Here is a 72,089-nt window from a genome sequence, read left to right on the forward strand (position 1 = left end):
TTTATTTGGATGATAAATCATTTGAAAATGCCATTTCATCACTGTCTTAAGAGAACAGAGAGATCGAGACTACCAAGCAGTGTTTCCAATCTGTCAGTCTGGTTCATACCATGAACTCCAGTAGCTCTGCATCTCCGTTTATTGATTTGTAAGGTGGCTGTGAGTGTGCAGGAGGATGTATTAGTCTAAGATGGCTGTGAGTGTGCAGGAGGATGTATTAATCTAAGATGGTTGTGAGTGTGCAGCAGGATCAGTAACATGATTAATCTAAGGTGGCTGTGAGTGTGCAGCAGGATCAATAAATTGATTAATCTAAGGTGGCTGTGAGTGTGCAGGAGGATGTATTAATCTAAGATGGCTGTGAGTGTGCAGCAGGATCAATAACATGATTAATCTAAGATGGCTGTGAGTGTGCAGCAGGATCAGTAACATGATTAATCTAAGGTGGCTGTGAGTGTGCAGAAGGATCAATAACATGATTAATCTAAAGTGGCTGTGAGTGTGCAGGAGGATCAGTAACATGATTAATCTAAGATGGCTGTGTGTGTGCAGTAGGATGTATTAATCTAAAATGGCTGTGAGTGTGCAGTAGGATGTATTAATCTAAGGTGGCTGTGAGTGTGCAGTAGGATGTATTAATCTAAGATGGCTGTGAGTGTGCAGTAGGATGTATTAATCTAAGATGGCTGTGAGTGTGCAGTAGGATGTATTAATCTAAAATGGCTGTGTGTGCGCAGTAGGATGTATTAATCTAAGATGGCTGTGAGTGTGCAGTAGGATGTATTAATCTAAGATGGCTGTGAGTGTGCAGGAGGAGCAGTAACATGCTTTATCTAAACTGGCTGTGTGTGTGCAGTAGGATGTATTAATCTAAGATGGCAGGAGGATGTATTAAGTTTATCATAGCGCACTATTACGGGCGACAGGTTCAGTGCACATCACTACATTCTGTATCAGAAAGCAGGCTGACCCTCTTGAAAGTCTCATAGATTGATGCATTGTGGTGTTATTGTTTAGAAAGCCTTGCACAAACTTTCACCGTACTTTACTTCATAGTTAACCGGCAGATGTACGAGTTACCAGACCCGGTCTCAGGGATGGCTAACTCTGGAGATCTGTTCCATCTCCAATGATTTAGGTAAATCTGCTTTATGTTTTTTTGCACATTTAATTTACATTTAAGTCATTTAGCAGACGCTCTTATCCAGAGCGACTTACAAATTGGTGCTTTCACCTTATGACATCCAGTGGAACAGCCACTTTACAATAGTGCATCTAGGTCTTTTAAGGGGGGGGAGAAGGATTACTTTATCCTATCCTAGGTATTCCTTAAAGAGGTGGGGTTTCAGGTGTCTCCGGAAGGTGGTGATTGACTCCGCTGTCCTGGCGGAGTCAGCCCCGCCCTGCTCGGCCCCGCCCTTGCACCTTAATTTGTGGAATAATCTCAAACTCTGAAATGTGATGATTTGGTGCAATGCAGTCAGAGGTACGCCAAACAAAAATTGGATTCACATTTAAAAAATAAATATAAATTCTTCACATTTTCAAACAGTCCATTTTTACTTTCCAATGGGGCTATACATTTGGGAGAGGTTTTATTCTCTTCTGAGTAGCCTCGTTTCACTGCCATAAATCAAATGAAACCATCTAGTGTTCAGCGAAATAACAACACAATGTCAAGTACAGGTAGCCTAGTCAAATAATTAACATCCAATCACATTAACCGTTACTCTCTCACGGGAATTCCACTAACGGTCCGTATGTAGCCAAACGTACAGTGGATGCTGCTCATTCCGTTTGCTCGAAAATTGATAAATGGTTAAAAAGAGTAAGGCCTGCGTCCATAGAGACACATACCTGCTACTACCAGCAGTACTACACCTGCACCTGTCGAAGACACAACTTGTTCTGCTTCCACGAGCACATCCAATGCTAGCATCAGTATTTCTACATTTGTTGTTAGCCCAGCTAGCTGACAGTTGTGAATCTGAAGCAGTCGAAGAGCTACTGCCCCCTTAACCAGGAAAGCACCGAACAACAGACAGGGACGTTGGACCATCAAAGAGGCGCAAATATGATGAGAATTACATTAATTTGGGGTTCACTTATATTGGGAGTAATGCCTTTCCTCAGCCACAGTGGATTATATGTGCAAAAGTACTATCTCACAACTCGATGAAACCTTCACTCTTGCGCAGACACGTAGAAACAAAAAAATGCCCATTTGAAAAATAAGCCACTGGAGTTTTTTGAGCGAGAATTAAGATGACTTTCGAGTAGTAAGACATGTATAAAAGCAACAGATACCGTTAATAAGAAGGGGCTAGAAGCGTCTTTATATGGGGTTATGGTCAGTATATATGATTACTGGTAGGGCACTGGAACCAATATATGCTTCAAAGTGTTGCAGAGATAACAACAAAGCAAGATCTTCTTGTTCAATAGTTGCATAATTTGTCTGACATTGGTTGAATTTACGAGAAAAATAACAAACGGGATGATCCACTCCACTCTTGTCCTTCTGCAGTAAAACAGCACCAGCACCTCTGGCACTAGCATCTACCTCTTAAACGGTTGTTCAAAATCCGGAGCAGCAAGTACAGGGGTATTACATAAGAGTGCTTCAGCAGACTCAAAAGCTACCTGACAATCAGGGGACCACTCAAACAATAGTGCCGGACTGAGCAAATCGGTCAATGGAGCAACTACCGCAGAGAAATGTTTACAGAAGCTACGGTAGTAGCCAACCATCCCTAAAAAGCGGCGTAGCTCTCGTCTGGTGGTAGGTGCAGGGAATGCAGTTATAGCCAAGACCTTGGCATCAACAGGGCGCACCTGTCCATGGCCAACCTCTTTACCGAGATAGGAAACAGTAGCCTTCCCAAACTCACACTTTGCCAAGTTCAGGGTTAGAGAAGCAGCTGCCAACCATTCACATACTACCCTTAGAGAGTCAACATGAGTTGACCACTCAGACAAATAAATCACTAGGTCATCAAGGTATGCACTACAATTAGGAACGCCAGCTAATACGGAGTTAACCAGTCGTTGGAAAGTAGCTGGTGCATTCCGCATCCCAAAAGCCATGACAGAGTACTGTAGGAAGTTGTCTGGGGTCACAGAAGGCAGAAATTTCAGAAGCAAGCGAAGGTTAACGGAACCTGTCAGTAACATTTTAAGAGGTCCAACTTAGTTACATAAGTAGCAGCACCAGCAGTGTCAATACAGTCGTCTAGTCTGGGTAACGGGAACAAATCTGGCATTGTGACAGAATTTACCTTTCGATAATCCGTACATAACCTGGATGTACCATCAGGTTTAGGAACCAGAGTGCAAGGAGAACTCCAAGGGCTGGAACTTGGCGTAGTCCCCTGATTGTCAGGTAGCTTTTGAGTCTGCTAAAGCACTCTTATGTAATACCCCTGTACTTGCTGCTCCGGATTTTGAACAACTGTTTAAAACTGAGGTAGATGCTAGTGCCAGAGGTGCTGTTCTACTGCAGCAGGACAAGAGTGGAGTGGAGTGACAAATGTCAGACAAACTATGCAACTATTGAACAAGAGCCTACATTGAGAGAGGAGCTTAAAGCTTTCTTTACTAACCATCATTTTCACTTGTCTGACCGCTTGCATGATGATGAGTTTCTCACAAGACTGGCCTGTCTGGGTGATGTTTTTTCTCACCTGCATGATCTGAATCTAGGATTACAGGGACTCTCCACAACTATATTCAATGTGCGGGACAAAATTGAGGCTATGATTAAAAAGTTGGAGCTCTTCTCTGTCTGCATTAACAAGGACAACACACAGGTTGGAGCTCTTCTCTGTCTGCATTAACAAGGACAACACACAGGGCTTTCCATCATTGTATGTTTTTTTGTGTGCAGATGAACTCAAGCTTACGGACAATGTCAAATGTGGTATAGTGAAGCACCTGTGTGAGTTGGGTGCGCAATCACGCAGGTACTTTCACAAAACGGATGACACAAACAACTGGATTCATTATCCCTTTCATGTCCTGCCTCCAGTCCACTTACCGATATCTGAGCAAGAGAGCCTCATCGAAATTGCAACAAGCGGTTCTGTGAAAATTGAATTTAATCAGAAGTCACTGCCAGATTTCTGGATTGGGCTGTGCTCAGAGTATCCTGCCTTGGCAAATCGCGCTGTTAAGACACTGATGCCCTTTGCAACCACGTACTTACGTGAGAGTGGATTCTCGGCCCTCACTAGCATGAAAACTAAATACAGGCACAGACTGTGTGTGGAAAAAGACTGAGACTCTCCAAAACAACCCAACATTTCAGAGTAATGTGCACCCTTTCCATTAACCTGTGGTAAGTTATTCACAATTTTTGATGAACACATTTTTTCATTCAACTAAGTAAGTCACTTACAAACAAATTCTTATTTTTGAATATATATTTTTTTACCTTTATTTAACTAGGCTAGTCAGTTAAGAACAAGTTCTTATTTTCAATGACGGCCTAGGAACAGTGTGTTAACTGCCTTGTTCAGGGGCAGAACAATTTTTTTTTTTAACCTTGTCAGCTCAGGGATTCGATTCAGCAACCTTTCAATTACTGACCCAACGCTCTAAGCACTAGGCTACCTTCCACCCCTATGAATTAAGGTTTTATATGTAAGATGGCTAAATAAGAGCAAAATTATTGATTATTATTATTTGTACCCTGATCCTATAAGAGCTCTTTGTCACTTTCCACGAGCCGGGTTGTGACGACAACTCACACTCATTATTATGTTTAATAAATCTATTGTATAGTGTGTGTGTGTGGCAGGCTTACAATGATGACAAAAAAACAACATTTGAGAGTGCGCTGACCCTGGTGCTAGAGGGGGTACGTAGCTGGAGGTTGAATGTTTGAAGGGGTACAGGACTATGAAAAGGGCAATTCAGACGGCTGATTGAGGACCTTTTTACTTTAAATGTGTTTGTTTTCTATGATTGTGTTTTGCATCTCCGTTTTGCTTTTCATAGTGTATTGATATGTATATTCTTTGTATTTAAAGAGCTCTTCTGTAAAATAGACCTTGGTCTCAGCATGACTCTCTGTCAAAATAAAGGTTCATTAAATAAAATAAAAACAAGGAACACTCAAAGACCAAAGATAACCATAATGCAATACCATAGCATAAAGCTATCTGGTAATAGCAACATTGATTGAACTTCCAATAAACTAAAACAATTGGCATAGTCTGTCACAATCATTCTCACACACTGTAACTTGTGAGAATGCTTTGATAATTGTTATTCTTGTGTAATTTGGTCCTGCATTTAACAGGGGAAGCAACTGTGACATCCATGCAGAAATGAATTTTGTGACATGTGCTATCAGAAAACGGGCTCATGTGTCTGTGTTTTCCCCAGTGAAGATTTAAATCAAACAATTATTTTTGAAACCTGATTGAAATACAATTTGAAGGACTGGAGATGGTTCTCAAAATTGTCAATAACTATCTCATTCATTACTAATGATTTATTGTTTGGTAAAAAAAAAAAAAGTGATTACAACTATGTCGTGTGCAAATAAGGACATTGTTTTATGTTGATATTACATCTTCATTTTCTCTTTTGTTTTTACATAGATAAATAGCATAATCTCCTCTATCCTCTTTCATTCGTCACATATTCAAAAGTGAATGATATGACCCGCCCTGCATCCCGTAGCTGGTCTTGAAGCAAGCCAGCAGGCTAGCTAATGAAATCCACAGCTGCAAAGGAGGAGGAAGAAGAAGAGGGAGGGTCTGTGAGAGAGAGACCCACACGAATCGGACTGGCAAAGGGTGGTTTAGCGGTGGTTAGGTGGCTACTTGATACTAATCAAAGGGACATCCGTACTAGTATTGGAATCATCAATTGGGTTTATGACAAAAAAAACAATAAATCAGATTCCGGTACTGTACCCTTCGGGAAATCGTGGAAGCGTAATTCAACGTGAACGGCGTTGACACCTCGCTGACATCATGGCTGAATTTAGCATCGATCAGAACAAACTGCCTGGAGTAAAAGAAGGTAACGTTTGCTAGCTAGCTACTTAGCAGCACGATAGATACACTGTAGCTAGAGCTAGCCTCGATGGTTTACACCTGTCTGACAGGTGTCAAGTACCTGCATCATATATGCTTAATCTATGTTTGTTTTGTCAAATAGCTAAACTGGCAAACTAACGTTACACTTGGTCACTGTTAAGTATCTGGCTTTCATGTTTTTGCTAGTTAGCTAACGTTAACTGGGGACAAATAAATTCACACGTGATTCTGGAATTTGTTATGATTGTGCGAGTTTTTAACTGTCTGGCAGCTAACGTGTAAGATCGCTATCTCTGGTCTCACCTGTTCTGAGCACACACTCCGTGTTCCCCTGACGGATGAATGCACAGATTGGTGGACCATGCTATATTGTCCCACCTAGCTATGTGTTGAAAAAAATATGCCATGTTCGTGTGCAAAACATTCCCAAACGAATTTCCTTTACTCACAAAGTTTCCTCAAAATGGCCTAGTTCTGGGCTGGAACAAAAATGTTATTCAGAATTTGAAGAGTGGTGAGAATTGGTGAGCCCTAACTCTTGTCCAAAACAATAGCTCATAACAGCTGTTGGGATATGAGTGGACACTACAGACAAACCATAACACACTTAAAACAATCCCCTTGTTTGGATATCTTCTACAAATATCATGTTCTTGTGTATGCTTTCAATCTGCTCCGATTGGGGATGTGGAGCAGACTGTCTCTTCCTGAGATTGGGAAACAGCTGCTCTGGTCCAACTCCATGGAATTTTTGACATGGTGGTCTGGAGGAGAGCATGATGGGAGAACGTGCCTTTCCACTGCTGTGCGGCTGTCTCCATGGAACCATCCAAGTGATACATATGGTTGTTTGAGATGGTTCCACCCCCACCCCCTATTTATTAATTTATTCCTGCTTACAAATGACAAAATGATTTATATTCACTGGGAAAATAAGAGTTTATTGCCAGCCTCAGTTAACTTTTGGATGAAACAGTGTGGGTTATTTCTTCCAGGCCTGATCTAGGCCTGTTCCTAGACGTGCAACCTCAGCACGTTTCATGGTAGACAGACTTTTGCTTTGCTCTTTGTCCGTGATCCACGCATGGCACTGTAGAGGGCCATGCATTGAAACATTGAGGCACATTTTAATGGAGAAATAACAATGTTCAGTAGGTTAGGTCAGTGCTAGATTGGGGGGGGGTTCAATTAAGAGATTAAGCATAAGGTTGAAACGTGGGCAGTGTTAATCAACGTTTATGTGAGCCTGTCTGGGGTGGGGGTTTTATGGAAATGGGACCTAATTCATCCTCTCTCACTATGACACATCCATCTATCTACCCCCTCCCTGTTCTGCCCATTCTCTATCTATTAACCCCAGTGGAGCTGCAGCTCATCCCTCCCCTGCCCAGCAGTGACATGTGTCAGGGGAGTTTGATTCACTATGGGGCTGTCTATTAATCATAGAGGCTCTGGGTTGTCTTCACATGGCACTACAGCAGCTGAGAAATACTGCTGCACAGTTTGTGGACTGCTGCTTTTGTCATGAATTATGTATGATATGGATGAGGTCATCTCTGAGAACAGATTGTGGCTTGCCTTGCTGTGTGAGGTTGAACTGTGGCAGGCTCGCTAGCAGAGAGAGAGAGCGAGGGAGGAGAACTAGTCAAATGAAGGCCTAAATGGTCAGTGGAATAACCAAGTGGACATAGGTCCATCTTTAGGCTATGTCCCTGAGATTGGTAGGGCTATTTGAATATTATTCGAAAGAAACATCTGACATGGTAGTCAAATTAGTCTAGACGTTAGCCACACACACTGCCAGTAACAGAGAGATACATGGTTAATTACATATTTATAATCACAGTTTTTTTGTATCCTCCTCAAAGATGTTCACCACAGTTTTGTGCCAGTAAATGGAAAGTAACTTAATAGCATTTCCAGAATGATTCCATTCCAGTTAAACAGAAGAGGTTTAAGTACAGTTTACCCAGCCTATTACATTTACATTTAAGTCATTTAGCAGACGCTCTTATCCAGAGCGACTTACAAATTGGTGCATTCACCTTATGACATCCAGTGGAACAGTAGTGCATCTAAATCTTTTAAGGGGGGGGGATTACTTTATCCTATCCTAGGTATTCCTTAAAGAGGAATAAAACAGAAACCATTTTGAATGTTCATCAGCAAATATTGCCTGTGTTGCTCACCTTGAGAATGTTCTAGATGAAAACAGCCCCTACGGCAGCAGGGCTCTATCCAAGTTTATATGCTTTATTGGACTGATGGAGTTAAATGCAAAAAGACATGAGCATGTCCTTTCGAATAATCATTTTCTTGTTGGGTGTCAACTGATGGAGATGGGTTGTGGTGCATACAGGTTTATGTGAAACACACTAGAACTTTGTTTTGGTGTCTCTTTCTTTCGGTTTTGTACACCAGCTTCTAAACCGCTGAAAATACAATATTTTTGGTTATTGAAAATATATTTCACAGCGGTTTAGGTGGTTCAATGATTCTCTAGACTATTGCTTGTTTAATCACAAACTGAAATTAGGCAAACCTATATTAGAATTTTAACAACCAGGAAATGGTGGAGTGATTTTTGCATTTTTCACCTTTAAGAGTCCATGTTATCGAAGAAACAGTCAACCGCACGAATGCCCTGCCCTCCCGTCTTCAGTCAGCTTTGATTTATTTTTACGGTTATGGAGGTTATTATATTTTCACGAGTGTCTTCATCCATAAACATCACTTATACGGTAATTGTCCTAAACCTAGATTAGGGTTTTCCTATGTAATCTGGTTGATCCCCTTAAATTATGAAGATTATGCTAATAGTGCTGGTTATCATATGAATATCGCATCAGCACTACTGTTAACGCTAGTTTGCATGTTGACTGGCGGTTAAATTGACCTTCAAGTGATGCCCAGGGGGAAACCTACAACGCTCATTGCCAGAGACGTCCATCATCTCTGACAGACTTTCAGATTCCTTCCATGAGTTCCATTCTTCTGTCTTAATTTCTGCTCCTGTGATTGTTCTTGTTCTCTTGATCTGATTCGTCTTAAGCTATGGCACTTTGCCACTTCGCATCTTCACAACTGCTTTGCCTCCGTCTGGCAGTCTGAATGCTTTTTGACGGTGTTGTGCTGCCTGTTTGGAAGCTGCTGCCTCCATCCTCTTCCCCATAAACTAATTAAAAGGTTTGCACGTCCTCAGCAAAAGTTCATGTGGTTTGAGAAGTGGCTCAACATATCCCAGAGACAGCAAATAAAGAGCTTTACTATTCTGACTGAGTGACATCTAAGAAGGCTCATTATAACTAACACTTTGCCATGCTGTCGTGCCTTGGAAGCTAGGACTTAATTTCTTAAGACTTAATAACTAATTACTGGCAGTTTGTTTTTCTACATTTAAAAAAAAAAAGTAGATTTACCACAGCATGCTTAGGCTTGGCTTAGGTAGGCCGATGGGGCCTAGCCTAATTCGAAATGAGCAAATTTGTTGAAAAAAAAACAACAGAACAATCATCAGTCTTTATTTAACCCAGGGTCGCTTGCTCAACCCCACTTTCAGTTAATACTTTTCTCTTTATTTAAATCTAGACTCTTCTTTTAGGGCCCCTACTTCAGACATGGGCAAGTTCAGCTTCTCCTTTTGTCTTCTAGATCTCTGAACGGGCATCAAACAGAGAATGGCTTGTTAGTGCAGCAATCGTCCTTTTGACCACAAAAACAGGTCATGGGCTTCCCCTCTGTGGGCCTGATGTTCTGTCTGATTGTTACAACGGCCTTGACATTTCTCCAGTTGATGCTGTAGTTCAGCCCCAGTAGCTGCCACAGGTGCAAAGTGTAAGATTAGCCGTCAAGGTTAAATTGGGGGCGCTTGTGTTATTAGGGTCACAAAACCCTTGTTTAGTCTTTGGTGCTCTGTTTCTAGTGAATTTCCTGCCCTTGATCAGGGCGTATCTGTTATCAGTGCTGCAGTAGAACATCATGTGTCAGTGGTGTACACAATGTCTCGTAACATGGAACAATGGTTATCAAGCTGAGTTCTTACAGTACCAAAAGAAAAACAGCTTTTCAAAAGGCCTTTTGGTCTGTGTTTCCATAAGAACTTCAGCCATATCGCCCCAACACAGACAACTTTAACACAGACAAAATATTGCAACGACACAGACCTAACTTCCCAAGTGTGGCTATTTTCATTACAAACTTTCATTTTGAAGTAACTTCCTGTCTCTCTGTCTACAGTTGTTCGGGATTTTGCTGTTCTGGAGGACCACTGCCTGGCCCATAACCTCCAGGAGCAGGAAAGTAAGTATACTACCACACCTGAGATGACCTGGAATCAGCTTTACTCTCCCATCCCTAATGGTTTCAGGTTGTCTTGGCTGTTCCCAAAGCAGAGCCCTCTGGATGCAGACAGTGCGCTTTGTGCACAGTAAACCTCCTCCATCGAAGTCTCCTTTACGTCTCATTATCTAGAATAGTACTATTTTAGACAAGCACATTGAGATTTCTTTGCAGCATATGGCTATTTCATGTCAACTATTCCAAGTAGCACCCTTTTTTTGCTTTCTTTATGGGAATACAAACGATCAAAATGGTCCATGCGTTTGGAATTAGAAAAGTCTGTAATGAAAACACAAATGGTCCCGTGATGCCCCTGAAAATCTCATGTCTGACCCTAAACCTCAGCGTCAGTGGTAGCAGGCCGTAAGCAGCTGCAAAACACAGCTGCTAGTCTGCAGCCACAACAATGGCACACTGGTTCTGTGGTGGCTGTTAGCGGCCTGGGCGTTTGCTCACTGTGTCTGGATCACATTATTAATGCCCGTCTGCAGTAGTACAACAAACCAGTCCGGTCTGGTCTCTCTCTGTCAGACTGGTCTAGTCTGGGTGGACGTTAAGGCCAGCACAATCAGCGTAGCAGGGATTGGGGATGTCATCAGGGAAACGTTAGATATTCTATGATTTTCCTTGACAAACCTGTGTGTATGTTTGTGGTGTTTGTATCCCTGCATGAATTATTGATTGCGTGTTTGAGTTATGGATCTATAGCCTAAAAATCAGATTGATTTTGGTGAAAATTACAATGTATATTGTGCATCGCCCGTATCAACAAAAATATAGTGGTAAATGTTTTTGCTAAATAAGCATTGTTGTAAAATACACTGCATTTCAAACAGTCAGCAATAATCTAATGAGTTCAGGGCTTGTGAAGTTATACCTAGGCTAAATGTAAGCCTTCCACTAATAATTTAATTGTTTGGTCAAAATAGTTTAACCTGCTTTATTTTTTGCAATAATCCATGATCTGGTTTTCAAGTCTGTCTATGAAAATGCCCTTTTTACAAACGTAACTAGAACCATGCATAATTAAGCAATAAGGCACGAGGGGGTGTGGTATATGGCCAAGATACGACGGCTAAGGGCTGTTCTTATGCACGATTCAATGTGGAGTACCTGGACAGAGTCCTTAGCCGTGGTATATTGACCATATTTCACCAACCCCCGAGGCACCTTATTGCTGTTATAAACTGGTTACCAATGTAATTCGAGCAGTAAAAATAAATGTTTTGTCATACCCGTGGTATATGGTCTGATATACCACGGCTGTCAGCCAATCAGCATTCAGGGCTCGAACCACCCAGTTTATAATCACTAATAATGACTAACTTCTTGTAGCAGGCGTTAGGCTATAGAACATCAACACGGATCTCATCAACAGTCTCTCAAGCCCACGTGCTGGTGATTAGCCAGCTAATCTTTATATTTCATGTTTAGCCAACTTGGATCTATTTGCTAGCCAAATAAGTTGAACTGTTTTTTTATTTATTTATTTCACCTTTATTTAACCAGATAGGCTAGTTGAGAACAAGTTCTCATTTACAATTGCGACCTGGCCAAGATAAAGCAAAGCAGTTCGACACATACAACAACACAGAGTTACACATGGAGTAAAACAAACATACAGTCAATAATACAGCATAAACAAGTCTATATACGATGTGAGCAAATGAGGTGAGATAAGGGAGGTAAAGGCAAAAAAAGGCCATGGTGGCAAAGTAAATACAATATAGCAAGTAAAACACTAGAATGGTAGATTTGCAGTGGAAGGATGTGCAAAGTAGAAATAAAAATAATGGGGTGCAAAGGAGCAAAATAAATAAATACAGTAGGGAAAGAGGTAGTTGTTTGGGCTAAATTATAGGTGGGCTATGTACAGGTGCAGTAATCTGTAAGATGCTCTGACAGTTGGTGCTTAAAGCTAGTGAAGGAGATAAGTGTTTCCAGTTTCAGAGATTTTTGTAGTTCATTCCAGTCATTGGCAGCAGAGAACTGGAAGGAGAGGCGGCCAAAGAAAGAATTGGTTTTGGGGGTGACCAGAGAGATATACCTGCTGGAGCGTGTGCTACAGGTGGGAGATGCTATGGTGACCAGCGAGCTGAGATAAGGGGGGAATTTACCTAGCAGGGTCTTGTAGATTACATGTTTAATTGTTATTAACACACCCTTCTGTTTCTCTCCAACAGTTTGAAAAGCATGTTAGCCTGTCCACTTTGTTCTGATGTTGAAATCAAGTGGCCTAATTTCTCAGAATGAGAACAATTTGCCAATTCCATATATATTGTATATAATTGTGTTATGCTTATTGCACATTTCTAGACAGCTAGTATAAGTGTCTTTGGTTCAGGTGCTAGTGGTATCCTCATGTGACTATCGTTAGAAAAGATCTCTTATTACAGTAAAATAATGTCTGTTTTGGTGTCCATCTGAACCATTCTGTTGGACCAAACCTCAAATGCAAATAGCAAGTTGAAACCGCTTGTCAGGTAGTAAGATGTGATCGCTCAACCTTGTTGGCGTGAGAGGCAGGGGGAAAGGGCTTGGTTGTGTGTAAACCATAGAGGAAGAGGTAAAGCGAGAGTGAATTTAAAATAAAATAAGGCCAATGTGTTTCTATGGATCTAAGCTTGTCGCCTGCCTTCCTGCCTTTGGGACAACGACTCCCATTTGTTAGAGCGGTGACGTGCATCGCGTCATTATACACAGATCTCTGGGGGAAATGGGAAGGTGCAGACAAAAGACAGAAGGAGATGACCAAACATACAACATGAGAAAAAGCGGAACTAAACTCTCCAAAAAATGGAAAACAACAAAACGCTGATTCTTGCGATTCAGGCATTCGGAATATCTCGCAAAAACATACTTTTAGAATGAATCAAATTCATTCGATATGTCGCCCAGCTTAGTTTGAGTATTTTTAGATGAATGTCATCTTTGCCATATCAGTTTCTTTGTGTCCGTCTGTGTGTTGTTGTTGTGAAGCCCCTCTTCACTGTTTCACTCAAAGCCTAGCCTTCTACAACGGACATGTCATCTCACTGTAATTGGCCCCCTCCCAGTATTCCTTAGCTGTTGAGGTCACAACTCAGAATAGATGAAAGCCCATGCCTCTGAGGTCAGACATAACAGGGTCTTTCTCTTACTTGTGCAAATAATATCTCCCCATCTTGGGGATAATGTTTAAGGTCTAAGAAGTCAGCTATACTACGCGTTGGCATTGTAAATCATCTTGGGGATAATGTTTAAGGTCTAACAAGTCAGCTATACTACGCGTTGCCATCGGCATTGTAAATCATCTTGGGGATAATGTTTAAGGTCTAAGAAGTCAGCTATACTACGCGTTGGCATTTTAAATCATGTTGGGCATAATGTTTAAGGTCTAAGAAGTCAGCTATACTACGCGGTGGCATTGTAAATCATCTTGGGGATAATGTTTAAGGTCTAACAAGTCAGCTATACTACGCGTTGCCATCGGCATTGTAAATCATCTTGGGGATAATGTTTAAGGTCTAACAAGTCAGCTATACTACGCGTTGCCATCGGCATTGTAAATCATCTTGGGGATAATGTTTAAGGTCTAAGAAGTCAGCTATACTACGCGTTGGCATTGTAAATCATCTTGGGGATAATGTTTAAGGTCTAAGAAGTCAGCTATACTACGCGTTGGCATTGTAAATCATGTTGGGGATAATGTTTAAGGTCTAAGAAGTCAGCTATACTACGCGTTGGCATTGTAAATCATCTTGGGGATAATGTTTAAGGTCTAAGAAGTCAGCTATACTACGCGGTGGCATTGTAAATCATCTTGGGGATAATGTTTAATAAGGTCTAAGAAGTCAGCTATACTACGCGTTGGCATTGTAAATCATGTTGGGGATAATGTTTAAGGTCTAAGAAGTCAGCTATACTACGCGTTGGCATTGTAAATCATGTTGGGGATAATGTTTAAGGTCTAAGAAGTCAGTTATACTACGCGTTGCCATCAGCATTGTGCCAGTTGCCATTCTACCTGCTACACTGGAAACCAACCGAAATCAGTATTTTTATTTTCAAATCAATTCGAATTTTTTGGGAACTTTTACCATCTAACTACATAACATAATGGTAAACATTTATTTGAATGGAAAATCTCTTTTGATAAACTGGTTAAGTCAAGATGTAGCCTAGACCTATTTATAATATATGTGAATGCATATTCAATAGGAGTGTGTGCATGCATTGAGTTATTTATACAAAACAAAAATATAAATTCAACAATTTTACTGAGTTACAGTGTATATAAGGAAATCAGTGAATTGATATAAGTTTATTAGGGCCTACTCTATGGATTTCACATGACTTGGGAAGAGGCATAGTCATGGGTGGGCTTTGAAAGGGCATAGCACCACCCACTTGGGAGCCAGGCCGAGCCAATCGGAATTAGTTTTTCTCCACAAAAGGGCTTCATTACAGACGGAAATACTCCTCAGTTTCATCAGCTGTCCGGGTCTGGTCTCAGACGATCCCACTGGGGAAGAAGCCGGAGCTGGCTTAGTTACACGTGGTGTGCGGTTGTGAGGCTTGATGTACGTACTGCCAAATTCTCTAAAATGACTTTGGAAGCCGCTTATAGTAGAGAAATTAACATTAAATTCTCTGGCAACAGCTCTGGTGGAGATTCCTTCAGTCAGCATGTCAATTGCATGCTCCCTCAACTTGATACATCTGTGGCATTGTGTTGTGTGACAAAACTGCACATTTTAGTGGCTGTTTATTGCCCCCAACACAAGGTGCACCTGTGTAATGATCATGCTGAATCAGCTTCTTGATATGCCGCACCTGTCAGGTGGCTGGATTATCTTGGCAAAGGAGAAATGCTCACTAACAGGAATGTAAACAAATTTGTGCATGGAATTTGCGAGAAATAAGCTGTTTGTGCATATGGACAATTTCTGGGATCTTTTATTTCAGCTCATGAAACATGGGACCAACACTTTACATGTTTTGTTTATATTTTTGTTCAGTGTAGCTTGTTTTGACTGATTTTTAATGGGGCTACAGATGGAAAAACAATCTGTTTCCCTTCCATTTGTGATTTATTATAGTGATCAACAACATTAATAACCCACAAATGCTGATGCTCCAGATACTCAACTAGTCTAAAGGCCAGTTGTATTGCTTTCTTAATCAGCACAACAGTTTTCAGCTCTGCAAACATAATTGCAAAAGGGTTTTCTAATGATCAATTAGCCTTTTAAAATGATAACCTTGGATTAGCTAATACAACGTGCCATTGGCGCACAGAAGTGATGGTTGCTGATAATGGGCCTCTGTAAGCTTATGTAGATATTCCAACTACAATAGTCATTTACAACATTAACTATGTCTGCACTGTATTTCTGATCAATGTGGGCTTCAAAAAATTGACAAATGTGCTTTTCTTTCAAAAACAAGGACATTTCTATACACACAAGTTTGGGGTCACTTAGAAATGTCCTTGTTTTTGTGTGTGTCTGTGTATGTATGTATGTATATGTGTATGTGTGTATATATATATATATATATATATATATATATAAATATAAATTCATTCCCTGGTCTTTGTAGTTGAAATTCACTGCTCGACTAAGGGACCTTACAGTTATCTGTATGTGTGGGCTACAGAGATGAGGTTGTCATTGAAAAATGATATAAAATATTTTCTGGAGGCCTCGTGAAACTGCCCTCTGCCACTGGTTGATTTTTGACTAGTTGAGGGGTGAGACTTGACTGGAGCAGGGTCACAGCGTAATGAATCCAGTGGAAACTCCACCACATTAGGCCTATAAACTAGGACTGATGTCTCTCCACCACATAGGCCTATAAACTAGGGCTGATGTCTCTCCACCACATAGGCCTATAAACTAGGGCTGATGTCTCTCCACCACATTAGGCCTATAAACTAGGGCTGATGTCTCTCCACCACATAGGCCTATAAACTAGGGCTGATGTCTCTCCACCACATTAGGCCTATAAACTAGGGCTGATGTCTCTCCACCACATAGGCCTATAAACTAGGGCTGATGTCTCTCCACCACATAGGCCTATAAACTAGGACTGATGTCTCTCCACCACATAGGCCTATAAACTAGGGCTGATGTCTCTCCACCACATAGGCCTATAAACTAGGACTGATGTCTCTCCACCACATTAGGCCTATAAACTAGGGCTGATGTCTCTCCACCACATAGGCCTATAAACTAGGGCTGATGTCTCTCCACCACATAGGCCTATAAACTAGGGCTGATGTCTCTCCACCACATTAGGCCTATAAACTAGGGCTGATGTCTCTCCACCACATAGGCCTATAAACTAGGGCTGATGTCTCTCCACCACATAGGCCTATAAACTAGGGCTGATGTCTCTCCACCACATAGGCCTATAAACTAGGGCTGATGTCTCTCCACCACATAGGCCTATAAACTAGGGCTGATGTCTCTCCACCACATAGGCCTATAAACTAGGGCTGATGTCTCTCCACCACATTAGGCCTATAAACTAGGGCTGATGTCTCTCCACCACATTAGGCCTATAAACTAGGACTGATGTCTCTCCACCACATAGGCCTATAAACTAGGACTGATGTCTCTCCACCACATTAGGCCTATAAACTAGGGCTGATGTCTCTCCACCACATAGGCCTATAAACTAGGGCTGATGTCTCTCCACCACATAGGCCTATAAACTAGGGCTGATGTCTCTCCACCACATTAGGCCTATAAACTAGGGCTGATGTCTCTCCACCACATTAGGCCTATAAACTAGGGCTGATGTCTCTCCACCACATTAGGCCTATAAACTAGGGCTGATGTCTCTCCACCACATTAGGTCTATAAACTAGGGCTGATGTCTCTCCACCGCGTTAGGCCTATAAACTAGGGCAGCTGATGTCTCTCCACCGCGTTAGGCCTATAAACTAAGGCGGCTGATGTCTCTCCACCGCGTTAGGCCTATAAACTAGGGCGGCTGATGTCTCTCCACCGCGTTAGGCCTATAAACTAGGGCGGCTGATGTCTCTCCACCGCGTTAGGCCCATAAACTAGGGCGGCTGATGTCTCTCCACCGCGTTAGGCCTATAAACTAGGGCGGCTGATGTCTCTCCACCGCGTTAGGCCTATAAACTAGGGCGGCTGATGTCTCTCCACCGCGTTAGGCCTATAAACCTGGGTCTTGTTAAGCCTCAATGATTTCACGTATTGTCCAGCATCACTGTCTCATGCATTCTGTTGCACTCACATTGTCCAATGCTGTCTGGCCCTTTAGGATGCCAGCCGCAGAGAACTGGAAGAATTAGTCCGTTCAGAAACTTCTGAGGCTACGCCAAGGTTGAGTAAACTCTAAACCTTTATCTTGAGTTCCTAGAAATACGGCCAACAGAAATTTGTTTTCCCCCAGAGAAAAGAACAGCATTAAACATAACCAAATATATTGTTTTCTGACGTTGTATGTTTGCCCTCAATTTTGTGTGGCACCGAAAACCCACTGCACAACCGATCAGCGTCATCCTATAATCGATATGTCAGCCTATTGGTTTCCTTCATATAGCTGTGATTCACTCCCCCCCCCCCCCCCCCCGTTGTCGTCTCGCAATCTCAGAGTAGGAACGTATGGAGCCTCTAGTAAATTGTAGCGTAATTTGGTACTTTTCACTTGGAACCTACCAGTGGATAAATAACCAGTCCAGTGGAGCTGAATGAGTAGCAAGGGATTGAGTGATGCTCCTCCACCTATTTTGAGCTGGTAGTGCGTCAGCAACGAGGATTTACAACCTTCCTTGTCCAGCTCTTTGGTCTGTCTCATCCAATGGGGCCAGCCTTGGAATGGCAACTCCTGGGCTAGTTTGTCATGTCCTGACTCATTGAGCTTGGCTCTGTAACTTCAGGGCCGACGCGTCCGTGTTTATATCCCTCGTCTCCTCCACAGTTTACACTACTAAACATGCTACTTGTCCTGTCAAAATGGATATCCAAATTTATGTTAGAAATCAACACCCTCTCGGCTCCAGTACTTGCATCCGAGACCTGCGGTTTAAAAGGCACCAAAGCAAATTAAACTGTTGGGTTGTGAATGATGTCCATTTTGTTCCTCAGCATTGTGGGTTGGCTGGTTGACCTGTGAGAGAGTGAAGAAGAGGGTGTGTACTGATTCTGAGTGCTGTGTTTGTTGCTGTGTTTGTCCCTGCAGTCGAGAGCCACTTGGCTTCCAACGTCCACAAGAGCCGTCTGGTGCAGCAGGACGTCGCGTTGGCCAAGCAGCTGCAGGAAGAGGAGGACCGGAGGGCCAAGGCCAAGGCCCACAGACAGCACAGAGACATGTGAGTGAGATCATATTAACCACACAATATTCAGTGTGCTCTAGAGATAGCGAAGGGTACGTCATGGAGACTCACAATCTAACTCACACCTTAACCTTAAAGACGGAGACCGCATAACTAGTGTGTTTGTTTGTGAGTTTCCCTGACCTACCCTCTAGAGTCTAGGGTAGTACACTAAGTCATACCGTATTTTACTATATACCGGTATTGCTGCATGGCCCTGTTTTGGGTTTTTACTTTACCTTCGATAATGGTATTTGTTAAAGCGTAACGTACATTTTTATAATTCAATCTGCTACTTAAGTCCACTCACTCACTCTCACACACACACATATTACTGCACCTGTACATAGCCCACCTATAATTTAGCCCAAACAACTACCTCTTTCCCTACTGTATTTAACTTATTTATTTATTTTGCTCCTTTGCACCCCATTATTTTTATTTCTACTTTGCACATTCTTCCACTGCAAATCTACCATTCTAGTGTTTTACTTGCTATATTGTATTTACTTTGCCACCATGGCCTTTTTTTGCCTTTACCTCCCTTATCTCACCTCATTTGCTCACATCGTATATAGACTTGTTTATACTGTATTATTGACTGTGTTTGTTTTACTCCATGTGTAACTCTGTGTTGTTGTATGTGTCAAACTGCTTTGCTTTATCTTGGCCAGGTCGCAATTGTAAATGAGAACTTGTTCTCAACTTGCCTACCTGGTTAAATAAAGGTGAAATAAATAAATATTCCACACAGACAGCCCCACCACTCGAGGGCATTTGTTGTATAATAACACAAGTAGTTTGTGTTTCTTACATCTGCAAACAGCTAGTTTGTCTTTTCTTAGCAAGTTGCCACTAAACCGTGTTAGCCGCTAATGCTAGTTAGCTGGCTAGCTAATAAATGTAATCAGAACAAATGTAGCTAGCTATACAGCCTGATGCCAATGATGGTGTAGGCCTAAATCAGCATGTTGTTTGTGCATCAGGAAACACTGATCAACACTGGTTCATACTCAGGCACAATCGAGTGCATTCAGAAAGTTTTCAGACCCCTTGACTTTTTCCAAATTTCGTTACGTTACAGCCTTATTTTAAAATGTATTAAATAAAAAGATTTCCCTCACCAATCTACACACAATACCACATAATGACAAAGCCACAACAGATTTTAAGTCATTTTTGCAAATGTATTAAAAATACAACTGAAATATCACATTTACATAAGTATTCAGACCCTTTACTCAGTACTTTGTTGAAGAACCTTTGGCAGCGATTACAACCTCAAGTCTTCTAGGGTATGACGCTTTACTTTTCTGCAGATCCTATTAAACTCTGTCAGGTTGGATGGGGAGCATCGCTGCACAGCTATTTTCAGGTCTCTCCAGAGATGTTCGATCAGGTTCAAGTCCGGGCTCTGGCTGGGCCACTCAAGGACATTCAGAGACTTGGCCCGAAGCCACGCCTGCGTTGTCTTGGCTGTGTGCTTAGGTTCGTTGTCCTGTTGGAAGGTGAACCTTCACCCCAGTCTAAGGTCCTGAGTGCTCTGGAGCAGGTTTTCATCAAGGATCTCTCTGTTCTTTACATTCATCTTTCTCTCGATCCTAACAAGTCTCCTAGTCCCTGCTGCTGAAAAACAACCCCACAGCATGATGCTGCCACCACCATGCTTCACCGTAGTGATGATATTGGCCAGGTGATGAGCGGAGCCTGGTTTCCTCCATACTTGACACTTGGCGTTCAGGCCAAAGAGTTTAGTCTTGTTTTCATCAGACCAGAGAATCTTGTTTATCAGAGAGTCCTTAAGGTGCCTTTTGGCGAACTTCAAGCGGTCTGTAATGTGCTTTTTACTGAGGAGTGGCTTCCGTCTGGCCACTTGGCCATAAAGGCCTGATGGGAGAACATTTCAGAAGGACAACCATCTCCACAGAGGGACTCTAGAGCTCTTTCAGAGTGACCATCGCGTTATTGGTCACCTCCCTGACCAAGGTCCTTCTCCCCTGATTACTCAGTTTGGCTGTGTGGCCAGCTCTAGGAAGAGTCCTCATATAGACAGGTGTGTGCCTTTCCAAACCATGTCCAATCATTTGAATTTACCTCGGATGGACTCCAATCAAGTTGTAAAAATGTCTTGATGATGATCAATGGAAGCTCAATTTCGAGTCTCATAGCAAAGGGTCTTAATACTTATGTAAATAAGGTTTTTCTGTTTTATTTTTCATACGTGTGCAAACATTTTTAAACTTTGCGCTTTGTCTTTATGGGATATTGTGTGCAAACTGATGAGGAAACTATGTAATTTAATCCATTTTAGAATAGGGCTGTAACATAACAAAATGTGGAAACAGTGAAGGGGTCTGAATACTTTTGTTCAAAAGGAAAATGCTATTGCAACCTCTTTGCAATAAGGAATTGAGACCAAAAGCTCAAGAGAAGTTAAGTGTTTATTACCAAGGATGCAGTCAGCTGAGTGCATCTATTTTGAAAGCTCACAACACATTTTATACTCTTCCCTTATAGGCATCACTTCCCCAGCTATACATTTTATGACCCCAATGAGTTTCCATCCTTTCCCCTGTGAAATGTCCATGGTCCTCTCTTTGTTTAGCCAGATGTCAGAATCCCAACCCGTCCATCTTCTGTTCTGGTCCTGACCCTTCTCTCTGATCCCAGGCCATTTCCTCTTCTCCGAGTAGGTCAACCTGTCTAAATGAGCATCGACACAGTTTCATGGCCTAAACTTCATTCATTCTCACAGTAATCATTCACTAAACAGGGTACAAACTAACTACAGATTAACATTTTAATACAATCCATCATCACTCCAAATGCACTGTAACTCTTGTCTTTGTCATGTCAAACACTGTATTCACAGTGTCCACTAATGTACTCTAACTATAGAATTATTATTATCATTATATTTCCATGATTCCAACAGTTCACCCAAGTGTTTTGATCTAAATCTCAATTGCCACATTTGGTAAAAAAAATAATCCCTACATTGTTTTCCACGTAGGGCTGCACGACATTGGCAATGTGGAAATGATCTCAAATGAGTGCAGGAAATGCAGAAATGGATTAAAAATGCTGACATTTCTTGGGGGGTTGAAGTTGAATTGAACAGTATAAAACTATCAGAATGGATGAATGAAGACCTGTTGAAATCACTTAGAATGTATGTGTTGACACGCTGAGGTAATGCACTACTTATGAAGCAAATTTAGAAATGACATCGCCGCACTCTTATGCTTATCCCCCCCCCCCAACACCACAGCCACATTTTATACACCCCACACTATTCTGGAAACAGAGCTTTGGGTGTCAGATGTGGAGGAAAAGGCTCCAGTCTTTCCTTCCCCCGTGTGTTATTAGTCTGACACACTCGAGTCACCCGCCCTCACGCTCGCTAGCAGCAGAGCAGCACCCCCCAAGAGAGAGTCAGATGCTCCGCGGCCCATACAGCCTGGGCTAATGCCGATTTGGCATGCTAGAAGCTTCTGCTGCCATCCTCTCTACCCTCTGCCCAATACCCATCTCTACCTCGCTCTCTCTCTACCGATATTCCCCTCAGACGCCCATCACTTTTAGAATACACTAGGACCTGTATTCATAAACCATAATTTAAAAGACACCATCCTAGATCCCTCAAATTCAAATCTGGACCTCGGAGCCAGCAGCACTGTTTTTTCCCATTCTTCCCCTCTAATCAGGTACCGATTTTTATGGGTGTAAATTCATTATCAAGTGGAACAGCAGTGCTCCATACCTGGTAGGGTAAGATTGAAATAGCCCTATCCTAGATCAACACTCCTCTGAGATAAACAACCTATTAGAACTGTACTACACTGGCTAAATCTGGACTGAAACAGGGATGGACTGTCTGAACTCGTCCAATAGGAAATGCACAGTTTTTTCTTTTTTTTCTTCCCTTTGCAAAAAGTTTTGCTACGGTGTACCATAATGAATGCACCCCTGCAACATACATTCTCTAACGTGGACATTCAGACAGCTTCTAGCATCGCCTTCACAGTGGTGTCTCTTGTCTCATCACATTCTTCAAGGACTGGCTGCAGATGGAATCGTTATCCGTTCTGAAATGTGTCAAGGTTTTCTAAGACATGAGAACACCTACCTGGGCCAGAGACAGAGATGCTATCAGTCTAAGCACTTGATTAGTATTAGAATCCTTGTGTTCAGTAGCCTTGTTACTGCCATCAGCGCTATGAAACAAGGTTTGTATCAGCATACTGTGTATATACTACCCATGCATACCCGATGCGTTTGTGTAGATGTTAGAGGGCGGCAGGTAGCCTAGCGGTTAGAGCGTTGGGCCAGGAACTGAAAGGTAGCTGTTTCGAATCCCGAGCCAACATGGAGAAGAAAATATATATATATATATATATATATATATATATATATATATTTATTATTATTATGGAAGGAGAAGCAGGAACACAGTCCTGTCTCATACATTGGATTGAACATTGTTCTCATAAGCCACATTCTGAGATAAGTGACTTGATTTTGAGCTGATTTGAGTTCATCTGAACCTTGGGCAGGGTACAAGTTTTGGGGCAGTTGTGTATCTACTTCTGATGGTGTTTTCTCATCTGGTTTGTCTCCTACACACACACACACACACACACACACACACACCTACCTACCTACCTAGTGAGCGCAGTGACAATGAGATCGCCCAGGAGATTCAGGAGGAACTGGTCCGACAGGCCAAGCATCAGCGGATGCAGGAGGAGAAGGATGCGGTAAGTGACACTACACCCCTCCCCCTTCTCCCGCCTCAACCAGTCAACATGGGCATACCTCCTCCTCCCTCCAATCACAAACTGTAGTATCGATGGGTCACCATGGGCGGATCACCCGATTGGCTTGTTGAAAACCACTGCTGCTGTTACAGCCTGTACTTGTTTATTCTACTTCAGTGTTAGAAAGAATGTCTAGCCCAATGGTGACCTCATGTCTGGTGACATCAAATACTATACTGATCAAAAAATATAAACACAACATGTAAAGTGTTTGGTTTCAAGAGTGAAATAAAAGATCCCAGAAAATATCCATATGCCCAAAAAGCTTATTTTTCTCAAATTTCTTCACATTCCTGTTGGTGAGCATTTATCTTTTGCCAAAATAATCAATCCACCTGACAGGTGTGTCATATCAAGAAGCTGATTAAACAGTATGCTCATTACACAGGTGCACCTTGTGCTGGGGACAATAATAGGTCACTCTAAAATGTGCCATTTTGTCATACAACACAATGCCACGAATGTTTTGAGGGAGTGTGCAATTGGCATGTTGACTGCAGGAATGTCCACCAGAGCTGTTGCCAGAGAATTGAGGCGGTGCTGGGTGCAGAGGAGTATTTCTGTCTAATAAAGCCCTATAGACTCCCAGGCCCAGCCATGGCTGTGTCCTTGCACAGTCATGTGAAATCCATAGATTCGTGCCTAATTCATATATTTAAATGTACTGATTGCCTTTTATGAACTGTAACTCAGTAAAATCTTTGAAATTGTTATGTTGCGTTTTTTTTTGTACAGTATATGACATTTAAAATAGTTGAAATAGTTACTCTTTGGTGGGACCTGACCAAATTCACATAGAAATGGGAGTTATTCTCATTGAAAGCAAGTCTAAGAAGTGGTAGATCTGTTCTAAGTGAGCTATTTATATGCTTCCTATTAAGTTTAGTTTTTACTTCTTTTACTTTCGGTTTTGTACACCAGCTGAAATTATAATATTTTGGGTTATTGAAAAGATTGTACCATTTAATCATTCTCTTAATCATTCTCTACATGATACATTGTTTTGTCACATGAACAGAAATTAGGGCAACTATTTATTAGAATTTTAGCTACCAGAAAATGGTGAAGCGATTTCTGAATATTGTACCTTTTTCAATCTGTGCTTGATAGTCTACCTGGTTCAATGGAACCAATATAATAATCACAACACTTTAAACCCTCCATATTTGGCACTAAAGCAAATGCTCAATGTATTTATAAAATTTCAAATTTGTATTTTATTAATCCAGGTCTCATTGGAACTGGCAGGCCTATTCTGCTGATTCCTTATACTTATTCAAACTTAGTCCTTTAAATTTCAACCCTCAGGGGAAAACGTCTCAATCTAGGGTAAAAATAAGAAGTGATGTGTCAGCAGTTTGGAGGGGTTTGTTTATTTGTGTGTGTTTGTGTCAATGCGTGTTTCCAGGCCATCGCTCGTAAACTGCAGGAGAAAGAGAGGAAGGAGGAGAGGAAGCGACAGAAGCAGCTGGAGGCCAACTTTGAGGAGGAGTACTACGAGGATAATGGTACTGGCGCGCTCCCTGTCTGTGGATATAGGATTATATTCCTGTTGGAGTGAGGGATTAGGATTATATTCCTGTTGGCGTGAGAGATTTAGGATTAGATTATTCTGTTGTCGGGGGAAGGCTATGGGATTATATATTATTCTGTTGTCGGAGGGAAGGCTATGGGATTATATATTATTCTGTTGTCGGAGGGAAGGCTATGGGATTATATATTATTCTGTTGTCGAGGGGAAGGCTATGGGATTATATATTATTCTGTTGTCGGAGGGAAGGCTATGGGATTATATATTATTCTGTTGTCGGAGGGAAGGCTATGGGATTATATATTATTCTGTTGTCGGAGGGAAGGCTAAGGGATTATATATTATTCTGTTGTCGAGGGGAAGGCTATGGGATTATATATTCTGTTGTCGGAGGGAAGGCTATGGGATTATATATTATTCTGTTGTGAAGGCTATGGGATTATATATTATTCTGTTGTCGGAGGGAAGGCTATGGGATTATATATTATTCTGCTGTCGGAGGGAAGGCTAAGGGATTATATATTATTCTGTTGTCGGGGGGGAAGGCTAAGGGATTATATATTATTCTGTTGTCGGGGGGAAGGCTAAGGGATTATATATTATTCTGTTGTCGGGGGGAAGGCTAAGGGATTATATATTATTCTGTCGTCGGGGGGAAGGCTAAGGGATTATATATTATTCTGTCGTCGGAGGGAAGGCTATGGGATTATATATTATTCTGTCGTCGGGGGGAAGGCTATGGGATTATATATTATTCTGTTGTCGGAGGGAAGGGTATGTGTAAGGGTGGGTTATCAAAATCAAATATAGGGGTGTGTGTGTGGGATGGAGTAGTGTGTTAGAATAGAGTTGATTTAGGATGAGGATTTAAGAGGGCAGTTTTAAGCAAATAGCTGACCTTGAGGTAGAGCGTGTGTGCGTAGGTACTGAGGAGTCATTTGTCATCTTGCTCCCTCTCTGACCATTTTACACGCACACTGCAGTTCTGCTCGTTCGTGAGCTGAGGCGGTGCTTTGCAGGGCTGCGAGAGCAGCTTTGACTCAACTGCAGCAATAAGGCTCCATTTTAAACTGATAAATTCATAGAAGCTTGCCTGATGTCAGAACTTCAAGGAGCCTTTTGGCAGTTGTTTCTTCCATTGTGGGTTCCAGTCTCCCCATCCCCCTGCCTTAAAACAGTTTATCTCAACGTCTCATCGGAAAGATTTTTTTTTTTAAACAAGTTAATGCAGAACCAGCTCTGGTGTCCACTAGTACATTCTAGTACCTTGATTCAACCCCAAATTCACAGTGAAACTATTTGAATACTTTACCAGATTTGTAAAATGAGTTGTGGTATTGAGTAGAAAGACTTCACTTTACAATAGATTTGAGTGAAAATGTCTGAATTCAGTGTGGTGTTTTGGAAACGGACTAGGCCTATTTGTGGTGTTTTGGAAACGGACTAGGCCTATATGTGGTGTTTTGGAAATGGACTAGGCCTATATGTGGTGTTTTGGAAACGGACTAGGCCTATATGTGGTGTTTTGGAAACGGACTAGGCCTATATGTGGTGTTTTGGGAAACGGACTAGGCCTATATGTGGTGTTTTGGAAACGGACTAGGCCTATATGTGGTGTTTTGGAAACGGACTAGGCCTATATGTGGTGTTTGGGAAACGGACTAGGCCTATATGTGGTGTTTTGGGAAACGGACTAGGCCTATATGTGGTGTTTTGGAAACGGACTAGGCCTATATGTGGTGTTTGGGAAACGGACTAGGCCTATATGTGGTGTTTTGGAAACGGACTAGGCCTATATGTGGTGTTTGGGAAACGGACTAGGCCTATATGTGGTGTTTTGGAAACGGACTAGGCCTATATGTGGTGTTTTGGAAACGGACTAGGCCTATATGATCAGGACTGTTTTCTAGGTCATCTGACCTTTTTTAACATGACCAAAGTATCCCTTTTTATAGAGTCAGGTGAACTCGTGGATTCCATTTTTATGTCTCTGTGTCCAGTATGAAGGAAGTTAGAGGTAGTTTTGCTAGCCAATGCTAACTAGCGTTATCCATAGACTTCAGTCATTGCGATATCTGCTAGCATGCAGGCTGTGGTTACGGTATGTAGGTTAGTATGAGCAGGGATGAAGGGACGGTCACTGCTGTCGGGAATGTTCTGGTTTCTCCTCTGTCTCTGAGCGTTGGAATGAAGGGACAGTCACTGCTGTCAGGAATGTTCTGGTTTCTCCTCTGTCTCTGAGCGTTGGAATGAAGGGACAGTCACTGCTGTCAGGAATGTTCTGGTTTCTCCTCTGTCTCTGAGCGTTGGAATGAAGGGACAGTCACTGCTGTCAGGAATGTTCTGCTGTCATGTCTTTCCACATGAATCTCTTCTTTCCCAGGGAGTATCCTCTTCCTGTAGATGCACAACCAACCCAGGGCCATAGCCACAAAGTCTCTCAAGAGTAGGAGGGCTGATCTTGGATCAGTTTAGCCTTTTTAGAGCACAATGAATAAGATTATATGGACACTGGGGACCTGATCCTAGATCAGGACTCCTACTCTGAGAGGCTTTATGAATATGACTAAAGCCGTATGTAGTACTACCTCGCCCTGCTCTCATGTATTACTGTCTAGCTGGGCTGGCTTTAGAACCCAGGGCTCCCTCTGTATTACACAAGCAAACATTCTGCCATTCTGCCGTGCTGCCATTCTGCCGTGCTGCCATGCTGCCGTGGCTGGGCTTGAGCTGGGACGACACATCCAACAACTCTTCCACACCGAACCCTTTTCATGGACACACTGCTCATATTATCGTTCATTACAATAAAAAGTTTGAAATTAAATAAGTCTTCTATTCTGGGTGGTTGTTGATGGGACATTTTTAGAACTACAGCATTTTTAAAGTAGTAGTATTAAGAGTAATAAAAAAATAACTGTGGTGCACTTTGTTATAATCGTATCGTCCAATTGATCGTTATTGTGATAATTAAGTCAATTTGTCGCAATAGGGATTTAAAAAAAATATATGTTATATCGCCCAGCTCTAGTGTGTATGTGCTCCTCCACACACACACACACGCTCTGCCACGTCTTATCTCGGGCGAGTTGTTTCCTCAGGCCCGTGTGATTGGCCACCCTTCTCAGGAAGTGACGGGCGCTGCCTGGCTGCCATGTTTGTCTTCTCATTCAGAGAGAAACAGAGGTTGGTTTTGTGTTCAGTTTCTGCAGATAAACCACTGTGGGGGAGAGCGAGGTTTGAAGAGGAGGAGGTGAGACAGAGGAAGGAAAGACATTTATCTGCCTTTTTGTTATTGAGAGAGAAAAGCAGACCAGAACCTTTTTGTTATTGAGAGAGAAAAGCAGACCAGAGCATCATTTACATCCTTAACTGCTCAGTCAGCTTATAAAACTGACAGTTGACTGATGGAAAAGTAGTTGGCTATCTGCCATAATTCAGAGAACAGCACATTGTTGAGGGTTACAGTAGTAACAATCCCCTGTCTTAGGCCAGTTAGGATCACCACTTTATTTTAAGAATGTGAAATGTCAGAATAATAGCAGAGAGAATTATTTATGTCAGCTTTTATTTCTTTCATCACATTCCTAGTCAATTAGTATTTGGTAGCATTGCCTTTAAATTGTTTAACTTGGGTCAAAAGTTTCGGGTAGCCTTCCACAAGCTTCCCACAAGAAGTTGGGTGAATTTTGGCCCATTCCTCCTGACAGAACTGGTGTAACTGAGTCAGGTTTGTAGGCCTCCTTGCTCGCACACCCTTTTTCCGTTCTGCCCACAAATTTTCAATAGGATTGAGGTCAGGGCTTTGTGATGGCCACTCCAATACCTTGATTTTGTTGTCCAGTAGCCATTTTGCCACAACTTTGTAAGATGCCATCTATTTTGTGTTGTGCACCAGGCCCTCCTGCAGCAAAGCACCCCCACAACATGATGCTGCCCCCCCCCCCATGCTTCACGGTTGGGATGGTGTTATTCGGCTTGCAAGCTTCCCCCTTTTGCTCCAAACATAACGATGGTCATTATGGCCAAACAGTTCTACTTTTGTTTCATCAGACCAGAGGACATTTCTCCAAAAAGTACAATCTTTGTCCCCATGTCCAGTTGCAAACCGTAGTCTGGCTTTTTTATGGCGGTTTTGGAGCAGTGGCTTCCTTGCTGAGTGTACTTCCAGGTAATGTCGGTGTAGGACTCGTTTTACTGTGGATATAGATACTGGAGGAAACCGCTACAAAAGGATCTTTACAAGGTCCTGTGCTGTTGTATTGGAATTGATTTGCACTTTTTGCACCAAATTACATTCATCTCTAGGAGACAGAACGTGTCTCCTTCCTGTTAAGGGATTTTTTATCAATAATGACTAATTATGTATACATTTCAATCAGGACTGACTAATCAGAATACTATTATGTTACTGTATAGATGTATGAATTTTATTTTAATCCTAGTACTGAATATAATGTGTGTAATTATAATCAAGAATTAGAACAATGACTGTCTATCCTTGGTAGAAACTAATGAACTTATTGTCAGACTGGCTAGAATGCTTATCTACACAGGAAGACCTTGGCTTGGGCATAAATGATCTATATTGGTGGGAGACGATGTAGGAAGGCTTGAGAACTATACTGCCATTGTACCGGAATGGAGGAGGGACGGGACATTTTATAACCTATTGTATCATGTTCAGTACTCTGGAGAATAAACGCTAGTGCTTGATTTTGAGACTGGTCTCCGCCCATTTTATGCAAATATGTTTCTTATAAATCCTTAGAAATGGGCCGAGTGTATTAATTGAATTGGGTATTAAACATCATTTAATTCCTCTAACACTTCCTGAGCGGTATAACGGCTGCGTGGTCCCGTGGTGTTTATACTTGCATACTATTGTTTGTACAGATGAACGTGGTAACTTCAGGCGTTTGGAAATTGGTCCCAAGGATGAACCAGACTTTGGAGGTCTACAATTTGTTTTCTGTTGTCTTCGTTATTTATTTTGATTTTTCCATGATGTCAAACAGAGGCACTGAGTTTGAAGGTGGGCCTTGAAATACATCCACGGGTACACCTCAAATAGGCTAATTGACATCATTTGAGTCAATCAGAAGCTTCTAAAGCCATGACATCATTTTCTGGAATTCTTCAAGCTGTTTGAAGGCACAGTCAACTTAGTGTATGTAAACTTCTGACCCACTGGAATTGTGATACTGTGAATTATAAGTGAAATAATCTGTAAACATCAGGAATTAGGAATTGTGGAAAACTGGGTTTAAAAGTGTTTGGCTAAGATGCATGTAAACTTCTGACTTCAACTGTATAACTAACCAGCCCAGCTTCACTGACATCTCTGTTATTGTCTTGTTCCATCCATCCATGTCTTCCTTCCATCTCTTCATAGCCATCCTCCCTCCCCTCAACCCAGCCAGCCGAGCTTCTCTGGACCTGGATGACAAACCCAGGTGGCCTGGTTCTAACTCTCTCTCTTCTGAGAGAGATGCTGTGGAGACTAGAACCAACTCTCTTTCCAGATACCCTGAGCACCATTTAGAGGGTAGGGAGGGGAGAAGGGGCAGGCATGGAGATGCACACCCTGAGCACCACCGCTCCAGTAGCAGGGGCAAACATGGAGACAGGTACCCCGACTACCACCACCCCACTGAGGGTAGAAGCAGAGGGAAGGAGGGCCAGAGGAGCAGAGACCACCAGGGGTCCCAGTCAACCTTCTTTGCAGACAACCATGAACCCAGGAGACAGCGAGATGAGGGGGATAGGGTGGTCAGGAGGAAGGAGAGGCCCGCCCGGCCGCCCCCACCATCCCATATCCCTGTGAAGAGAGACGAGGCTTCGAATAGAGCGAGACACCGGGAGTGGGAGAGAGACGGGGAACGAGACAGACAGAGAGAACCCAGGAGAGATGAGGAAATTGAGAGAGACGCACCAAGACAGGAAAGACACGGGGAGCGATTGAGAGACCAAGAGCATAGCCGAGACAAAGACAGACACCGAGAGAGAACCAAGAGCAGGGAGCGAGGTCTGGATGAAGTTCAGGACGAGCCCATCCCCAGTTGCCGCAGCAGGGCCTGGGACAGTGGTGGGGAGGAGTCCCCTAGCCCTGTGGATGATGAAGAGGGGAAAGGGGGGGCCAGGGCCCGTCTGACGCTACTCTCTGGCCCCAATGAGCTGTGTGAGGAGGCGGCAAGGAGGAGCCCCAGGATGGGGAGAGGGGAGAGGGGACACGGGGACCCTGGGGAGGGCCCCAGCACGGGCAAGGAATGCTCCCATACTCACCCCGCTCCCAGGGAGCCAGGTACGGCCTAGCGCCGGTCCTGTGGCCGACCATTTGTGGGTGTGGTGTGTGTGGGTTCTTGATTGGCCCATGGCTGGGAGCTGCTGGTGGTGGTTTTGTCTCTCTAACTAAATAATCATTCATCAACAATCATTTTCCTTTTTGTCATCAACAATCATTTTCCTTTTTGTCATCATCATCTTGGTTTAGCAGCTTTCAGTCATTATGGTGGAATTCCACAGTCAGTTACAATACAAGGCCCTGCTGCCAAAGGCCTCTGTGAAACAGTTGAATCAGGTGTGTGTGACAGAGCGCCCAGGTAGAAATATACTGCGTAGAACAGACATGATTCTAGTATTGATCAGCTTCTATACATGACATTTCTTTCTGTGATATTTTTACCGTTGCACTCCAATTCTATTCCTCAAGGGCTTCTGTCGGCATGCACTTTCATCCCTGTCTAGTCTACTCACCACAACTGATCAAGTACTGGCATGGATTTGCCATCAATTTGTCCACACTTACCTACTCTGACCATAAATCAGACATTGATTAAAATAGCAGTGATTTAAACCAGTAGACACTGCAGCCCTAGAAGAATCAGAGTTGGGGATTCTGTGGTTGTCTCATCCACTCTAGTCTGGTGTTTCCTGGTTCTGGGGTCCCACAAGGCTGCACATCTTAGTTTTTATTTAAATTCCTGATTCAAGTTAAAGGCTTGACGATTAGTTGAATCAGATGTGTAGTACTTGGGCAAAAAGAAAGAAGTACACTCTTTTGGGTCACCAGGGACAGCATTGGGAAACACTGTTCCAGACTAAAAACAGTTGTATTTACTCTGTTGTATGTGGCGCCCCCTGCAGGTCGTATCGTGCAAGGAGGACCAGGGGGTCGTGGAGCAGGGAATTACAGGCTGGGCGAGGTCACCCAGGGCATCACTAAGCTGGACCTGCGGGAGCAGGAGCTGCTGGACATGGAGGTGGCCCGGAAACTACAGGAGGAAGAGGTGAAGGTGAGAGAACTGGTCTTATAACACAGTTATTAGGACAATATAACACCCTTATTAAAACATCATAAAACCCTTGGACAACATGGTAGCTAAAACTCTGTCCCATCGTTTAGTTAACATACATAACATTCAGTAGACCTCAGCTTTGTATTGTGCAGCTTCAGATGTCTGTGAGAAATGCTCTGTCTCAACAGTCACTTCCTATGTTATGTCATGATAGAGCCCAGGGAACAGAATGTTCTATGCTGAGGGAAAATATGACTCAATTGGTTCTTAATTATTTTTCGGTTCCAGGCAAGCAAGATGGACAAGCGTGCGGCCCAAATGGCTCAGGATGAGGTGAGTGGAAGGCCGGCTGCTTCTCTGTCTGGAACAGTCGTCACTGACCGACTCGCTTTCTCACGCTCTCTTTCATTTTCTCTCACTCTCTTGCCCTGTCAAGTCTCAACTTTTGACACATCAACTAAGCAAGGAACTGAGTGTAAAAGTTGTTTACCTTTGTTAAAGAAATGATGTCCCTTGGTCCATTCATTCCTTTTGGTCAGTGTTAACCTGGGTAATCAAATCTCACCACATCATGGTTATATCCGTGTGTGGCGGGAGCCATATGAAGCAACACTATGTGCCTGAAAGGGACAATCTCAGATTGGAGGAACAACATACCGCTACCCCGCCTCTTGTTTTAGTAAACAGCTGGAGAAATGGAGCCACTCTCAAATTCATTGGGGAAAAGTGTCTGTGTTTGTACTGTAACTGTATAGTAAACGTGGTATTGGTGTTGCCAGGAGACGGCCACGTTGTATCGGTGTTGCCAGGAGACGGCCACGTTGTATCGGTGTTGCCAGGAGACGGCCACGTTGTATCGGTGTTGCCAGGAGACGGCCACGTTGTATCGGTGTTGCCAGGAGACGGCCACGTTGTATCGGTGTTGCCAGGCGACGGCCACGTTGTATCGGTGTTGCCAGGCGACGGCCACGTTGTATCGGTGTTGCCAGGCCACGGCGGTGTTGCCAGGCCACGTTGCCACGTCGGTGTTGCCAGGCGACGGCCACGTTGTATCGGTGTTGCCAGGCGACGGCCACGTTGTATCGGTGTTGCCAGGCGACGGCCACGTTGTATCGGTGTTGCCAGGCGACGGCCACGTTGTATCGGTGTTGCCAGGCGACGGCCACGTTGTATCGGTGTTGCCAGGCGACGGCCACGTTGTATCGGTGTTGCCAGGCGACGGCCCGCTCCATCAGCAACCAGGCTTAGAATAACCACGTTGTATTGGTGTTGCCACGAGATAGCCAGGTTGCTGATGGAGCGGGAGTAGAATGGCCACGTTGTATTGGTGTTGCTCAGGAGATAGCCAGGTTGCTGATGGAGCGGGAGTAGAATGGCCACGTTGTATTGGTGTTGCTCAGGAGATAGCCAGGTTGTATTGGTGTTGCCAGGAGATAGCCACGTTGTATTGGTGTTGCCAGGAGATAGCCACGTTGTATTGGTGTTGCCAGGAGATAGCCACGTTGTATTGGTGTTGCCAGGAGATAGCCACGTTGTATTGGTGTTGCCAGGAGATAGCCACGTTGTATTGGTGTTGCCAGGAGATAGCCACGTTGTATTGGTGTTGCCAGGAGATAGCCACGTTGCTGATGGAGCGGGAGTAGAATGACCACGTTGTATTGGTGTTGCCAGGAGATACCCCGGTTGCTGATGGAGCGGGAGTAGAATGACCACGTTGTATTGGTGTTGCTCAGGAGATACCCCGGTTGCTGATGGAGCGGGAGTAGAATGACCACGTTGTATTGGTGTTGCCAGGAGATAGCCACGTTGTATTGGTGTTGCCAGGAGATAGCCACGTTGTATTGGTGTTGCCAGGAGATAGCCACGTTGTATTGGTGTTGCCAGGAGATAGCCACGTTGCTGATGGAGCGGGAGTAGAATGACCACGTTGTATTGGTGTTGCTCAGGAGATAGCCAGGTTGCTGATGGAGCGGGAGTAGAATGACCACGTTGTATTGGTGTTGCTCAGGAGATAGCCAGGTTGCTGATGGAGCGGGAGTAGAATGACCACGTTGTATTGGTGTTGCTCAGGAGATAACCATGTTGTATTGGTGTTGCCAGGAGATACCCCGGTTGCTGATGGAGCGGGAGTAGAATGACCACGTTGTATTGGTGTTGCTCAGGAGATAACCACGTTGTATTGGTGTTGCCAGGAGATACCCCGGTTGCTGATGGAGCGGGAGTAGAATGACCACGTTGTATTGGTGTTGCTCAGGAGATAGCCAGGTTGCTGATGGAGCGGGAGTAGAATGACCACGTTGTATTGGTGTTGCTCAGGAGATAACCACGTTGTATTGGTGTTGCCAGGAGATAACCACGTTGTATTGGTGTTGCCAGGAGATAGCCCGGTTGCTGATGGAGCGGGAGTAGAATGACCACGTTGTATTGGTGTTGCCAGGAGATAACCACGTTGTATTGGTGTTGCCAGGAGATAGCCCGGCTGCTGATGGAGCGTGAGAAGATGGAGTACAAGAAGTCCAGAGAGAAGGAGAAGCAGGGGATGAGGCCCGAAGAGAGGAGGAGGCCAGAGGGAGGAGACTACAAGGTAAATCTCTCCTCCTCTCCTTATTTTTCTGGATGAGATGACCTTATGATTTCAGAACTACATGTACAGTATTCTGATCATCAAAATATGTGTTTCATACTGTAATGGCAGGCCCTCCAATGAATGAATTAGTTGATATGATCTGTTTTTTTTTTGTTTTTTTACATAGGAGTACTGTAGTAAGAACAGCACAGTTTACATTTTAGTCATTCAGCAGACGCTCTCATCCAAAGCAACCCACTGTTATTGCAGGTTTATTGGCACAGTTTAAGGGGCATTTTTTTTATCAACTTGTTGATAAGACCAGACTGAAGATCATGTCTGTCTGTGTGTGTTCCAGCCAAGCTCAGAGGAGGTAGTGCATCCCAGACTACGAGAGGAGGAATACCAGAAGCCCAGGAACCACCAAAAGCCTGCCAGGTGCTGGCCTCACTCTGTCATTAGCCTGCCAGGTGCTGGCCTCACTCTGTCATTAGCCTGCCAGGTGCTGGCCTCACTCTGTCATTAGCCTGCCAGGTGCTGGCCTCACTCTGTCATTAGCCTGCCAGGTGCTGGCCTCACTCTGTCATTAGCCTGCCAGGTGCTGGCCTCACTCTGTCATTAGCCTGCCACGAATAAACAACATGAATACACCCCGTGTTGCAACAATATTATGGCCTTAAAATAATATTTTCTCTCTGCCCTCTCACAGGCCTTCTCAACCTCCTCCCCATAACTATGAGAATGTGGAGTCCAGCTACTCAGGGAGCCACTATTCTTCTGGGTCTCCAGCGCGACCTGAGGCGTCTTACAAAGGTAAATTCAGCTATTTTTGTCGGGTTTAACTCGGGCCTCAACCTAAAACCCAAATCATTTAGATTGAACACTTCTCATACAGCTAACGTTCTATCCAGCATACCACATGGTTGGCACACACCAAATGTATTTCTTAGAGAGCTCCAACCATTCTAGCCAGTGGTTATATTATTAGGTATTAAAGATCAAGCTAATGCGTTCTCTCTCTCCTCCCTATATGTTCTAGGTGTCTATTACAGACAGTGACCGAGGCTTCCTGAACCATCCATTTTTTTTTAATTATTATTTTTTCATTGCTGTATTTTTAAAACTCCCATCACTTTCTATTGGCCAAGAGCCTTGGAACAATGTACCTAGTCGTTGGCAGTGGGTTCGGGGAGGGTGTTGGTCAAGAGGGGCAGCTGAGAGCTGAAACTCGCACGGTATCATTTGTTTTCTATTTTAATTGGCGTGACAACAAAGACAACCGAAAGGAGACGCCTAGTGATATTCTAACTCCTGCTGGCTCTTAACTGTGGATGATGGTGACATACTATCTCCTGCTGGCTCTTAACTATGGATGATGATGTGGAAGATGAAGATTTAAAAAAGAGTGAAGTGTTCCTGTTTTGCTGTATTAGTCGTTTGCTGGTGTTTCTGTCCCTCTGTGGATCATGGTCGTCCTGGTGGATCAGGCCTTTGCTGGATATATAACTGCAGTCTGTATCTATGGCTGTCTATGGGATGTGCCTGTCTTTGGAGCCAAAATGGTGGCCGCGTGGTTCTGTGCACTCCCAGGTTCCAGTTCTCCTGTCCTTGTATCGTGCTGCACATCAAGGCTGAACAACAACATGACCGACCCAGTCCAAAACTCTATTATATCAGGAGAATGGGTCTTTGTATTAACATCTTCCAGTCTGGAAGCGAATGGTGATCGTATGTGGACTGGTTGCTCTCTGCAAGCCTTCTACCTGTGTTCCCATGTCTTTCTAAGGGGCTGGTGTATATAGCTGCTGAGAATACGGACTTGGAGGTGAAGTGTTATCGGACACACTGCCATCATTGTGTTTTTACGTGCATACTTACTGAATGTGTTCTGTTCTCTTTGTGAAACTCTGACACACTCTTTGTTAGTCAACTAGAGCACAAGCCACCGCAAACCCCAATGAGTTGTTTTGTGGATTAACAAAACATGCTATTTTAAATATTAGCCCTAATATATTTGATTGGATGTGCCGTCAGTATTTGATTTTGTCTTATCTGCTTACAAACTGGCATTGGCAAATGCTTTCAGCGCTAATAGAAGTGGACCAGTAGGAATTGAATGCATGTACATTTCAGATCTGTGCCAAACATAACATTGTGCTTGTTTTGTCAGAGCTGTATTCACTAGGAACGGGACAAAACAGGGAGGGACCAACCTGAATTTGTCCAATAGAAACTCTTGTTTTTGTTGCAAAACATTTTCCATTGCGGTATGTTTTGCTACAGTGTACAAAAATGAATAGTCCCCAGGATGTGTTTTTCCTAACCGACAGTGTCCATTGATTGAATGGTTGACTCGTTGGTCGCCTGTTAAAGTGCAAGTCACGTCTGAATGACTGTTTCTGCATTTTATTTACTTTTATATCATTTTATTTCATCTTATTTGGCATCACTCTTAAAGGGCATTTCTTGTTTCCTGTACATTCCATTCCTCATGAAATGCCTTCACTCCCTCTGTCTCACACACACACACACACCATTCTCTAAGAGGGTTATCACTTCCTGTGCGTGTAACATGAGTAAACATTCCCAGGGTTAACAAAGTGGAGGGAAGTACCAGTCATCCACTGAATCAACAGAGCAAGTGAGAACATGATGTAATTCCACTCAATGGGACCTTTAGACTCAGACAGCTGGGTGATGGGGTTCAACTTCTCCCTCCAGCTGGGCGATGGGGGTCAACTTCTCCCTCCAGCTGGGCGATGGGGGTCAACTTCTCCCTCCAGCTGGGCGATGGGGTTCAACTTCTCCCTCCAGCTGGGCGATGGGGGTCAACTTCTCCCTCCAGCTGGGCGATGGGGTTCAACTTCTCCCTCCAGCTGGGCGATGGGGTTCAACTTCTCCCTCCAGCTGGGCGATGGGGTTCAACTTCTCCCTCCAGCTGGGCGATGGGGTTCAACTTCTCCCTCCAGCTGGGCGATGGGGTTCAACTTCTCCCTCCAGCTGGGCGATGGGGGTCAACTTCTCCCTCCAGCTGGGCGATGGGGTCAACTTCTCCCTCCAGCTGGGCGATGGGGGTCAACTTCTCCCTCCAGCTGGGCGATGGGGGTCAACTTCTCCCGGCAGCTGGGCGATGGGGTTCAACTTCTCCCGCCAGCTGGGCGATGGGGGTCAACTTCTCCCGGCAGCTGGGCGATGGGGGTCAACTTCTCCCGCCAGCTGGGCGATGGGGGTCAACTTCTCCCGGCAGCTGGGCGATGGGGTTCAACTTCTCCCTCCAGCTGGGCGATGGGGGTCAACTTCTCCCTCCAGCTGGGCGATGGGGGTCAACTTCTCCCTCCAGCTGGGCGATGGGGGTCAACTTCTCCCGGCAGCTGGGCGATGGGGTTCAACTGCTCCATGGCCAGTTTCGTCTTTGTTGTTTTCCGTATTGAATGAGGGTGGTAATAGTGGCGATAGATTAAACACGTTTTGATTACCAGACTTCATACTTTAATAGGATCCACGCTATATCAAAGGGATTACAGGAGACTATATAGGGACTGTTAGAGAGAGAATACATCCCAAAATTGCACCATATTCCCTAATATATATATATATTAGTGCACTACTTTTGAGCAGGGCCAATCGTGCTTTGGTTAAAAGTAGGGATTAGGGTGCCATTTGGGACGGAGACATACTGTACTGCCAATGGTCATGGTACCACCATGTTCATATCATGTATTATAGCCTAATTATTGTGTATTACATATAAAGAGTAATCCCACACAGTTTCCAGTTTGATCTAATGAAATGTTATGATTCTGTCATATTTACATTTTTCCATTGAGTGATGTTCATCATAGTCTATGATGGTGTTTTTTGTTGTTGATATGCTTTGTCCAAGTTGGTAGCGTCTGCCTCAATACTTTTTTTTTTTTTAGACTTCTGTGCATATCAAAGACGTTCTAGGTGTGTGAAATGTTCTGACTTGTTGGATGGATGGTTTTTGTTTTTTCAGGGACTTGTAGATAACGGGAATCTCAGCTCCTTCTAGGGTAATGACGGTGAGGAGTATTGGTGTAGAACCGCCCAGAACTGAGATCTGTCTTTTTGTGGGATAATAGCACCATCTCGTGGACATATTGAATATCAAATGAAAACATGTACATTATCTGATCACACAGTGAGTGCATATTGGGGATTGCTGTGTAATGATTGTCCTATATGCTTTGAGTGCAATCTGAACCGAAATCAAGTGTAATTATTTTGTTTTGCCATCCAGAGCCTGAATGCAATCATAAAAGTGACTGTTGACACTTACTGTGACTGTTTTGTATCATGAACTGAATAAACAGTTGACATTGACATTTGCATGTGTTTATTTACAATTATTTGTCTAACTTCAGGTTCTGTATCACATTTCTATCAAGACTATTGGAGATCAAAGTATGATGCAAGGCAGGAGTGAATGGTTTATGAAAGGCCCAGCTAGCCTAAATGTGTTGAAGAGCATGTGGTGCCGTTGGCTGTCCTGGAAAATTCAGACTCAGGAATTTGCTTACAGCATTTATTCTGCGAGTTCCAGGTTTAGTTGGCAAATCATATTGCAAGTTGTTCAACAGCCCTGTATCCCTTTCCATTGGCAATCAAAGCACACGTATTAAATATGTAAGTGTATAGTCAACCATACTCTACATCCCAATGTGCTGCCATTACTCAAAGCCTTTGAGGAAACCTCTTGCACTTAATATATCGTCATACAGATACTTAGTTATTTTGTAGTCATTAAACAATAGTCACTGTGACACTGTAGGAGTTCTAGATTTGTTGGGGTTCTAGATCAGCTTGCCCATTTAGAATAATACACCCACTAAGCCATGCCTTCAATATCATTGCTCAGTGTCTTTCCTTTTGGAGTGAATTACATTTACATTACATTACATTTAAGTCATTTAGCAGACGCTCTTATCCAGAGCGACTTACAAATTGGTATTGTAGAGTTACCACCCATGACTGCATTTGTTAGTGATAGCGACATGGTTGTTGATTTCTGTTCATCTTCACTCCTGTGGCCTTTAACCAAGTGAGTTGCTAGGCAAATATTATAACTGTACTCTTTATGACCATACATTACATATCTCATAAGGCCTTATATGAGGTCTAGTTTCACCCTCTTACAGTTGTCTGAAACTTGAGGTTTACAGGCCACATCAGGCCTGCAAGTAGGGTAGCAAAATTCCAGTAATTTTCTCCAAATTACCAGATAAAGAAAATATATATATATTCTGGTTTGATAATATTTAAGGAATTTTCCAACCAGGATTCCTGGAAAACCTGGAAAATTTACCAGAATTGTGCAACCCTGCCTGCAAGTCACATAGCGTATTCAGATCCCTTCACTTTTCCACATTTTGTTACATTACAGTTTTATTCTAAAATTGATTAAAACATTGTTGTCATCAATCTACATACAAAAAAAATATGAACAGAAGTTATTTTTGTGCAAATTTATTAAAAATAACAAATACATATCTTATTTACATACAGTACCAGTCAAAAGTTTGGACGCACCCACTCATTCAAGGGTTTTATGTTATTTTTACTATATTCTACATTGTAGAATATTAGTGAAGACATCACAACTATGAAATAACATGAAATCATGTAGAAACCAAAAATGTTTTAAACAAATCGAAATATGTTTTAGATTCTTCAAAGAAGCCAACCTTTGACTTGATGACAGCTTTGCACACTCTTGTCATTCTCTCAACTAGCTTCACCTGGAATGTTTTTCCAACAGTCTCGAAGGAGTTCCCACATATGCTGAGCACTTATTGTCTGCTTTTCCTTCCCTCTGTGGCCCAACTCATCCCAAACCATCTCAATTTGGTAGAGTTCGGGTAATTGTGGAGGCCAAGTCATCTGATGCAGCACTCCATCACTCTAGTTCTTGGTCAAATAGCCCTTGCACAGACTGGAGATGTGTGTTGGGTCATTGTCCTGTTGAAAAACAAATGATAGTCCCACTAAGCTCAAACTAGATGGGATGGCGTATTGCTGGTTAAGAGTGCCTTGAATTCTAAATAAGTCACTGACAGTGTCACAAGCAAAGCACCCCCACTCCATCACCCCTCCTCCATGCTTCACGGTGGGAACTACACATGCTGAGATCATCCGTTCACCTACTCTGTCTCTCACAAAGACACAGCTGATTTCCACCAGTCTAATGTCCATTACTCGTGTTTCTTGGCCAAAGTCTCTTCTTCTTATTGGTGTCCTTTAGTTGTGGTTCGTTTAGTTGTAATTCAACCATGAAGGCCTGATTTACACAGTCTCCTCTGAACAGTTGATGTTGAGGTGTGTCTGTTACTTGAATTTTGTGAAGAATTTTTTGGGGCTGCAGTTTCTGAGGCTGGTAACTCTAATGAACGTATCCTCTGCAGCAGAGGTAACTCTGGGTCTTCCTTTCCTGTGGCGGTCCTCATGAGAGCCAGTTTCATCATAGTTTTTGCAACTGCACTTGAAGAAATGTAAAAGTTCTTGAAATTTTCCGGATTGACTGACCTTCATGTCTTAGAGTAACGATGGACTGCCCTTTCCATTTCAGTAATGGATGGAAAAAATGTAACTAAATGATTTGATGAATGTTGAAAAATGTATGTTATTTATCTTTGTTTTGTATAAGATTAATCAATCAAAAACACACATGCAAAAACACAGATATTAAAAACAATTAGAACAAATCTACCTGCAGTAGAGCTTGTTGGATAAAAAGTGAATTTGTTATCATAACTTAAACAAATTGAGTTGATGTGACTTCTCATTTAGTTTTGCGTCAGCACCACATAAACATTATAAGTAATAATTACTTTTAATTGAGTAAAAGACATCTAGTAAGTTGAACTGAGTTAAAAAGCCTTATTGTTTACAGTGTTATAATGTTACACTGAGAACTTGTGTTGTGCTGCATTCCATCTTTAAGGTTCCTCTTGTCAGGGAAAAAGGTTGGTCTGGGTATTCCCACTTACCTGTAGAGAGAACATGTATACAGGAATAACAGCATTCTGGTGATGCCCTGGTTTTACCTGTAGAGAGAACATGTATAAAGGAATAACATCATTCTGGAGATGCCCTGGTTTTACCTGTAGAGAGAGAACATGTAGACAGGAATAACATCATTCTGGAGATGCCCTGGTTTTACCCGTAGAGAGAACATGTATACAGGAATAACATCATTCTGGTGATGCCCTGGTTTTTACCCGTAGAGAGAACATGTATACAGGAATAACATCATTCTGGTGATGCCCTGGTTTTACCTGTAGAGAGAACATGTATACAGGAATAACATCATTCTGGTGATGCCCTGGTTTTACCTGTAGAGAGAGAACATGTATACAGGAATAACATCATTCTGGTGATGCCCTGGTTTTACCTGTAGAGAGAGAACATGTATACAGGAATAACATCATTCTGGTGATGCCCTGGTTTTACCTGTAGAGAGAACATGTATACAGGAATAACAACATTCTGGTGATGCCCTGGTTTTACCTGTAGAGAGAACATGTATACAGGAATAACATCATTCTGGTGATGCCCTGGTTTTACCTGTAGAGAGAACATGTATACAGGAATAACAGCATTCTGGTGATGCCCTGGTTTTACCCGTAGAGAGAACATGTATACAGGAATAACAGCATTCTGGTGATGCCCTGGTTTTACCCGTAGAGAGAACATGTATACAGGAATAACAGCATTCTGGTGATGCCCTGGTTTTACCTGTAGAGAGAACATGTATACAGGAATAACAGCATTCTGGTGATGCCCTGGTTTTACCTGTAGAGAGAACATGTATACAGGAATAACATCATTCTGGTGATGCCCTGGTTTTACCTGTAGAGAGAACATGTATACAGGAATAACATCATTCTGGTGATGCCCTGGTTTTACCTGTAGAGAGAACATGTATACAGGAATAACATCATTCTGGTGATGCCCTGGTTTTACCTGTAGAGAGAGAACATGTATACAGGAATAACATCATTCTGGTGATGCCCTGGTTTTACCTGTAGATAGAACATGTATACAGGAATAACATCATTCTGGTGATGCCCTGGTTTTACCTGTAGAGAGAGAACATGTATACAGGAATAACATCATTCTGGTGATGCCCTGGTTTTAGCTGTAGAGAGAGAACATGTATACAGGAATAACATCATTCTGGTGATGCCCTGGTTTTACCTGTAGAGAGAACATGTATACAGGAATAACAGCATTCTGGTGATGCCCTGGTTTTACCTGTAGAGAGAACATGTATACAGGAATAACATCATTCTGGTGATGCCCTGGTTTTACCTGTAGAGAGAACATGTATACAGGAATAACAGCATTCTGGTGATGCCCTGGTTTTACCCGTAGAGAGAACATGTATACAGGAATAACATCATTCTGGTGATGCCCTGGTTTTACCCGTAGAGAGAACATGTATACAGGAATAACAGCATTCTGGTGATGCCCTGGTTTTACCTGTAGAGAGAACATGTATACAGGAATAACATCATTCTGGTGATGCCCTGGTTTTACCCGTAGAGAGAACATGTATACAGGAATAACATCATTCTGGTGATGCCCTGGTTTTACCCGTAGAGAGAACATGTATACAGGAATAACAGCATTCTGGTGATGCCCTGGTTTTACCTGTAGAGAGAACATGTATACAGGAATAACATCATTCTGGTGATGCCCTGGTTTTACCTGTAGAGAGAGAACATGTATACAGGAATAACATCATTCTGGTGATGCCCTGGTTTTACCTGTAGAGAGAACATGTATACAGGAATAACATCATTCTGGTGATGCCCTGGTTTTACCTGTAGAGAGAACATGTATACAGGAATAACAGCATTCTGGTGATTCCCTGGTTTTACCTGTAGAGAGAACATGTATACAGGAATAACATCATTCTGGTGATGCCCTGGTTTTACCTGTAGAGAGAACATGTATACAGGAATAACATCATTCTGGTGATGCCCTGGTTTTACCTTTAGAGAGAGAACATGTATACAGGAATAACATCATTCTGGTGATGCCCTGGTTTTACCTGTAGAGAGAACATGTATACAGGAATAACAGCATTCTGGTGATTCCCTGGTTTTACCTGTAGAGAGAACATGTATACAGGAATAACATCATTCTGGTGATGCCCTGGTTTTACCTGTAGAGAGAACATGTATACAGGAATAACAGCATTCTGGTGATGCCCTGGTTTTACCTGTAGAGAGAGAACATGTATACAGGAATAACAGCATTCTGGTGATTCCCTGGTTTTACCTGTAGAGAGAACATGTATACAGGAATAACATCATTCTGGTGATGCCCTGGTTTTACCTGTAGAGAGAACATGTATACAGGAATAACATCATTCTGGTGATGCCCTGGTTTTACCTGTAGAGAGAACATGTATACAGGAATAACATCATTCTGGTGATGCCCTGGTTTTACCTGCAGCACAAACATGTCTCCTGCAAAAGGAGAGAATAAAAAAAGATGAAAGTGAGTCATGCTGGGTTGCAGTCATCAGGGAAAGTACAATGTCCCATTTCGTCTAACTCTTCCCTGTGAATTAAAGTAGAAATGAGGGTTTGGTGCTTCAGTAGAGCTCGTTTACCAACATACCTGACATTGTCATGGTTCGCTTGGATGTGGCAACACCACTGAAACTGCCCACAGTACACGACGTCATACAATGGTTCTATTCTCCTTTGAGACACATCACTGCCCCCTGCCTGTAACCATACGTATGAGTGGACAGATTAAGCCTAGTCCTGGACTAAGAAACCCCTGCCTGTAACCATACGTATGAGTGGACAGATTAAGCCTAGTCCTGGACTAAGAAGCCCCTCCCTGTAACCATACGTATGAGTGGACAGATTAAGCCTAGTCCTGGACTAAGAAGCCCCTGCCTGTAACCATACGTATGAGTGGACAGATTAAGCCTAGTCCTGGACTAAGAAGCCCCTGCCTGTAACCATACGTATGAGTGGACAGATTAAGCCTAGTCCTGGACTAAGAAGCCCCTGCCTGTAACCATACGTATGAGTGGACAGATTAAGCCTAGTCCTGGACTAAGAAGCCCCTGCCTGTAACCATACGTATGAGTGGACAGATTAAGCCTAGTCCTGGACTAAGAAGCACTTTCAGTGGAGGATCTCCTTCGATCATGTTTGAAGTTTTTAAGGCTTTTTCTGTGACTAGAATCCTTCCCAATATCAGGAAAACTCTTCTCAGGTTATTAAAATATTCTTTCTCACGACTTAACCAGAGGCATTGACACCTGTTGACATACCTGCTACACACACTACCAGAAACAATGACTGAAATTCATCAGCGCATCTCAGGCAAGGTTTCTAGCTGTGTGGGAAACTTGTGACACTTGGAAAGGACCCTGTGAGAAGTAGGCTACTGTTGTACATTGTTACAGTCCTCGAGGAGATTTGTGTCATTGATGCTTTGTCTTATCATTGTAGTTAGAACTATTCCAATACAGCAATTTGGTTCATTGCTCAAGTATTACCATATATACACTACCGTTCAAAAGTTTGCGGTCAGCTTAGAAATGTTCTTGTTTTTGAAAGAAAAGCACATTTTCTAGGCACAGTTCCTCTGTCCAGCGTCTGTGTTCTTTTGCGCATCTTAATCTTTTATTTTTATTGGCCAGTCTGAGATATGGCTCTTTCTTTTCAACTCTGCCTAGAAAGCCAGCATCTCGGAGTCGCCTCCACTGTTGACGTTGAGACTGGTGTTTTGCGGGTACTATTTAATGAAGCTGCCAGTTGAGGACTTGTGAGGCATCTGTTTCTCAAACTAGAAACTCTAATGTACTTGTCCTCTTACTCAGTTGTGCACCGGGGCCTCCCACTCCTCTTTCTATTCTGGTTAGGGCCAGTTTGCGCTGTTCTGTGAAGGGAGTAGTACACAGTGTTGTACGAGATCTTCAGTTTCTTGGCAATTTCTCACATGGAATAGCCTTCATTTCTCAGAACAAGAATAGACTGATGAGTTTCAAAAGAAAGTGCTTTGTTTCTAGCCATTTTGAGCCTGTAATCGAACCCACAAATGCTGATGCTCCAGATACTCAACTAGTCTAAAGAAGGCCAGTTTTATTGCTTCTTTAATCATACAACAGATTTCAGCTGTGCTAACATAATTGCAAAAGGGTTTTGTAATGATCAATTACCCTTTTAAAATGATCAACTTGGATTAGCTAACACAATGTGCCATTGGAACACAGGAGTGATGGTTGCTGATAATGGGCCTCTGTGCGCCTATGTAGACATTCCATTTTAAAAAACACAGTTTCCAGCTACAATAGTAATTTACAACATGAACAATGTCTACACTATATTTCTGATCAAGTTGATGTTATTTTAATGGACAAAAGATGCGCTTTTCTTTCAAAAACAAGGACATTTCTAAGTGACCCCAAACTTTTGAACGGTAGTGTATGTAGTATATATATATATATATATATATATATATATATATACAATCCTAAACAGTATCAAACCTAACCTTTTGCACTTCTATTGACAGCAAAAAGTTATTCTGTGTCATTATCAATGCACTGATTATACCAGTTACATACATGAATGATTCTTGCCTGTGTTGAATTCATTCAATCCGATGAGGCTACCTAGGTTGAAACATTTAGGCTATGTTATAAAGAAAAAAATTGGCACCATTGCATCAGTCAGGTATGTTAGCCTACAAAACGTTTTCATTTACAGATAAACAGTGAATCAGAGTGATACACTTGGAATTACTATTACAACACTATGAATACACAGACTAGTGAATGAAAATCGTCAAGCATACAGCAATGAATATACTACTGACAGGTCAAGGTGTACATTGGCTAACTCACCTGTTTCGGTCTTTCGGCATCATAAAATGTTCCATGTAATAAACATGTCATAATATATCAAGTAGAGCGTGAAGTAAACTTGAACTATGTAGATATCAATCGATCCTGAAGAGCAGTCACTCATGTCACACCTGATCATTGAAAGTAAATGCAGACGTCCTGAAATGAGAACATGCCGTGTTGAGACATGGAAAAGTAGGAAAATACACACGCCCAGTTTTATCAGATCAACTTTCCGTGCACTCATTGGAGAGGACAGGACAACTCCTAAACAATTCACCTGAGACAGTGGTTTTACCGTTGATGGCAAACCCAAGAAATTACCTCTACCTAGTTCCTTTGCCACTCCAAATGTGCCGAACCCCTTTTAATTCATGCCATTGACATTTTTCTTGAGCTGATAAGCCTTGGGCACGTCTTCAGGAAAAACCGGTAGAGGTTGTCACAGGCAGAGAGGATTTCTTATTGTCAGACTCAAGCAAGCAACTTTTGAATAGTGTTGACTTAAACTGTGTGAAATTACTTCATAGTAGCCAAAGGTTCTGCTATTTCCCCTAAAAACGTAATGGTTAGCAATTAACATTGTCACAGTGCATTATTTAACTTTTTCTACTGCACTGCAATGAACTGAAATTTGTCGATGTTTGTACATTTTTGCCTTAAAATTATAATAATTCATGGCTTATTTCTTCTGCAGACAGTATTTCAGTCCATGCAGTATTTTATAAAGTCGAAATTGGAGTTAAATTATGGAGTTAATTATTTGTTCAGTTGTTAATCAGAGATCAGAAGAGGGATACTAAAGGAGGGAAAGATTATCGAACAGGAGTAACATCTCCCCCCTCCCTTATGGAACAGGAGTAACATCTACCCCTCTCTTATGGAACAGGAGTAACATCTCCCCCCTCCCTTATGGAGCAGGAGTAACATCTACCCCTCCCTTATGGAACAGGAGTAACATCTCCCCCCTCCCTTATGGAACAGGAGTAACATCTCCCCCCTCCCTTATGGAACAGGAGTAACATCTACCCCTCCCTTATGGAAGAGGGAACACCCCCCTATCCACATCGATGGAACAGTAGTGGAGAGGGTAGCAAGTTTTAAGTTCCTCGGCATACACATCACAGACAAACTGAATTGGTCCACTCACACTGACAGCGTCGTGAAGAAGGCGCAGCAGCGCCTCTTCAACCTCAGGAGGCTGAAGAAATTCGGCTTGTCACCAAAAGCACTCACAAACTTCTACAGATGCACAATCGAGAGCATCCTGGCGGGCTGTATCACCGCCTGGTACGGCAACTGCTCCGCCCTCAACCGTAAGGCTCTCCAGAGGGTAGTGAGGTCTGCACAACGCATCACCGGGGGCAAACTACCTGCCCTCCAGGACACCTACACCACCCGATGTTACAGGAAGGCCATAAAGATCATCAAGGACATCAACCACCCGAACCACTGCCTGTTCACCCCGCTATCATCCAGAAGGCGAGGTCAGTACAGGTGCATCAAAGCTGGGACCGAGAGACTGAAAAACAGCTTCTATCTCAAGGCCATCAGACTGTTAAACAGCCACCACTAACATTGAGTGGCTGCTGCCAACACACTGTCATTGACACTGACCCAACTCCAGCCACTTTAATAATGGGAATTGATGGGAAATGATGTAAATATATCACTAGCCACTTTAAACAATGCTACCTTATATAATGTTACTTACCCTACATTATTCATTTCATATGCATACGTATATACTGTACTCTACATCATCGACTGCATCCTTATGTAATACATGTATCACTAGCCACTTTAACTATGCCACTTTGTTTACTTTGTCTACATACTCATCTCATATGTATATACTGTACTCGATACCATCTACTGTATGCTGCTCTGTACCATCACTCATTCATATATCCTTATGTACATATTCCTTATCCCCTTACACTGTGTATAAGACAGTAGTTTTGGAATTGTTAGTTAGATTACTTGTTGGTTATCACTGCATTGTCGGAACTAGAAGCACAAGCATTTCGCTACACTCGCATTAACATCTGCTAACCATGTGTATGTGACAAATAAAATTGGATTTGATTTGATTTGGAACAGGAGTAACATCTCCCCCCTCCCTTATGGAGCAGGAGTAACATCTACCCCTCCCTTATGGAACAGGAGTAACATCTCCCCCCTCCCTTATGGAACAGGAGTAACATCTACCCCTCCCTTATGGAACAGGAGTAACATCTACCCCTCCCTTATGGAACAGGAGTAACATCTCCCCCCTCCCTTATGGAATAGGAGTAACATCCCCCCCCCTCCCTTATGGAACAGGAGTAACATCTCCCCTCCCTTATGGAACAGGAGTAACATCTCCCCCTCCCTTATGGAACAGGAGTAACATCTACCCCTCCCTTAAGGAGCAGGAGTAACATCCCCCCCCCTTATGGAGCAGGAGTAACATCTCCCCCTCCCTTATGGAGCAGGAGTAACATCCCCCCTCCCTTATGGAACAGGAGTAACATCTCCCCTCCCTTATGGAACAGGAGTAACATCTCCCCCTCCCTTATGGAGCAGGAGTAACATCTCCCCTCCCTTACGGAACAGGAGTAACATCTCCCCTCCCTTATGGAGCAGGAGTAACATTTCCCCCTCCCTTATGGAGCAGGAGTAACATCTCCCCCCTCCCTTATGGAGCAGGAGTAACATCTCCCCCTCCCTTGTGGAACAGGAGTAACATCTCCCCTCTCCCTTATGGAGCAGGATAAGATGTCCTCTCTCCTCCCTTATGGAGCAGGATAAGATGTCCTCTCTCCTCCCTTATGGAGCAGGATAAGATGTCCTCTCTCCTCCCTTATGGAGCAGGATAAGATGTCCTCTCTCCTCCTATATGGAGCAGGATAAGATGTCCTCTCTCCTCCCTTATGGAGCAGGATAAGATGTCCTCCCTCCTCCCCTATGGAGCAGGATAAGATGTCCCCTCTCCTCCTATATGGAGCAGGATAAGATGTCCTCTCTCCTCCCTAATGGAGCAGGATAAGATGTCCTCCCTCCTCCTATATGGAGCAGGATAAGATGTCCCCTCTCCTCCTATATGGAGCAGGATAAGATGTCCTCTCTCCTCCCTAATGGAGCAGGATAAGATGTCCTCCCTCCTCCCTTATGGAGCAGGATAAGATGTCCCCTCTCCTCCCTTATGGAGCAGGATAAGATGTCCTCTCTCCTCCCTTATGGAGCAGGATAAGATGTCCTCCCTCCTCCCTTATGGAGCAGGATAAGATGTCCTCTCTCCTCCCTTATGGAGCAGGATAAGATGTCCTCTCTCCTCCTATATGGAGCAGGATAAGATGTCCTCTCTCCTCCCTTATGGAGCAGGATAAGATGTCCTCTCTCCTCCCTTATGGAGCAGGATAAGATGTCCTCTCTCCTCCCTTATGGAGCAGGATAAGATGTCCCCTCTCCTCCCTTATGGAGCAGGATAAGATGTCCTCTCTCCTCCCTTATGGAGCAGGATAAGATGTCCCCTCTCCTCCCTTATGGAGCAGGATAAGATGTCCTCTCTCCTCCCTTATGGAGCAGGATAAGATGTCCCCTCTCCTCCCTTATGGAGCAGGATAAGATGTCCTCCCTCCTCCTATATGGAGCAGGATAAGATGTCCTCTCTCCTCCTATATGGAGCAGGATAAGATGTCCTCCCTCCTCCCTTATGGAGCAGGATAAGATGTCCTCCCTCCTCCCTTATGGAGCAGGATAAGATGTCCTCCCTCCTCCCCTATGGAGCAGGATAAGATGTCCTCCCTCCTCCTATATGGAGCAGGATAAGATGTCCTCTCTCCTCCTATATGGAGCAGGATAAGATGTCCTCTCTCCTCCCTTATGGAGCAGGATAAGATGTCCTCCCTCCTCCCTTATGGAGCAGGATAAGATGTCCTCCCTCCTCCTATATGGAGCAGGATAAGATGTCCTCCCTCCTCCCTTATGGAGCAGGATAAGATGTCCTCTCTCCTCCCTTATGGAGCAGGATAAGATGTCCTCTCTCCTCCCTTATGGAGCAGGATAAGATGTCCTCCCTCCTCCTATATGGAGCAGGATAAGATGTCCTCTCTCCTCCTATATGGAGCAGGATAAGATGTCCTCCCTCCTCCCTTATGGAGCAGGATAAGATGTCCTACCCTTTTAGAAGCACTAAGAGTTCTCAGAATCGGTTGGTTTGAAATGTTGTGGTTGCGGTGGCACACCTTTGGGCTCTGCGTAGAAGTGAGGACTTGAGTAAATACGCAGGGTTCTTGACTTTGAGTAATAGCCTATCTTAATTAACATTGTCGTTGACTGTATGACTCCCATTCGCAGAAACAATTAGTCAGTCAGTGTAATATCATTTCGGCCATAGTTTGGGAAGTAGTTTGGGGGTGGGGGTGCTGTGGTTTTTTCGCAGAAGGCTATATACTGTAGATGTTGTTTTGAGGTTACAGGCGGCTATATAGATGTTTTTTTGAGGTTACAGACGCTATATAGATGTTTTGAGGTTACAGGCGTCTATATAGATGTTTGAGGTTACAGGCGGCTATATAGATGTTTTGAGGTTACAGGCGGCTATATAGATGTTTTGAGGATATAGGCGGCTATATAGATGTTTTTAGGTTACAGGCGGCTATATAGATGTTTTGAGGCTATAGGCGGCTATATAGATGTTTTGAGGTTACAGGCGGCTATATAGATGTTTTGAGGTTATAGGCGGCTATATAGATGTTTTTAGGTTACAGGCGGCTATATAGATGTTTTGAGGTTATAGGCGGCTATATAGATGTTTTGAGGTTACAGGCGGCTATATAGATGTTTTTTTGCGGCTACAGACGTTATATATGTCACGAATACCACCGAAGGTGGCTCCCCTTCCTGTTCGGGTGGCGCTCGACAGTCGTCGTCGCCGGTCTACTAGCTGCCACCCATCCCTTTTTTTCCTTTTCGTTTGTTTTTGTCTAATTGTTTTTCACCTGTTCCTTGTTGGGGTTTTGGAATGGGTGTTATTTAAGTTAGTTTAGCCCACTGGTGTTTGTGCGAGCTTGTGGTTATTCTACGTTAGTGGTGTTTGTGTTCTTTTGGGTTTTTGCTGTCCGGTATCTTGGTAACAGTGGGTTTGGGTTTTTGCTGTCCGGTATCTTGGTAACAGTGGGTTTGGGTTTTCGCTGTCCGGTATTTTGGTAACAGTGGGTTTGGGTTTTTGCTGTCCGGTATTTTGGTAACAGTGGGTTTGGGTTTTCGCTGTCCGGTATCTTGGTAACAGTGGGTTTGGGTTTTCGCTGTCCGGTATCTTGGTAACAGTGGGTTTGGGTTTTCGCTGTCCGGTATCTTGGTAACAGTGGGTTTGGGTTTTTGCTGTCCGGTATTTTGGTAACAGTGGGTTTGGGTTTTCGCTGTCCGGTATCTTGGTAACAGTGGCTTTGGGTTTTTGCTGTCCGGTATCTTGGTAACAGTGGGTTTGGGTTTTCGCTGTCCGGTATTTTGGTAACAGTGGGTTTGGGTTTTTGCTGTCCGGTATTTTGGTAACAGTGGGTTTGGGTTTTCGCTGTCCGGTATCTTGGTAACAGTGGGTTTGGGTTTTCGCTGTCCGGTATCTTGGTAACAGTGGGTTTGGGTTTTCGCTGTCCGGTATCTTGGTAACAGTGGCTTTGGGTTTTTGCTGTCCGGTATCTTGGTAACAGTGGGTTTGGGTTTTTGCTGTCCGGTATCTTGGTAACAGTGGGTTTGGGTTTTCGCTGTCCGGTATTTTGGTAACAGTGGGTTTGGGTTTTTGCTGTCCGGTATTTTGGTAACAGTGGGTTTGGGTTTTCGCTGTCCGGTATCTTGGTAACAGTGGGTTTGGGTTTTCGCTGTCCGGTATCTTGGTAACAGTGGGTTTGGGTTTTCGCTGTCCGGTATCTTGGTAACAGTGGGTTTGGGTTTTTGCTGTCCGGTATTTTGGTAACAGTGGGTTTGGGTTTTCGCTGTCCGGTATCTTGGTAACAGTGGCTTTGGGTTTTTGCTGTCCGGTATCTTGGTAACAGTGGGTTTGGGTTTTTGCTGTCCGGTATCTTGGTAACAGTGGGTTTGGGTTTTCGCTGTCCGGTATTTTGGTAACAGTGGGTTTGGGTTTTTGCTGTCCGGTATTTTGGTAACAGTGGGTTTGGGTTTTCGCTGTCCGGTATCTTGGTAACAGTGGGTTTGGGTTTTCGCTGTCCGGTATCTTGGTAACAGTGGGTTTGGGTTTTCGCTGTCCGGTATCTTGGTAACAGTGGGTTTGGGTTTTGCTGTCCGGTATTTTGGTAACAGTGGGTTTGGGTTTTCGCTGTCCGGTATCTTGGTAACAGTGGCTTTGGGTTTTTGCTGTCCGGTATCTTGGTAACAGTGGGTTTGGGTTTTTGCTGTCCGGTATCTTGGTAACAGTGGGTTTGGGTTTTCGCTGTCCGGTATTTTGGTAACAGTGGGTTTGGGTTTTGCTGTCCGGTATTTTGGTAACAGTGGGTTTGGGTTTTCGCTGTCCGGTATCTTGGTAACAGTGGGTTTGGGTTTTCGCTGTCCGGTATCTTGGTAACAGTGGGTTTGGGTTTTCGCTGTCCGGTATCTTGGTAACAGTGGGTTTGGGTTTTCGCTGTCCGGTATATTGGTAACAGTGGGTTTGGGTTTTCGCTGTCCGGTATCTTGGTAACAGTGGGTTTGGGTTTTCGCTGACCGGTATCTTGGTAACAGTGGGTTTGGGTTTTCGCTGTCCGGTATTTTGGTAACAGTGGGTTTGGGTTTTCGCTGTCCGGTATTTTGGTAACAGTGGGTTTGGGTTTCGCTACTCTTGTGTTTTGGTGACAGTGGGTTTGGGTTTTCGTTGTCCGGTATTTTGGTAACAGTGGGTTTGGGTTTTCGCTGTCCGGTATCTTGGTAACAGTGGCTTTGGGTTTTTGCTGTCCGGTATCTTGGTAACAGTGGGTTTGGGTTTTTGCTGTCCGGTATCTTGGTAACAGTGGGTTTGGGTTTTCGCTGTCCGGTATTTTGGTAACAGTGGGTTTGGGTTTTTGCTGTCCGGTATTTTGGTAACAGTGGGTTTGGGTTTTCGCTGTCCGGTATCTTGGTAACAGTGGGTTTGGGTTTTCGCTGTCCGGTATCTTGGTAACAGTGGGTTTGGGTTTTCGCTGTCCGGTATCTTGGTAACAGTGGGTTTGGGTTTTTGCTGTCCGGTATTTTGGTAACAGTGGGTTTGGGTTTTCGCTGTCCGGTATCTTGGTAACAGTGGCTTTGGGTTTTTGCTGTCCGGTATCTTGGTAACAGTGGGTTTGGGTTTTTGCTGTCCGGTATCTTGGTAACAGTGGGTTTGGGTTTTCGCTGTCCGGTATTTTGGTAACAGTGGGTTTGGGTTTTTGCTGTCCGGTATCTTGGTAACAGTGGGTTTGGGTTTTCGCTGTCCGGTATCTTGGTAACAGTGGGTTTGGGTTTTCGCTGTCCGGTATCTTGGTAACAGTGGGTTTGGGTTTTCGCTGTCCGGTATCTTGGTAACAGTGGGTTTGGGTTTTCGCTGTCCGGTATCTTGGTAACAGTGGGTTTGGGTTTTCGCTGTCCGGTATCTTGGTAACAGTGGGTTTGGGTTTTCGCTGTCCGGTATCTTGGTAACAGTGGGTTTGGGTTTTCGCTGTCCGGTATATTGGTAACAGTGGGTTTGGGTTTTCGCTGTCCGGTATCTTGGTAACAGTGGGTTTGGGTTTTCGCTGACCGGTATCTTGGTAACAGTGGGTTTGGGTTTTCGCTGTCCGGTATTTTGGTAACAGTGGGTTTGGGTTTTCGCTGTCCGGTATTTTGGTAACAGTGGGTTTGGGTTTCGCTACTCTTGTGTTTTGGTGACAGTGGGTTTGGGTTTTCGTTGTCCGGTATTTTGGTAACAGTGGGTTTGGGTTTTCGCTGTCCGGTATCTTGGTAACAGTGGCTTTGGGTTTTTGCTGTCCGGTATCTTGGTAACAGTGGGTTTGGGTTTTTGCTGTCCGGTATCTTGGTAACAGTGGGTTTGGGTTTTCGCTGTCCGGTATTTTGGTAACAGTGGGTTTGGGTTTTTGCTGTCCGGTATTTTGGTAACAGTGGGTTTGGGTTTTCGCTGTCCGGTATCTTGGTAACAGTGGGTTTGGGTTTTCGCTGTCCGGTATCTTGGTAACAGTGGGTTTGGGTTTTCGCTGTCCGGTATCTTGGTAACAGTGGGTTTGGGTTTTTGCTGTCCGGTATTTTGGTAACAGTGGGTTTGGGTTTTCGCTGTCCGGTATCTTGGTAACAGTGGCTTTGGGTTTTTGCTGTCCGGTATCTTGGTAACAGTGGGTTTGGGTTTTTGCTGTCCGGTATCTTGGTAACAGTGGGTTTGGGTTTTCGCTGTCCGGTATTTTGGTAACAGTGGGTTTGGGTTTTTGCTGTCCGGTATTTTGGTAACAGTGGGTTTGGGTTTTTGCTGTCCGGTATCTTGGTAACAGTGGGTTTGGGTTTTCGCTGTCCGGTATCTTGGTAACAGTGGGTTTGGGTTTTCGCTGTCCGGTATCTTGGTAACAGTGGCTTTGGGTTTTTGCTGTCCGGTATCTTGGTAACAGTGGGTTTGGGTTTTTGCTGTCCGGTATCTTGGTAACAGTGGGTTTGGGTTTTCGCTGTCCGGTATCTTGGTAACAGTGGGTTTGGGTTTTCGCTGTCCGGTATCTTGGTAACAGTGGGTTTGGGTTTTCGCTGTCCGGTATCTTGGTAACAGTGGGTTTGGGTTTTTTGCTGTCCGGTATTTTGGTAACAGTGGGTTTGGGTTTTCGCTGTCCGGTATCTTGGTAACAGTGGGTTTGGGTTTTTGCTGTCCGGTATCTTGGTAACAGTGGGTTTGGGTTTTTGATGTCCGGTATCTTGGTAACAGTGGGTTTGGGTTTTCGCTGTCCGGTATTTTGGTAACAGTGGGTTTGGGTTTTTGCTGTCCGGTATTTTGGTAACAGTGGGTTTGGGTTTTCGCTGTCTGGTATCTTGGTAACAGTGGGTTTGGGTTTTCGCTGTCCGGTATCTTGGTAACAGTGGGTTTGGGTTTTCGCTGTCCGGTATCTTGGTAACAGTGGCTTTGGGTTTTCGCTGTCCGGTATCTTGGTAACAGTGGGTTTGGGTTTTCGCTGTCCGGTATCTTGGTAACAGTGGGTTTGGGTTTTCGCTGTCCGGTATCTTGGTAACAGTGGGTTTGGGTTTTCGCTGTCCGGTATCTTGGTAACAGTGGCTTTGGGTTTTTGCTGTCCGGTATCTTGGTAACAGTGGGTTTGGGTTTTCGCTGTCCGGTATCTTGGTAACAGTGGGTTTGGGTTTTCGCTGTCCGGTATCTTGGTAACAGTGGGTTTGGGTTTTCGCTGTCCGGTATATTGGTAACAGTGGGTTTGGGTTTTCGCTGTCCGGTATCTTGGTAACAGTGGGTTTGGGTTTTCGCTGACCGGTATCTTGGTAACAGTGGGTTTGGGTTTTCGCTGTCCGGTATTTTGGTAACAGTGGGTTTGGGTTTTCGCTGTCCGGTATTTTGGTAACAGTGGGTTTGGGTTTTCGCTGTCCGGTATCTTGGTAACAGTGGCTTTGGGTTTTTGCTGTCCGGTATCTTGGTAACAGTGGGTTTGGGTTTTTGCTGTCCGGTATCTTGGTAACAGTGGGTTTGGGTTTTCGCTGTCCGGTATTTTGGTAACAGTGGGTTTGGGTTTTTGCTGTCCGGTATTTTGGTAACAGTGGGTTTGGGTTTTCGCTGTCCGGTATCTTGGTAACAGTGGGTTTGGGTTTTCGCTGTCCGGTATCTTGGTAACAGTGGGTTTGGGTTTTCGCTGTCCGGTATCTTGGTAACAGTGGGTTTGGGTTTTTGCTGTCCGGTATTTTGGTAACAGTGGGTTTGGGTTTTCGCTGTCCGGTATCTTGGTAACAGTGGCTTTGGGTTTTTGCTGTCCGGTATCTTGGTAACAGTGGGTTTGGGTTTTTGCTGTCCGGTATCTTGGTAACAGTGGGTTTGGGTTTTCGCTGTCCGGTATTTTGGTAACAGTGGGTTTGGGTTTTTGCTGTCCGGTATTTTGGTAACAGTGGGTTTGGGTTTCGCTGTCCGGTATCTTGGTAACAGTGGGTTTGGGTTTTCGCTGTCCGGTATCTTGGTAACAGTGGGTTTGGGTTTTCGCTGTCCGGTATCTTGGTAACAGTGGGTTTGGGTTTTCGCTGTCCGGTATATTGGTAACAGTGGGTTTGGGTTTTCGCTGTCCGGTATCTTGGTAACAGTGGGTTTGGGTTTTCGCTGACCGGTATCTTGGTAACAGTGGGTTTGGGTTTTCGCTGTCCGGTATTTTGGTAACAGTGGGTTTGGGTTTTCGCTGTCCGGTATTTTGGTAACAGTGGGTTTGGGTTTCGCTACTCTTGTGTTTTGGTGACAGTGGGTTTGGGTTTTCGTTGTCCGGTATTTTGGTAACAGTGGGTTTGGGTTTTCGCTGTCCGGTATCTTGGTAACAGTGGCTTTGGGTTTTTGCTGTCCGGTATCTTGGTAACAGTGGGTTTGGGTTTTTGCTGTCCGGTATCTTGGTAACAGTGGGTTTGGGTTTTCGCTGTCCGGTATTTTGGTAACAGTGGGTTTGGGTTTTGCTGTCCGGTATTTTGGTAACAGTGGGTTTGGGTTTTCGCTGTCCGGTATCTTGGTAACAGTGGGTTTGGGTTTTCGCTGTCCGGTATCTTGGTAACAGTGGGTTTGGGTTTTCGCTGTCCGGTATCTTGGTAACAGTGGGTTTGGGTTTTTGCTGTCCGGTATTTTGGTAACAGTGGGTTTTGGTTTTCGCTGTCCGGTATCTTGGTAACAGTGGCTTTGGGTTTTTGCTGTCAGGTATCTTGGTAACAGTGGGTTTGGGTTTTTGCTGTCCGGTATCTTGGTAACAGTGGGTTTGGGTTTTCGCTGTCCGGTATTTTGGTAACAGTGGGTTTGGGTTTTCGCTGTCCGGTATCTTGGTAACAGTGGGTTTGGGTTTTCGCTGTCCGGTATCTTGGTAACAGTGGGTTTGGGTTTTCGCTGTCCGGTATCTTGGTAACAGTGGCTTTGGGTTTTTGCTGTCCGGTATCTTGGTAACAGTGGGTTTGGGTTTTTGCTGTCCGGTATCTTGGTAACAGTGGGTTTGGGTTTTCGCTGTCCGGTATCTTGGTAACAGTGGGTTTGGGTTTTCGCTGTCCGGTATTTTGGTAACAGTGGGTTTGGGTTTTTGCTGTCCGGTATTTTGGTAACAGTGGGTTTGGGTTTTCGCTGTCCGGTATCTTGGTAACAGTGGGTTTGGGTTTTCGCTGTCCGGTATCTTGGTAACAGTGGGTTTGGGTTTTCGCTGTCCGGTATCTTGGTAACAGTGGGTTTGGGTTTTCGCTGTCCGGTATTTTGGTAACAGTGGGTTTGGGTTTTCGCTGTCCGGTATCTTGGTAACAGTGGCTTTGGGTTTTTGCTGTCCGGTATCTTGGTAACAGTGGGTTTGGGTTTTCGCTGTCCGGTATCTTGGTAACAGTGGGTTTGGGTTTTCGCTGTCCGGTATTTTGGTAACAGTGGGTTTGGGTTTTCGCTGTCCGGTATTTTGGTAACAGTGGGTTTGGGTTTTCGCTGTCCGGTATCTTGGTAACAGTGGGTTTGGGTTTTCGCTGTCCGGTATCTTGGTAACAGTGGGTTTGGGTTTTCGCTGTCCGGTATCTTGGTAACAGTGGCTTTGGGTTTTTGCTGTCCGGTATCTTGGTAACAGTGGGTTTGGGTTTTTGCTGTCCGGTATCTTGGTAACAGTGGGTTTGGGTTTTCGCTGTCCGGTATTTTGGTAACAGTGGGTTTGGGTTTTCGCTGTCCGGTATTTTGGTAACAGTGGGTTTGGGTTTTCGCTGTCCGGTATCTTGGTAACAGTGGGTTTGGGTTTTCGCTGTCCGGTATCTTGGTAACAGTGGGTTTGGGTTTTCGCTGTCCGGTATCTTGGTAACAGTGGGTTTGGGTTTTTGCTGTCCGGTATTTTGGTAACAGTGGGTTTGGGTTTTCGCTGTCCGGTATCTTGGTAACAGTGGGTTTGGGTTTTTGCTGTCCGGTATCTTGGTAACAGTGGGTTTGGGTTTTTGATGTCCGGTATCTTGGTAACAGTGGGTTTGGGTTTTCGCTGTCCGGTATTTTGGTAACAGTGGGTTTGGGTTTTTGCTGTCCGGTATTTTGGTAACAGTGGGTTTGGGTTTTCGCTGTCCGGTATCTTGGTAACAGTGGGTTTGGGTTTTCGCTGTCCGGTATCTTGGTAACAGTGGGTTTGGGTTTTCGCTGTCCGGTATCTTGGTAACAGTGGCTTTGGGTTTTCGCTGTCCGGTATCTTGGTAACAGTGGGTTTGGGTTTTCGCTGTCCGGTATCTTGGTAACAGTGGGTTTGGGTTTTCGCTGTCCGGTATCTTGGTAACAGTGGGTTTGGGTTTTCGCTGTCCGGTATCTTGGTAACAGTGGCTTTGGGTTTTTGCTGTCCGGTATCTTGGTAACAGTGGGTTTGGGTTTTCGCTGTCCGGTATCTTGGTAACAGTGGGTTTGGGTTTTCGCTGTCCGGTATCTTGGTAACAGTGGGTTTGGGTTTTCGCTGTCCGGTATATTGGTAACAGTGGGTTTGGGTTTTCGCTGTCCGGTATCTTGGTAACAGTGGGTTTGGGTTTTCGCTGACCGGTATCTTGGTAACAGTGGGTTTGGGTTTTCGCTGTCCGGTATTTTGGTAACAGTGGGTTTGGGTTTTCGCTGTCCGGTATTTTGGTAACAGTGGGTTTGGGTTTCGCTACTCTTGTGTTTTGGTGACAGTGGGTTTGGGTTTTCGTTGTCCGGTATTTTGGTAACAGTGGGTTTGGGTTTTCGCTGTCCGGTATCTTGGTAACAGTGGGTTTGGGGTTTTGTTGTGCCTGTGTTTTGGTAACAGTGGGTTTGGGTTTTGTTGCGCCTGTGTTTTGGGCTTCAACCATGTTTGTCCCTGTTACTGTGCTTGAGGACATTAAAGCGTTTTTTCCCGTCTACCTTCTGCTCTCTGCGTCTGACTCCACACCCATCACTCTCCCGACTTTACAATATCGATGTTTTGCGGCTACAGATGGCCTGTAGATGTTTTGCAGCTACAGATGGCCTGTAGATGTTTTGCGGGCTACAGATGGCCTGTAGATGTTTTGCGGCTACAGATGGCCTGTAGATGTTTTGCGGCTACAGATGGCCTGTAGATGTTTTGCGGCTACAGATGGCCTGTAGATGTTTTGCAGCTACAGATGGCCTGTAGATGTTTTTGCGGCTACAGATGGCCGGTAGATGTTTTGCGGCTACAGATGGCCTGTAGATGTTTTTGCGGCTATAGATGGCCTGTAGATGTTTTTGCGGCTACAGACGGTCTATAGATGTTTTGCGGCTACAGACGGCCTGTAGATGTTTTTGCGGCTACAGATGGCCTGTAGATGTTTTGCAGCTACAGACGGTCAGTAGATGTTTTTGCGGCTCCAGATGGCCTGTAGATGTTTTGCGGCTACAGATGGCCTGTAGATGTTTTTGCGGCTACAGATGGCCGGTAGATGTTTTGCGGCTACAGATGGCCTGTAGATGTTTTTGCGGCTACAGATGGCCTGTAGATGTTTTGCGGCTACAGATGGCCTGTAGATGTTTTTGCGGCTACAGATGGCCGGTAGATGTTTTGCGGCTACAGATGGCCTGTAGATGTTTTTGCGGCTACAGATGGCCTGTAGATGTTTTGCGACTACAGATGGCCTGTAGATGTTTTGCGGCTACAGATGGCCTGTGGATGTTTTGCGGCTACAGATGGCCTGTAGATGTTTTTGCGGCTACAGACGGCCTGTAGATGTTTTGCGGCTACAGATGGCCTGTAGATGTTTTGCGGCTACAGATGGCCTGTAGATGTTTTTGTGGCTACAGACGGCTATATAGATGTTTTTGCGGCTACAGATGGCCTGTAGATGTTTTGCGGCTACAGATGGCCTGTAGATGTTTTTGTGGCTACAGACGGCTATATAGATGTTTTTGCAGTTACAGACAGCTATATAGATGTTTTTGCAGTTACAGACAGCTATATACAGTGGGGCAAAAAAAGTATTTAGTCAGCCACCAATTGTGCAAGTTCTCCCACTTATAAAGATGAGAGAGGCCTGTAATTTTCATCATAGGTACAATTCCACTATGACAGACAAACTGAGGAAAGAAAATCCAGAAAATCACATTGATTTTTAATGAATTTATTTGCAAATACTTATTTTCCACCATAATTTGCAAATAAATTCATTAAAAATCAATGTGATTTTCTGGATTTTTAAAAATAATTTTGTCTGTCATAGATGAAGTGAACCTATGATGAAAATTACAGGCCTCTCTCATCTTTTTAAGTGGGAGAACTTGCACAATTGGTGGCTGACTAAATACTTTTTTGCCCCACTGTAGATGTTTTTTTGCAGTTACTGGTGGCTATATAGCTGTTTTTTGCAGTTACAGGTGGCTATATTGATGTTTTTTTGAGGTTACCGACGCTATGTAGATGTTTTTTGCAGTTACAGACGGCTATATAGATGTTTTTTTGCGACTACAGACGGCTATATAGATGGTGGATTCAGAAACATACACTGCTCAAAAAAATAAAGGGAACACTTAAACAGCACAATGTAACTGCCAATCACACTTCTGTGAAATCAAACTGTCCACTTAGGAAGCAACACTGATTGACAATAAATTTCACATGCTGTTGTGCAAATGGAATAGACAACAGGTGGAAATTATAGGCAATTAGCAAGACACCCCCAATAAATGAGTGGTTCTGCAGGTGATAACCACAGACCACTTCTCAGTTCCTATGCTTCCTGGCTGATGTTTTGGTCACTTTTGAATGCTGGCGGTGCTTTCACTCTAGTGGTAGCATGAGATGGAGTCTACAACCCACACAAGTGGCTCAGGTTGTGCAGTTCATCCAGGATGGCACATCAATGCGAGCTGTGGCAAGAAGGTTTGCTGTCTCTGTCAGCGTAGTGTCCAGAGCATGGAGGCGCTACCAGGAGACAGGACAGTACATCAGGAGACGTGGAGGAGGCCGTAGGAGGGCAACAACCCAGCACCAGTACCGCTAACCTCCGCCTTTGTACATCCTCCAGCATGACCGGTTTGGCGGTGGGTCAGTCATGGTGTGGGGTGGCATTTCTTTGGGGGCCGCACAGCCCTCCATGTGCTTGCCAGAGGTAGCCTGACTGCCATTAGGTACCGAGATGAGATCCTCTGACCCCTTGTGAGACCATATGCTGGTGCGGTTGGCCCTGGGTTCCTCCTAATGCAAGTCAATGCTAGACCTCATGTGGCTGGAGTGTGTCAGCAGTTCCTGCAAGAGGAAGGCATTGATGCTATGGACTGGCCCGCCCGTTCCCCAGACCTGAATCCAATTGAGCACATCTGGGACATCATGTCTCGCTCCATCCACCAATGCCACGTTGCACCACAGACTGTCTAGGAGTTGGCGGATGCTTTAGTCCAGGTCTGGGAGGAGATCCCTCAGGAGACCATCCGTCACCTCATCAGGAGCATGCCCAGGCGTTGTTGGGAGGTCATACAGGCACGTGGAGGCCACACACACTACTGAGCCTCATTTTGACTTGTTTTAAGGACATTACATCAAAGTTGGTGTGTGGTTTTCCACTTTAATTTTGAGTGTGATTCCAAATCCAGACCTCCATGGGTTGATAAATTTGATTTCCATTTATCATTTTTCTGTGATTTTGTTGTCAGCACATTCAACTATGTAAAGAAAAAAGTATTTAATAAGAATATTTCATTCATTCAGATCTAGGATGTGTTATTTTAGTGTTCCCTTAATTTTTTTGAGCAGTGTATTAACCTGTATAGTGATTTAATCTGCATCAGCACCCTGTTGAATGCTGTTATGTGGGTAGAGCGAGAGCGAGAGAAAGCAGGCATTCACATCATGTTAATAAAAAATAGGCAGCGGACCGTTTGGCCCAGGGCACTGTGCTCTTTGAGCTGTGTGCTGTGCCTGATGCAGGAATGACATCGGACTGGTTTGAGAGCAGCAGTCCAGAGGCCTGTGCTAAGAATGAGTCACCTCCAATACATGCCAAAGCAGTCCTTTGCATGTGTTCAATTACATCTCTGCTATAGGCCTCAGCCTAAAACGTTTTGTTTTACTGCATTACGGGTGTTACTTCCTGTACGTAATGTAGTTAGGTAACTTTGGTGAAGAGAATGTATTAATGTAGTCTGTATATGCAGATAAGGTACATAAAACAAAACATTAAGTTTGAATGAAAAGAGTTGTATTGCAAAGAAACTGTACAAATTTGTTTATTGTATAGTTAATGTACAATAGTAGGTCTACATCATTATAAATGCATGGTGTCTGTGCAACTTACTATATAACCTATTAAGTGTGACCAAATTATGACATTTTAGTAGACACTCTTATCCAGAGCGACTTACAGGAGCAATTGGAGTTAAGTGCTTTGCTCAAGGGCATATCAACAGATTTTTTTTCAACTAATCAGCTTGGGGATTCAAACCAGCGACCTTTCGGTTACTGGCCCAATATTCTTTATTTTTTTATTTTTTTTTAATACCCCTTTTTCTCCCCAATTTCGTGGTGTCCAATTGTTGTAGTAGCTACTATCTTGTCTCATCGCTACAACAAGCTCGGGAGAGACGAAGGTTGAAAGTCATGCATCCTCCGATACACAACCCAACCTAGCCGCACTGCTTCTTAACACAGCGCGCATCCAACCCGGAAGCCAGCCGCACCAATGTGTCGCCACAGGAGTCGCTGGTGCGCGATGAGACAAGGACATCCCTACCGACCAAGCCCTCCCTAACCCGGACGACGCTAGGCCAATTGTGGGTCGCCCCATGGACCTCCCGGTCGCGGCCGGTTACGACAGAGGCTGGGCGCGAACCCAGAGTCTCTGATGGCACAGCTGGCACAGCGCCCTTAACCACTGCGCCACCCGGGAGGCCCTGGCCCAACACTCTTAACCACTAGGCTACCTGCTGCTCCATGTCCCTTTCCCAAGAGCGACATTATTCTGTGAGATTATTTGTGTGTCATTTCTGGTCCCCCCCCAAAAAAATGCTGTTTAAATATCCTAAGTATGATTTAACTGATCAAATACGTTCTAGATCTATGTCAAAGGTCACAAAGTTCAGTAAGAAATAGGAAAGTGAATAGTGTTTGGGGATAATGGGATAATGCTACATTTGTTATTAGGAAGTGATCATGATATTTCAGGGAATAACTGAGGTCAGTATGTGAGATGCTCTAGTTCACAGATCTGACTGCCACCTGTCACTTGTCTTGTAGATCGGTTACTTAGATTGTCCACTAGATGGCAATCTTATCCTAGAATGACATAGGATAGTTAAGCAACAAGGCCCGAAGAGGTGTGGTACATGGCCAATATACCACGGCTAAGGGCTCTTCTTACACACAACGCAACACGGAGTGCCTAGACCCAGCCCTTAGCTGTGGTATATTGGCCATATATCACAAACCCCTGAGGAGCCTTACTGCTATTATAAACTAGTTACCAAAGTCATTAGGGCAGTAAAACTAAACGTTTTGTCATACCCATGGTATACAGTCTGATATACCACAGCTGTCAGCCAATCAGAATTCAGGGCTCAAACCACCCAGTTTATAATACCAGATATACTCAACACTACACACAGTGCTGTTCCACAGGTATGTACATATAACAATTAGCTGGCTGGTTTAACTTAATGTGTCTGTTTTACCTAGTATGACCTTCGCCGACATTCAGTGAGTAGCCTTGCATTGATTGATTGCAGGGTTACCTCCTCAAACCTGTGACAGCATACAAATGACAAGATAAGAAATTGGAGGCCTGTTTTAGTTGTTGTGGTTGTTAACCTATTGCATTTTTGAGGATACTGTACATTCTATCCAGTGACTATACAGCAGGCCTGGGTTCAAATTCTATTTTAAATATTTTAAATACTTTGAACATTTGATGTAGCCTGCCTTGAGTGCCAGATAGGCATGATCTGCACTTTTGGGACTATTCTATTGCTCAATCAATCACAGATAAAGTATTTGAAATGATTTCAAATAGGATTTGAACCCATTAGTGTTGAGCGATTAACCCAAAATATTAGTTATTTTTCGTTTTTTTTTTACCAACTAGACCTAATTGACCAACATTGGTTCAATGATTTATTTATTTATTGAATCCATTGCGGTCTGAGACAGTGAGATGAGACAGTTGCTTCGTGGGGTATCTCTACCTGAAAATACATGATCTAAGATTGATAGTTGGCATTCAGCAATCATAAAAGTATGCCTTATTTACCTTGAAGAACTTCTGAAATAGTGATGTCAGACAGCATCTCTAATTTACTTTAATTGTGACCAACCTGTGATAATGTGCAGCTCAATATCTGTAACACACACAAATACAGGTCCTAAGTGTGATCTAATCAGGATTGTTTGTTAATTAGCCTACTAAACCTCATTTCCAGTAATCAGAACTGGGTGGACCAGCATAGTGCCCCTCCTCCACCTTCTTGCTTTTGTGTGATTCCTACGAGCTTTAGCTACAGCTCATCACCTTGAATGTAAATGGTGTCTCTATGTCAGAGTGGGACTGTTTTATGATTATGAAAACAACTGCTCAAGGGACAATAATTCTGCTCTAATTATCCATTGTCATATTCTGAACATGACGCGGACCCCCGGACACATCATGATGAGGATGCTGGCCTATATTTCAGTGGAAATCAGTATGGACTTGGGCCAAACAATGGAGTATCTAATTTCCCCATGCTACTGGGGCCACTGTGTTCTTGGGGACCTTCAATGCTGCAGAAATGTTTTTTGTACCCTTCCCCAGATCTGTGCCTCGACACAATTCCTTCGACCTCATGACTTGGTTTTTGCTCTGACATGCACTGTCAACTGTGGGATCTTATATAGACAGGTGTGTGCCTTTCCAAATCATGTCCAATCATTTGAATTTACCACAGGTGGACTCTAATCATGTTGTAGAAACATCTCAAGGATGATCAATGGAAACAGGATGCACCTAAGGTCAATTTCGAGTCTCATAGCAAAGGGTATGAATACTTATTTACATTTTTTTTAATATCTCCTAGATTTAGGACTGACAAACCTTGTTTATTATGCTTTTTTTTACTGTAGTTTTTGCAATTTATAAATGTGTTACTCAATATGGTTATATGGGCTTTAGTAGTAAAGGCCAAAATCTATATTTTTTCAAATGTTTATATTTTTTGGGATACCTAATGAGGTCCTAAAATTCTAAATCAAATAGCTAAATGATCCATAGTATGACCATCTTAAAACAATTCCATGTGTCAGCTTAGTACCACCTCGCCTCCCCCAACGGCTAATAAATAATACATAGTACAGTGTAAATTACAGTACAACATACATAAAATGGCTGTCTCTTCACAGTCCCCTTCGTGCAGTAAGATATTATTTTATACATTTTTTAATATGGTTTTATTTCTAGCTTGAGTTACCTGCACTGGCAGAGTTCCATGTAGTCACGGCTCTATGTAATACTGTGTGTTTCCCAGCCTCCGTTCTGGACCTGGGGACTGTGAAGAGACCTCCGGTTGTACCTTTGAGTGTCCGACCTGTGTGCCAACTGCTTGAACAGGTAGTTCGATACCTTCAACACATCAATACCTCGCACAAAGACCAATAGTGATGCAGTCAATCTCTCCTCAACTTTGAACCAGGAGAGATTGACATGCCTGTTACTGACACATTCCCTCCTTGTACATCTAAATGAAATACATGCTGCTTTGTTCTGGACCAACTGCAATTTACCTTTGTTCATCTTTGCCGCACTTGACCAAACAGCTGGGCAGTATTCCAAGTACGACAAAACTAGGGCCTGTAGAACCTGTCTGGTCGACTGAGATGTCAAGAAGGCAGAGCAACGCCCTGTCACGGACAGATCTGTTCCCATTTTAACAACCATTGAGCCTATATGTTTTGACCATGACAGCTTGCTTTCTAGGGTTACACTCAGCAATTAAGTCTCCTTAACTTGCTCAATCGCCACATTCTTCAATAACCTTTGCCCACTCTCCACGTGTGAGGGTACACACTGTCCTCTAGTCTTTTTTCATCTCTTCCACACCCACTTTGCTGAACTTAAAACTACAGTCTTTCCTTATTTGGTACATTATACATGAATATGAAGACTCAGCATTTGTTGTTTGCATGTCCTGTGTAAATTTGCTAATCTTGTCAACAAAAAAGTGATTAAACTGGTTGGCAATATCAAAGGGTTTTGATTTAAACAAGCCATTTGCCTCAATGAAGGATGGCGCCGAGTTTGCTTTTATGCCTTGAATTTCATTTAAAGTACTCCAGAACTTTTTACAATTGTTCTTTATATCATTTATCTTTGTTCCACAGTAAAGTTCCTTCTTATTTTTGTTTAGTTTAGTTACGTGATTTCTAAATGTACTGTATTTTTGCCAGTCTGCTATGTTGTCAGACTTATTTGCTATTCTCTTTGCCTCATCGCTCTCATCCATGCAGTTTTACAATGCATCGTCTCTCCATGGGGATTTGGCAGTTCCAACAATCCGTTTCTTGATGGGTGCATGCCTATCAAGTGACTCCTAAGTGGCGCAGCGGTCTAAGACACTGCATCTCAGTGCTAGAGGCATCACTACAGGCCCTGGATCAATTCCAGGCTGTATCAATTCCAGGCTGTATCACAACTGACCGTGATTGGGAGTACCATAGGGTGACGCACAAATTGGCTCAGTGTCGTCCGTGGTAGGCTGTCATTGTAAATAAGAATTTGTTCTTAACTGACTTGTCTAGTTAAATAAAATATCAGCAACAGAAGAAGCATTTTCATAAACGCTTAAAGTGTAGTGTCAGGCTGTTCCTTAGAACAACAAATATTTTTCACTTATTCGACAGGAATCATTGCAAAACCTCTTGTATTATCGTTACTACACAACTTTAGGTCCGGTCTTTGGAATATTTTTTTTCTAAATATGTCTATATTATGATCACTACATCTGGTGGGTGTACACTGCTTTAGTGAAGAGGCGACTCCAGGATGCTGGCCTTCTAGGCAGAGTTGCAAAGAAAAAGCCATATCTCAGATTGTCCAATAAAAAAAAAAAAGATTAAGATGGGCAAAAGAACACAGACACTGGACAGAGGAACTCTGCCTAGAAGGCCAGCATCCCGGAGTCGCCTCTTCACTGTTGACGTTGAGACTGGTGTTTTGCAGGTACTAATTAATGAAGGTGCCAGTTGAGGACTTGTGAGGCGTCTGTTTCTCAAACTAGACACTAATGTAGTTGTCCTCTTGCTCAGTTGTGCACCCGGGCCTCCCTCTCCTCTTTCTATTCTGGTTAGGGCCAGTTTGCGCTGTTCTGTGAAGGGAGTAGTACACAGTGTTGTACGAGATCTTCAGTTTCTTGGCAATTTCTCACATGGAATAGCCTTCATTTCTCAGAACAAGAATAGACTGATGAGTTTCAGAAGAAAGATCTTTGTTTCTGGCCATTTTGAGCCTGTATTTGAACCCACAAATGCTGATGCTCCAGATACTCAACTTGTCTAAAAACAGTACTTTGTTGAAGCACCTTCGGCAGCGATTACAGCCTCGAGTCTTCTTGGGTATGATGCTACAAGTTTGGCACACCTGTAATTGAGGAGTTTCTCCCATTCTTCTCTGCAGATCCTCTTAGCCTGTGTCAGGTTGGATGGGGAGCGTTGCTGCATAGCTATTTTCAGGTCTCTCTAGAGATGTTCGATCAGGTTCAAGTCCGGGCTCTGGCTGGGCCACTCAAGGACATTCAGAGACTTTTCCCTAAGCCACTCCTACGTTGTCTTGGCTGTGTGCTGTCATGACGTTGGCCTGGGGGGTAGGTTTATGACAGTCATAAATACCTCTTTCCCCCCTTTTCCTCTCTCTACCCTACTGATGTTACATTTGCAAAACCATTGGTTAACAGAGATTCTGGGAACATCAGAAGGTGGGGGGAAATTAAATATATTCTGGCAATGCGACCAATTGAACATATGCGGTGGTACTTAATGAATATGATGTCAGTTCGGTTGTCATCTGAGACAGTCTCATCAATGATAAGATGACAAACTCTACAGTGGAAAGTCTACACATCAGAGTTATCGGATTCACATGGAATTGTTGTTCAATTTAAATGTTTGAATATGAAATTATTCGTGATGGGCTGAAATGTGATTTCAGCTTCTAAAATGTGAGATTTGGGTTTTCATAAGACAGGGTTCTGCTCAATCAGTGGCTCGCCCCTGTGAAGGGACATGGGCTATAAATGGGCTATAAAACGTTTCAAATACGCCCTCCTCTCCCTTCCTATAAAAGCCCTTGTCGACAATATATCCTCCTGTTCCGAGGATGTAGGATGACGGTCCGATGTCAGAATGGTTCAGATAATAACTACAGAATGAAGCTAACATCAGCGTGAGCTTTGGTTGTGAATGGTATGAACTTTGAACTCTTATCCACTACAGAAGTGATACCTCCTAGCCGTTAAGTTAGCAAAAGCAGATGCAACGAGTGTTAGGAAGGAACAGACAGAGTATCCCGTCTATCACCCAACGACGTTACTACAACGTATCCAACTGACAGAGACATTCTTCAAAGGACTCGGTTTGGCAACACGGCCTTCCATCTACCACCAACCTACCGAAGCGCAGCTCAGAGTAAATATTTATTGCATTTTCCTTTTCCAAATGGGCGGTAATTTAGAATGCATCAGATACTGTATTTACGATAGCACAGCTTCTCCCTGTGTCAATCAGTCTTCCCTCTCTTTCACTCAAACCCATCCCTTTTCCTTTGTGTAACAAGCTGTCATATCTGTTCCGCCCCCGCTAGGGACGTTTTCCTTTATGACGTCATTTGTAATCAAGTTATGATTTAATTATGTGTGTGTAATTAGTTAGGTATTTAGTAAATAAATAATTAAACCCAATTTTGTATTGCTGATTCAAATTGTTAGCCAGGGTTCGTGCAGATAACCAAGAATTTACAACTTTCAGATGAGACTGAAATAAGATAACGATTGATATTGACTGCTATTGATGTAAAATGTTACTATGTCTTTAAGAGTTTATTCGGAAGATAACAGCTCTATAAATATTATTTTGTGGTGCCCCGACTCTCTAGTTAATTACATTTACATGATTAGCTCAATCAGGTGATATTAATTACGGAGAAATTATTTTATAGAATAGCATGTCATATCACTTAATCCGGCATAGCCAAAGACACGACAGTGCTTAGGGTCGTTGTCCTGTTGTAAGGTGAACGTTTGCTCCAGTCTGAGGTCCTGAGCACCCTGGAGCAGGTTTCCATCAAGGATCTCTCTGTACTTTGCTCCGTTCACCTTTCCCTTGATCCTGACTAGTCACCCAGTCCCTGCCACTGAAAAACATCCCCCCCAGCATAATTCTGCCACCACCATTCTTCACCGTAGAGATGGTGCCAGGTTTCCTCCAGACGTGACGCTTGGCATTCAGGCCAAGGAGTTCAGTTTTGGTTTCATCAGACCAGAGAATCGTGTTTCTCATGGTCTGAGAGTCTTTAGGCGCTTTTTGGCAAACTCTATGAGGACTGTCAGGTGCCTTTTACTGAGGAGTGACTATCGTCTCGTCACTCTGCCATAAAGGACTGATTGGTGGAGTGCTGCCGAGTTGGTTGTCCTTCTGGAAGGTTCTCCCATCTCCACAGAGGAACTCTATCAGAGTGACCATCGGGTTCTTGGTCACCTCCCTGACCAAGGCCATTATCCTCTGATTGCTCAGTTTGGCCGGGCGGCCAGCTCTAGGAAGAGTTTCGGTGGTTCCAAACTTCTTCCATTTTAAGAATGATGGAGGGCACTGTGTTCTTTGGGACCTTCAATGCTGCAGACATTTTTTGGTTCCCTTCCCCAGATCTGTGCCTTGACACAATCCTGTCTAGGAGCTCCATGGACAATTCCTCCGACCTCATGGCTTGGTTTTTGCTCTGACGTGCACTGTCAACTGTGGGACCTTATATACACAAGTTTGTGCCTTTCCACATCATGTCCAATCAATTCAATTTACCACAGTTGTAGAAACATCTCAAGGATGATCAATGGAAACAGGGTGCACCTGAGCTCAATTTCGTGTCCCATAGCAAAGGGTCTGAATACTTATGTAAATAAGGTATTTATGTTTTTTTATACATTTGCAAAAAATTCTAAAAACCTGTTTTCACTTTGTCATTATGGGGTATTGTGTGTAGATTTGTACATTTTCGAATAAGGCTGTAACGTAACAAAATGTGGAAAAAGTCAAGGTGTCTGAATACTTTCCGAATGCACTGTATGTAAATGTGATGTTTCAGGTTTTATATACATATTTATACATATATATATATAAAAAATTGCAAAAATTCATTACAAAAGGTTATGTCATTATGGGGTATTGTGTGTAGATTGATGAGGGTGGGGAGACGATTTAATACATTTTAGAATAAGGCTGTAACGTAACAAAATATGGAAAAAGTCAAGGGGTCTGAATACTTTCCGATTGCATTGTATGTAAACATAAACTGTGTTTGTGAAACATTTAAATACAGTAAACATGGCTAACGTAAACTCGTACATCGCCTGGGTCTGTACAATTGACCTTATTTTAGTGCCCCGAAAATACCATTGTAAAGCACAATTTCTCCCCTTTCCAACAGAATCAATTACATGACCTAAACGCTGCCCATTTCTGCATAATTCAAGAAGGCAATGAGCCCCGTCGGGTCTTTTTAAAAATGGCGGGTGGGGAAGCGAAACTAATGCGTGATAGTGAGAAGGAGAGATGTTGTGTGGGAAAATAGCTTTTTTCACTCGGTCTGTCCAACATCACCTTATCACCTCTAAAATGTAAATAAAAGACTATAAATGGTTTATATATTGTGTCATTACATACCTATTTGAAGGTTTGTGTCGAATTTGAATAATGGTGCTAAAGTGACCTTAGAAGTAAACAGTGGCTTTGAGAATGATGATCACATGCAATGATGACGAAAAAAATGACTAGGTATCCCCCCCTTACCCCGTCACTGTCCATTTCTTGTTTTTAAAGGATGATAGAAGTGCCACACCTGTTGGAGAGAGATTGTAAGATAGTTGCTTTATGCCTGATGTACGTTACGACATGACACGTCAAGATGTAACGGAGGGTCAGTTTTTTCAACTTTT

General features: G+C 43.5%; 1 protein-coding gene across 3 annotated transcripts; it reads left to right on the forward strand.

Moving 5' to 3' along the window:
- Positions 1-5,705: 5,705 nt before the first annotated feature.
- On the forward strand, positions 5,706-39,279 carry LOC115109049 (coiled-coil domain-containing protein 50-like). Of its 3 annotated transcripts, XM_029633607.2 has the most exons (12): positions 5,716-6,033; positions 10,287-10,349; positions 18,588-18,717; positions 23,390-23,480; positions 24,949-25,048; positions 30,467-31,375; positions 32,218-32,366; positions 32,658-32,702; positions 34,837-34,953; positions 35,294-35,373; positions 35,645-35,748; positions 35,975-39,279. In XM_029633607.2, the coding sequence occupies exons 1-12, from the start codon at positions 5,985-5,987 to the stop codon at positions 35,992-35,994; spliced, it is 1,857 nt and encodes a 618-aa protein (XP_029489467.1). In that variant the 5' UTR covers positions 5,716-5,984; the 3' UTR covers positions 35,995-39,279. The 3 variants fall into 3 exon arrangements, with proteins under 3 accessions (XP_064865645.1, XP_029489467.1, XP_029489468.1); XM_029633608.2 differs by lacking the exon at positions 30,467-31,375 and having other exon boundaries at positions 5,721-6,033; XM_065009573.1 differs by lacking the exons at positions 34,837-34,953; positions 35,294-35,373; positions 35,645-35,748; positions 35,975-39,279 and adding an exon at positions 34,746-34,816 and having other exon boundaries at positions 5,706-6,033.
- The last annotated feature ends 32,810 nt before the right edge of the window (positions 39,280-72,089 follow it).

This window comes from Oncorhynchus nerka, linkage group LG25 (assembly GCF_034236695.1).
Source record: "Oncorhynchus nerka isolate Pitt River linkage group LG25, Oner_Uvic_2.0, whole genome shotgun sequence".
In the NCBI taxonomy this organism is placed as follows: domain Eukaryota; kingdom Metazoa; phylum Chordata; class Actinopteri; order Salmoniformes; family Salmonidae; genus Oncorhynchus; species Oncorhynchus nerka.

Bases quoted from the DNA above. Each gene is read 5' to 3' on its own strand.
- LOC115109049 (XM_029633607.2), top strand. From the start codon at position 5,985: ATGGCTGAATTTAGCATCGATCAGAACAAACTGCCTGGAGTAAAAGAA. The intron at 10,350-18,587 runs GTAAGTATACTA...TTGTCCCTGCAG, and splicing joins TAACCTCCAGGAGCAGGAAA to TCGAGAGCCACTTGGCTTCC. The intron at 32,367-32,657 runs GTGAGAGAACTG...TTTCGGTTCCAG, and splicing joins TACAGGAGGAAGAGGTGAAG to GCAAGCAAGATGGACAAGCG.